The 72,089-nt window shown below is 36.5% G+C and overlaps 1 pseudogene; it reads right to left on the bottom strand.

The window, feature by feature from the left end:
* Positions 1–36,739: 36,739 nt before the first annotated feature.
* On the bottom strand, positions 36,740–63,066 carry LOC137763552 (trifunctional enzyme subunit beta, mitochondrial pseudogene; annotated as a pseudogene).
* Positions 63,067–72,089: the final 9,023 nt, after the last annotated feature.

The following is a 72,089-nucleotide window of genomic DNA, read 5'->3' as shown; positions in this document are numbered from 1 at the left end:
TATTTTTTAGTTCAAATTATTTAACATTCTATTTTATTATGATGATTGCTGTTTTATTCAGGGCTAATAATTGATTTATGGTATCTAGGAAAGAAAAGATGTATATACTTAATTTTAGTCTTCTTGAACTTAGGCAGTGCTATAGTACTATACCATTTGTTCTGCTAACATGGTAAACAGAATGGTGAGGGAAGTTATATTATATCCCTTAGATGTTTGCTAACAATGAGGAGGTAATGATAGAGGACAACAGAGAGCATCAAATATTTATGTAGTGCCACTTGTTTTGCCCATTTGGGAAATCAATGTTTTAACAATCATATTTATAATACCCCAGATCATGAGTCTACTGTGCTAAGAAAAAGAGAGTTTACAGAAGTGGAGACTGAAAACACCAAGTGTATAAAACTTCTTAAAAGTATACATCCTGGAGCTATAAAGGGAGAGCAAACATACCACTAGCAGAAGCTAAGCCAGCAATGATCTTCTTGCTTTTCACCTCATACACATTACATGTTCCTTACGGTATTTGATATCCTTCCAACAATATTTTGTAAAGTAATAATATTGTGCTGTGTTATTTAGGTTGTTTGTAAAAATCTGGGCTGAAAGGTAAATATCCAAATTGTACAGAGATATAATTTTTTTTCAGAAAGTGGCAGTATTCTCTGTAATGAATAATTTGAATAATTAATAATTATACATACATATCTTTTTTATTTTTAAGAAGTGCATTTCACCATTTGTTCTTTTTACTCAGGTTTTATAAATACTTTAAATGTAATTTTCAAATAAGGAATTTAAATTATTAAAATACTTAAATAAAATAATAAAGATGAGAGAGGCCATAAGAAAAACTACAACAATTTGGATTAATTTATAATTTTAAGGGTAATTATGTTGTCATTTTTTTTTAAGGTAGAAAACTGACATAAATACTGAAAAGCAAAAGAGAAAACTATTTGATTTAGGTTACGGCAAGTAAATTTCAATTTTATACAAATAGCCAATATATCGTTGCATAATTACTTATTCACCTTTTTATATTATAGATTATAATTATGTAGTAAAATTTTTCCCTTTTTACTGTATACTTCTCTGAGTTTTGTTAAATGCATATAGTCATGTAACTGCCACCATAACCAAGATTTAAAACAGTCCATCAATCCTACCCACTTCCACGCCAGTTCTTCAATAACCCTTTATGTTCAGGATTTCAACACTCTCGGCCCCTTTCAACCACTGATCTGCTTCCAGTTCCCGTAGTTTTGCCTTGTCCAGAATGTCATATATATGGTATCATATAATCGAACCTGATCACACGCTCAGATCTTATAGTCTTTTGAGTTTGTTGTCTTTCATTTAACATAATGAATTTGAGATTTATCCAGGTGGTTGTGTATATCAAGAGTAATTTCTTTTCATTACTGAGTAGTACTCAATTTTGTGGACTTACTATAATTTTGTTCATCTGTTCACCAGTTGAAGGAAACTTGGATTACCTCCAATGTGAGGGCAGTTACAAATAATGACACTGTAAACACTACTGCATAGGATTTTCCATGAGCGAAAGTGTTCATTTAAGTTTGCTGAAAACTTGTTAGTAAGACTGGTTGGTAATTTATGTTTAACGTTATGAAATCATCAAAATATTTTCCAAAGTAGTTGTACTCTTTTACATTCCCCCAAATATTGTAAGAGAATTCCAGTTGCTATGCATCTTTTCTAATTTAGGGCTATGTTTTATCTTATTTATTAACATTTTAATCATTCAAATATTCGTGTAGTATATCTTATTGATGTTTTGTGCTGCCCTACTGATGAATGACATTGAACATCTTGTCATGTTATTTTTGCTATCCATAAATCTTGTTGGTTAAGTGTCTATTCAATTATCTTGCCAAATTTTAATTGGATTTTGTTTTCTTATTCTTGAGTCTTAAAAGTTCTTTATGTATCCTCTGCCAGTCTGTGCCTTGGCTTTTCATTACTTTAATGGTGTTTATCAAAGAGTATTTAAATCAAATTTATCACTTTTTTTGGGAGATAATGCATTGGGTGTTGATTTTAATAAATATTTTCATAAGCAAGAATAAAAATTTTCTTCTACATTTTTTCTAAACTATTTATACTTTTATACTTTATATTTAGGTCCTTGATCCATCTTTGGTTATTTTTGTATAAAAATTTTAGAAGAAGATCTTTGTGACCTGGGTATGACAAAGATTTCTTCCACATAATAACCAAAGGAAAACATGATCTATAAGAGAAAAATTGATAAATTAGACTTTATAAAAATTAAAACATCCTGCTCTTTGGTAAACACGTTTGAGAAAAATAACCAAACAAAACACTGACTGGGAGAAAATATTTGTGTATCATGTAAAGGACTTAGAATATGTAAAAAACTCTCAAAACAATGATTAGAAAACAAACAGCCCAATTAAAAAAAAAAAAAAAGAGCAAAAAATGTGAACAATTTACCAAAGAAGATATACCAATGGCAAATAAGCCCATGAAAAGATTCTTAGTATTATTACTCATTAGTGTCATTCCATTTTAAAAAAAAAGATCATATACCACTCACACTTACTAGAATATTAAAAATTTAAAATGTCTAAAATTAAAATTGAACATAGCAAATGTTGGCAAGGATGTGAAATAACTGCAACTGTTATACACTGCTGGTAGGAATGTAAAATGGTAAATAAAGAAACCTTGAAAAACACTGTTTCTGAAGGAATTGAACATACACCACCATATGAACCACCCATCAACTCTTGGGCTTCTACCCAATAGAAAAGAAAGCTTGTGTCCATAAAGAAATTTGTACATAAATATTCATGTCAGGTATATTTTTAATAGCCAAATTGAAAAACAATCTAATTGTCCATCAACGTGTAAATATACATACATGTGTTATATCCATATAGACAAAAAGTATACATATTATGTAACTCCATTTATATAAATGTCTAGAAAATGCAAACTAATCTATAGTGACAGAAAGCAGATCACTAGTCTCCTGGTAATGGTGGTGCAGGACACAGGGTGGGCCAGTATGGAGGAATTAGAAAGGGGTAGGTATAAATTTGGGGGGTGATAGATATGTTCATATCTCAATTGTGGTGATGGTTTCACAGATGTATACATGTGTCAAAACTTAGCAAATTATACAATTTTAGTGTAAGCACTTTATTGTTTGACAACTATACCTCAATAAATTTGTTTAAAAAGTGGAACATAAACAATAAATGCATACTTATTGCTGTCCAACCACTTTTAGACAATTCTTATTATAATAAGCTAGAATCCTTCTAAAAATAAGACAGTTAACATACTCATTTTCTCAATAACCTCCAGTGATTTCCCAAAGTATTCAAAGTCGTTCAATGGCCTAAAACTTCCTACATCATTAGTTCTCAATACACTGACCCCTAGGAGAAGTTTTAGAAATTTGTGAGGATACCTTAAGGTATCAATGATTGTGGTGATCACCTCGCCCTTAGTGGGATGCTACATGGTCTACAAATTTCAGGAAAGTCCCACAAAATAATTTTTCTCATGTCTCCCACGATGTTTGAATTTTCTGCTAGGCATTCATCAAGATAAACAATCTTGAACGTAAAACTCAACTCTAGTTTCTGGATAATCACTAAGTTTTTTTAGACAGTTTCAATATAAAGTATACTTTTTAGGAATGTGAATCTCATGAAAGTATAAGAAAGTTGCATTTTTGTTTTGTTTATAATTTTTCCTTTTTTTTTTTTTTTTTTTACCATTTCAGAAAATCACATCACATAAAATAACCCTAGGCATCTGAGGTATCTCAGTTATCAACACAAAAGACTTGCATCGGTTCTGTATTTATAGCTGCCACATTCACACTTTAGAGAGAGTGACATCTCTCCCGCATCACTGCATGACTCCCACATCACTTCTTCTATAGTAGTCATACCTGAGCATTTACCCATTGAAATGGATACTTCACCCATTGAAATAGTAATTTCACATCAATTTCTTTTTTCTAGTAATGTCACGTGTCGCATATTGGGTTCTCAAGAAAAAAAAAAGTTTTGAGTAGGAATTTAAGGTTTAAGCTGTTTATTAAGTAATATCCTTCAAATACAAACCTGTTGAAAAGAAGAGAATGAAGCAGGACTGAGCAGAGAGAGAAGTAGATCTGTAGAAGAAGTCTAAAAACAACCTAGCCCAATGCCCTCAGAAGTTCTGTGGCTAGAATATCCCCTCAGAGTTGGACCTAATTAGCCCAGGATATTCAGGCCTCTGTTAATCACTGATGCGGACTGCCTTGGTATTCTCTGTGGCTGAGAGCACTGCCTTAAATTTAATGGATTGTGCAGAATATCCAACCTCTGGCTCTCAGCATTTTGCCATTATCATGGTGAATCATTTCAAGACTAGAATATATCTACTTTGAATTAACTATTTAAAGGAGAGTTTAAAAAAGACAGTAGGTTGTTTACTAGCATGTTTTCTCAGCTAGTATAAAATCCTGTGGGTTAAGTCCTCCTTGAGGTAGTGCTTTGCACAAAGAGTAAATAGTGTTATCTCTGTGCCTGCCTACTGGAGGGTGAAGCTATGCATTTCCAAACTTGGCTTAGATTTAGGGGTAATATTTTATCTCTGATTGGATGTGCAAGTTTTATTCTACAATGGAAATGTCCAGAGTTGGTCCCAACTCAAGAACTCTTGGCACCCATTGCCAGAAGATTGTGATGGGTTGGGAAGTCATATCTTTACTTTTGCTGAGATGGTCTGCCTCTAGGAACAGCTTAGCAAGAGGGATTTTATTTTTCATATTAGTTGAAAGTCCTTGAATCAAAAAACCTAGAGGTTTGTGGAAATAAAGCAACAACAACAACAACCAAAAAACCCATATTGTTGCCAAATCTTCTGTACACTGTAGAATTAGTCATATATACCTATAATTCCATGAGATCTCAGAGGTATAGAAGACCCAATTTCTGGATCATTTTTAGTAATAGGACAATTTCTAGGGAATTTTATTATGCAGGGCTCCCACTTAATGTGAGATGCTTATTGATTACCTGGTGTAAAGAATCTAGTTAAATTTTTTGATATCAGTTGCACCATATGCTACATTTAAAGAAATCAACTTGTTTACAATTGATATCTGCATATCCAGTGGTTTCTTTCTTATTGGGTATTAAAATTTCACACCCAAGTTGTACAACCGTGGGTTTTGTGCTCATCCTAGAATAGGCAGTATTTAGAAGGCATGAAATGCAATGCAAGAAGTTTTTTTTCTTTTTCTTTTGTCCTTTTTTACATTTTCTGGTGGAGGTGACCAATAACAAAAATGTTATGGATATAATTAAATATTTGTATACCAACTAGCAGTTCACGATGTGTAAAGGTTTGCTCAACCTGTCGATGATACACTTTAAGAGAATTAAAATACCTCTGTGGAAGGATGTCAAATGTGTATGCCTTTCTTGAAGCAAGCATATTGATTGTTGAGTCTTGGATGTGTATAGAAAAGAAGGTATTAGCAATGTCAAAGGCTGCATTCAAATGCCAGTAAAGGCAGCAAAATTGTTCTATTACTATAGGTTTAGCAATGGTCATGTTCTTGTTAAAGCTTTGGTAGTTTATAGTGCAGTGCCAAACAGCAATGCCTTCCGGAAAATGATGCATGATACCAAACTACTATAAATCTTGTAAAAAAAAAAAAAAAAGATATTTTTTTCTTCCTGCAGACCTTAGTTCATTATATGTCTTTGATAGCTGTAGGTAGTACAGACGTTCTTGGCCATGCATTTGTGTAACCATTCTAACAGTAGGGTTATAGTGGACCCATTCAATCAGTACATTTACATACCTGCATCTGCAGAATATCCATATAAATTACATAGGCTCTCTAAAAAAGAGCAAGTATAGTCCATGCAAATGATAACAATAAAAATGGCAGCCATTATTATAAGCATGATTATAACCTTGTAAGGCCCAGTATGTAGTAAGCTCACAAAGGTATTTAGCCTCCACTGGGAAGATTGAGTTTCAGCCCTAGTCCTTGTCTCTGTCCCTTGGCTCTGGCCTTAAAAGGAAAGTAAGTTCTGCATTTTCACATTAGCTTATCAGCTTATATGTGTTTCTGTCTAGTGGAAGCAGCCATATCCATTCCTGACTTAACCTTGGCTTATCTGCACTTTTGTTTTTCGCCATCGTTGTAACTCTTATAGCTTTTAGCTGAGCTCATACAGGTAATGTATAAGTCCCCATTAGGACTCACAATATTCTGCACAAGGGTACATAGACATGAACCATTATTGTCATTTGATATTAATGTAAAGTAAAGCTTATTGGAGAAACTCAGAGACAAGTGGAACACCAAAGCACACATGATTCTCAAGCTCTAAGTATCCTACAGTAGGTTAGTTGGGGCTGGATGTTGTTGGAAAATCATGGAAAAAAGTGTCATGAGAGAGATTCCACTCTGTGATAATTTACATGTTTACGTAGGAGAATTGAAAGGGGGGCAGGAAACATGTATTCAACCATGTAACAATTAGAGCTTCCTGGTCAAGGAGAAGACTTTGTTAGGACTCAGTTGCCATTATTGTCCAAGAGCCATATGTTCTGTTGAGTTAGATTTTTATTAAGCCATCCATATTTGCTTCCTTTTATTAAAAATTATATTAATTTATGAAATTATATACCTATTATAATGATGCTTGTAAAGTATCAATAGCACGGAAATAAGCTAACGGTCCATGGTAGAATTTCATTAAAAAATTATTTTTAATTAAGGTATGTCTTAACAATGGACTGTCTATCTCCACCTATCTATCTATATATTTACCACTTCTATATGAATTGATGTGACAAAAGCAAGACTCAGTGCCGTCTATCTTTCTGTTTTTGTAACTGGAACTAATGGTTAGAAAAATTATTAGAGAGATATAGTTGTCTAGAAAATATCAAAGTACATCTGAAATATAGGTGGATTTGAAAAATGAAAGAGGAATGCGAATGTGGGAGAAATATTTACTTTTCATTGAATACATTTTTTTGTGATAAGGATTTTTTAACCCATTTAATGTGCTGGGGCTTTTTTTTTTTTTTTTTAAACATCTTTATTGAAGTATATTTGCTTCACAATGGTGTGTTAGTTTCCGCTTTATAACAAAGTGAATCAGCTATACATATACATATATCCCCATATCTCCTCCCTCCCGCATCTCCCTCCCTCCCACCCTCCCCATCCCACCCCCCCAGGCAGTCACAAAGCACCGAGCTGATCTCCCTGTGCTATGCGGCTGCTTCCCACTAGCTATCTATTTTACATTTGGTAGTGTATATATGTCCATGACACTCTCTCACCCTGTCACATCTCAACTCTCCCCCTCCCCATATCCTCAAGTCCATTCTTTAGTAGGTCTGTGTCTTTATTCCCATCTTGCCACTAGGTTCTTCATGACCTTTTTTTTTTTTTTTCCTTAGATTCCATATATATGTGTTAGCATACTGTATTTGTTTTTCTCTTTCTGACTTACTTCACTCTGTATGACAGACTCTAACTCCATCCACCTCATTACAAATACCTCCATTTCATTTCTTTTTATGGCTGAGTAATATTCCATTGTATATATGTGCCACATCTTCTTTATCCATTCATCCGATGATGGACACTTAGGTTGCTTCCATGTCCTGGCTATTGTAAATACAGCTGCAATGAACATTTTGGTATATGACTCTTTTTGAATTATGGTTTTCTCAGGGTATATGCCCAGTAGTGGGATTGCTGGGTCGTATGGTAGTTCTATTTTCAGTTTTTTAAGGAACCTCCATACTGTTCTCCATAGTGGCTGTATCAATTTACATTCCCACCAACAGTGCAAGAGTGTTCCCTTTTCTCCACACCCTCTCCAGCATTTATTGTTTGTAGATTTTTTGATGATGGCCGTTCTGACCGGTGTGAGATGATACCTCATTGTAGTTTTGATTTGCATTTCTCTAATGATTAATGATGTTGAGCATTCTTTCATGTGCCTGTTGGCCATCTGTATATCTTCTTTGGAGAAATGTCTGTTTAGGTCTTCTGCCCATTTTTGGATTGGGTTGTTTGTTTTTTTGTTATTGAGCTGCATGAGCTGCTTTTAAATTTTGGAGATTAATCCTTTGTCAGTTGCTTCATTTGCAAATATTTTCTCCCATTCTGAGGGTTGTCTTTTTGTCTTGTTTCTGGTTTCCTTTGCTGTGCAAAAGCTTTTAAGTTTCATTAGGTCCCATTTGTTTATTTGTGTTCTTATTTCCATTTCTCTAGGAGGTGGGTCAAAAAGGATCTTGCTGTGATGTATGTCATAGAGTGTTCTGCCTATGTTTTCCTCTAAGAGTTTGATAGTGTCTGGCTTTACACTTAGGTCTTTAATCCATTTTGAGTTTATTTTTGTGTATGGTGTCAGGGAGTGTTCTAATTTCATACTTTTACATGTACCTGTCCAATTTTCCCAGCACCACTTATTGAAGAGGCTGTCTTTTCTCCACTGTATGTGCTTGCCTCCTTTATCAGAGGTAAGGTGACCATATGTGCGTGGGTTTATCTCTGGGCTTTCTATCCTGTTCCATTGATCTATATTTCTGTTTTTGTGCCAGTACCAAACTGTCTTGATTACTGTAGCTTTGTAATATAGTCTGAAGTCAGGGAGCCTGATTCCTCCAGCTCCATTTTTCGTTCTCAAGATTGCTTTGGCTATTCGGGGTCTTTTGTGTCTCCATACAAATTGTGAAATTTTTTGTTCTAGTTCTGTGAAAAGTGCCAGTGGTAGTTTGATAGGGATTGCATTGAATCTGTAGATTGCTTTGGGTAGTAGAGTCATTTTCACAATGTTGATTCTTCCAATCCAAGAACATGGTATATCTCTCCATCTATTTGTATCATCTTTAATTTCTTTCATCAGTGTCCTATAATTTTCTGCATACAGGTCTTTTGTCTCCTTAGGTAGGTTTATTCCTAGATATTTTATTCTTTTTGTTGCAATGGTAAACGGGAGTGTTTTCTTAATTTCACTTTCAGATTTTTCATCATTAGTATATAGGAATGCAAGAGATTTCTGTGCATTAATTTTGTATCCTGCTACTTTACCAAATTCATTGATTAGCTCTAGTAGTTTTCTGGTGGCAGTTTTAGGATTCTCTATGTATAGTATCATGTCATCTGCAAACAGTGACAGCTTTACTTCTTCTTTTCCGATTTGGATTCCTTTTATTTCTTTGTCTTCTCTGATTGCTGTGGCTAACACTTCCAAAACTATGTTGAATAATAGTGGTGAGAGTGGGCAACCTTGTCTTGTTCCTGATCTTAGTGGAAATGGTTTCAGTTTTTCACCATTGAGGACAATGTTGGCTGTGGGTTTGTCATATATGGCCTTTATTATGTTGAGGAAAGTTCCCTCTATGCCTACTTTCTGCAGGGCTTTTATCATAAATGGGTGTTGAATTTTGTCGAAAGCTTTCTCTGCATCTATTGAGATGATCATATGGTTTTTCTCCTTCAATTTGTTAATATGATGTATCACGTTGATTGATTTGCGTATATTGAAGAATCCTTGCATTCCTGGAATAAACCCCACTTGATCATGGTGTATGATCCTTTTAATGTGCTGTTGGATTCTGTTTGCTAGTATTTTGTTGAGGATTTTTGCATCTATGTTCATCAGTGATATTGGCCTGTAGTTTCCCTTCTTTGTGACATCTTTGTCTGGTTTTGGTATCAGGGTGATGGTGGCCTCGTAGAATGAGTTGGGGAGTGTTCCTCCCTCTGCAATATTTTGGAAGAGTTTGAGAAGGATAGGTGTTAGCTCTTCTCTAAATGTTTGATAGAATTCGCCTGTGAAGCCATCTGGTCCTGGGCTTTTGTTTGTTGGAAGATTTTTAATCACAGTTTCAATTTCAGTGCTTGTGATTGGTCTGTTCATATTTTCTATTTCTTCCTGGTTCAGTCTCAGTAGGTTGTGCATTTCTAAGAATCTGTCCATTTCTTCCAGGTTGTCCATTTTATTGGCATAGAGTTGCTTGTAGTAATCTCTCATGATCCTTTGTATTTCTGCAGTGTCAGTGGTTACTTCTCCTTTTTCATTTCTAATTCTATTGATTTGAGTCTTCTCCCTTTTTCTCTTGATGAGTCTGGCTAATGGTTTATCAATTTTGTTTATCTTCTCGAAGAACCAGCTTTTAGTTTCATTGATTTTTGCTATTGTTTCCTTCATTTCTTTTTCATTTATTTCTGATCTGATCTTTATGATTTCTTTCCTTCTGCTAGCTTTTTGGTTTTTTTGCTCTTCTTTCTCTAACTGCTTTGGGTGCAAGGTTAGGTTGTTTATTCGAGATGTTTCCTGTTTCTTGAGGTAGGCTTGTATTGCTATAAACTTCCCTCTTAGCACTGCTTTTGCTGCATCCCATAGGTTTTGGGTCATCGTGTCTCCATTGTCATTTGTTTCTAGGTATTTTTTGATTTCCCCTTTGATTTCTTCAGTGATCACTTCGTTATTAAGTAGTGTATTGTGTAGCCTCCATGTGTTTGTATTTTTTACAGATCTTTTCCTGTAATTGATATCTAGTCTCATAGCGTTGTGGTCGGAAAAGATACTTGATACGATTTCAATTTTCTTAAATTCACCAAGGCTTGATTTGTGACCCAAGATATGATCTATCCTGGAGAATGTTCCATGAGCACTTGAGAAAAATGTGTATTCTGTTGTTTTTGGGTGGAATGTCCTATAAATATCAATTAAGTCCATCTTGTTTAATGTATCATTTAAAGCTTGTGTTTCCTTATTTATTTTCATTTTGGATGATCTGTCCATTGGTGAAAGTGGGGTGTTAAAGTCCCCTACTATGATTGTGTTACTGTCGATTTCCCCTTTTATGACTGTTAGTATTTGCCTTATGTATTGAGGTGCTCCTATGTTGGGTGCATAAATATTTACAACTGTTATATCTTCCTCTTGGATCGATCCCTTGATCATTATATAGTGTCCTTCTTTGTCTCTTGTAATAGTCTTTATTTTAAAGTCTATTTTGTCTGATATGAGAATTGCTACTCCAGCTTTCTTTTGATTTCCATTTGCATGGAATATCTTTTTCCATCCCCTCACTTTCAGTCTGTAAGTGTCTCTAGGTCTGAAGTGGGTCTCTTGTAGACAGCATATATATGGGTCTTGTTTTTGTATCCATTCAGCCAGTCTGTGTCTTTTGGTGGGAGCATTTAATCCATTTACATTTAAGGTAATTATCGATATGTATGTTCCTATTCCCATTTTCTTAAATATTTTGGGTTTGCTATTGTAGGTGGTTTCCTTCTCTTGTGTTTCTTGCCTAGAGAAGTTCCTTTAGCATTTGTTGTAAAGCTGGTTTGGTGGTGCTGAACTCTCTCAGCTTTTGCTTGTCTGTAAAGGTTTTAATTTCTCCATCAAATCCGAATGAGATCCTTGCTGGGTAGAGTAACCTTGGTTGTAGGTTTTTCTCCTTCATGACTTTAAGTATATCCTGCCACTCCCTTCTGGCTTGCAGAGTTTCTGCTGAAAGATCAGCTGTTAACCTTACGGGGATTCCCTTGTGTGTTATTTGTTGTTTTTCCCTTGCTGCTTTTAATATGTTTTCTTTATATTTAAATTTTGATAGTTTGATTAATATGTGTCTTGGCGTGTTTCTCCTTGGATTTATCCTGTATGGGACTCTCTGTGCTTCCAGGACTTGATTAACTATTTCCTTTCCCATATTAGGGAAGTTTTCAACTATAATCTCTTCAAATATTTTCTCAGTCCCTTTCCTTTTCTCTTCTTCTTCTGGGACCCCTATAATTCGAATGTTGGTGCGTTTAATGTTGTCCCAGAGGTCTCTGAGACTGTCCTCAGTTCTTTTCATTCTTTTTTCTTTATTCTGTTCTGCAGCAGTGAATTCCACCATTCTGTCTTCCAGGTCACTTATCCGTTCTTCTGCCTCAGTTATTCTGCTATTGATCCCGTCTAGAGTATTTTTAATTTCATTTATTGTGTTTTTCATCGTTGCTTGGTTCCTCTTTAGTTCTTCTACATCCTTGTTAAATGTTTCTTGCATTTTGTCTATTCTGTTTCCAAGATTTTGGATCATCTTTACTATCATTATTCTGAATTCTTTTTCAGGTAGACTGCCTATTTCCTCTTCATTTGTTAGGTCTGGTGTGTTTTGCCCCTGCTCCTTCACCTGTTGTGTGGTTTTTTGTCTTCTCATTTTGCTTATCTTACTGTGTTTGGGGTCTCCTTTTCACAGGCTGCAGGTTCGTAGTTCCCGTTGTTTTTGGTATCTGTCCCCAGTGGCTAAGGTTGGTTCAGTGGGTTGTGTAGGCTTCCTGGTGGAGGGGACTAGTGCCTGTGTTCTGGTGGATGAGGTTGGATCTTGTCTTTCTGGTGGGCACGTCCACGTCTGGTGGTGTGTTTTGGGGTGTCTGTGGCCTTATTATGTTTTTAGACAGCCTCTCTGCTAATGGATGGGGCTGTGTTCCTGTCTTGCTAGTTGTTTGGCATAGGGTGTCCAGCACTGTAGCTTGCTGGTCGTTGAGTGAAGCTGGGTCTTGATGTTGAGATGGAGATCTCTGAGAGATTTTCGCCGTTTGGTATTACGTGGAGCTGGGAGGTCTCTTGTGGACCAGTGTCCTGAAGTTGGCTCTCCCACCTCAGAGGCACAGCCCTAATGCCTGGCTGGAGCACCAAGAGCCTTTCATCCACACAGCTCAGAATAAAAGGGAGAAAAAAATAGAAAGAGGATAAAATAAAATAAAATAAAGCTATTAATAAAAAATAAGAAAAAAAATTTAAGAATAAACGTATTCAGAAAAAAAATTTTTTTTAATTTTTAAAAATAGATTTATTAATTTTTTATAGTAAAAATTAAGAAAAAAAATTATTAAGAAAAAAATTTATTAAGAAAAAAAATTTTTAATTTTTTACAATAAAAAATATGAAAAAACTTATTAAAATTTTTTTTTAATTTCTAAAAATTGAAAATAAGGAAAAAATTATTAAGAAAAAATTTATTAGGAAGAAAAAATTTTTTAAGTAAAAAAAAAAAAAAAAAAAACCACAGACGGAGCTAACCCTAGGACTAATGGTGAAAGCAAAGCTATACAGACAAAATCTCACCCAGAAGCATACACATATACACTCACAAAAAAAGGAAAAGGGGAAAAATTAATATATCCTGCTCCCAAAGTCCACCTCTTGAATTTGGGATGATTCGTTCTCTATTCCGGTATTCAACAGATGCAGGCACATCAAGTTGTTTGTGGAGCTTTAATCCGCTGCTTCTGAGGCTGCTGGGAGAGATTTCCCTTTCTCTTCTTTGTTCGTACAGCTCCTGGGGTTCAGCTTTGGATTTGGACCCGCCTCTGCATGTAGGTCGCCTGAGGGCGTCTGTTCCCCGCCCAGACAGAACGGGGTTAAAGGAGCAGCTGCTTCGGGGGCTCTGGCTCACTCAGGCCGGGCGGAGGGAGGGGTATAGAGGAGGCGGGGCGAGCCTGCGCCGGCAGAGGCTGGCATGACGTTGCAGCAGCCTGAGGCGCGCCGTGCGTTCTCCCGGGGAAGTTGTCCCTGGATCACGGGACCCTGGCAGTGGCGAGCTGCACAGGCTCCCGGGAGGGTCAGTGTGGAGAGTGACCTGTGCTCGCACACAGGCTTCTTGGTGGCGGCAGCAGCAGCCTTAGCGTCTCCTGCCCGTCTCTGGGGTCCGCGCTGTTAGCTGTGGCTCGCGCCCGCCTCTGGGGTCCGCGCTGATAGCCGCGGCTCGCGCCCGTCTTTGGAGTTCGTGTAGGCGGCGCTCTGAATCCCTTCTCCTTGCGCGCCGTGAAACAAAGAGGCAAGAAAAAGTCTCTTGCCTCTTCGGCAGCTGCAGACTTTTTCCCGGACTCCCTCCCGGCTAGCACTGAAGCCCGAGCCTCAGCTCCCAGTCCCCGCCCGCCCCGGCGGGTGAGCAGACAAGCCTCTGGGGCTGGTGAGCGCTGCTCGGCGCCGAGCCTCTGTGCAGGAATCTCTCCGCTTTTCCCTCTGCGCCCCTGTTGCTGTGGGATCTGCGCTGATAGCCGCGGCTCGCGCCCGTCTCTGGAGTTCGTTTAGGCAGCACTCTGAATCCCCTCTCCTTGCGCGCCGCGAAACAAAGAGGCAAGAAAAAGTCTCTTGCCTCTTCGGCAGCTGCAGACTTTTTCCCGGACTCCCTCCCGGCTAGCACCGAAGCCGGAGCCTCAGCTCCCAGCCCCCGCCCGCCCCGGCGGCTGAGCAGACAAGCCTCTCGGGCTGGTGAGTGCTACTCAGCACCGATCCTCTGTGCGGGAATCTCTCCGCTTTGCCCTCCGCACCCCTGTGGCTGCGCTCTCCTTCGTGGCTCCGAAGCTTCCCCCCTCTGCCACCCGCAGTCTCTGCCCACGAAGGGGCTTCCTAGTGTGTGGAAACCTTTCCTCCTTCACAGCTCCCTCCCACTGGTGCAGGTCCCGTCCCTATTCTTTTGTCTCTGTTATTTCTTTTTCCTTTTGCCCTACCCAAGTACATGGGGAGTTTCTTGCCTTTTGGGAGGTCTGACGTCTTCTGCCAGCATTCAGTGGGTGTTCTGTAGGAGTAGTTCCACGTGTAGATGTATTTCTACTGTATCTGTGGGAAGGAAGGTGATCTCCGCGTCTTACTCTTCCGCCATCTTGTGCTGGGGCTTTTTAAAAAATAAATTTATTTATTTATTTTTGGCTGCTTTGGGTCTTCATTGCTGCGCGTGGGCTTTTCTCTAGTTTCGGAGAGCGGGGATCATTCTTCGTTGTGGTGCGTGGGCTTCTCAGTGCAGTGGCTTCTCTTGTTGTGGTGCATGGGCTCTAGGCACGTGAGCTTCAGTAGTTGTGGCACGTGCGCTCAGTAGTTGTGGCTCATGGGCTCTAGAGTGCAGGCTCAGTAGTCGTGGCTCACGGGCTTAGTTGCTCCACAGCATGTGGGATCTTCCCGGACCAGGGCTTGAACCCTTGTCCCCTGTTTTGGCCGGCGGATTCTTAACCACTGCACCACCAGGAAGTCCTAATGTGCTGTTTTATCAAGAACCCTCCTACATTGTTGGTGGGAATGTAAATTGGTACAGCCACTATGGAGAACAGAATGAAGATTCCTTGAAAACTAAAAACAGAGCTACCATATGATCCAGCAATCCCACTTCTGGGTGTATATCCAGAGAAAACCATAGTTCAAAAAGATACACGCACCCCAGTTTTCATTGCAACACTGTTTACAATAGCCAAGATGTAGAAGCAACCTAAATGTCCATTGACAGATAAATGGATAATCATACTAAGTGAAGTAAGTCAGCCACAGAAAGACAAGTATCATATGATATCACTTATATGTGAAATCTATAACAAGATACAAATGAACTTATTTACAAAACAGAAACAGACTCACGAGCTTAGAAAACAAACTTATGATTACCAAAGGGGAAAGGTAGGGGGGAGGGATAAATTAGGAGGTTGATATTAACATATACACACTACTATATATAAAATAGATAATCAATAAGGACATACTGTATAGCACAGGGAACTCTAATCAATTCTCTGTAATAACCTATATAGGAAAAGAATCTGAAAAAGAATAGATATATGTATATGTATAACTGAATCACTTTGCTGTACCCCTGAAAGTAACATAACATTGTAAATCAACTACACTCCAATATAAAATAAAAATTTAAAAATAGAACAGTGCCCAGATCTTAATTTTTAATATCGTTCTCCAATAAAAAGAACTAAGTTTCCATGAAAAAATAGCTGATTCTAGGGCTGGGGCATGGAAAATCAAAGATGAACATGGAGCATCTTGTAGTGCAAGAAATAAGGAAGTATAAAATGATTTGGGTATTTTAAATGCTGGTAGTATTTTAAAGGGACACAGGAGCCACGTTAAAGAGTCCCCAGTGCTAAAAGCTGGAATAATTCGAGCAATAAAATAACATAATATTGGATTATAACCCAAAATATAAAGTAAATACCCATGAGTCCATACTGATACAAATAAATGATTAAATGAATAAATAAAATTGGGGAAGGATAGGCAAATCTGTGCAGAAGAGTTTCAAATAATTTATGTAGATATTCTCTATTCAAGGAGGTGCTACCTAACTCTCTCTTCTTTAATTGTGGACTGCACAAAGTGACTTCCTTCCAAAAAGTGCAGTATGCAAGTGGAGAAAACATAGTAACTTTACAGTGTAGAAACATGACAAGCACTGTGTCATCTAGATGATGAAGGTTAATAGCAGTAATGTTAAGTGATATTGATAGCATGTACCTTTGATATGGTGAAATGAGGATGGTACTTTATTTTCCTCCCCCAAACTTCGTAAATCTTGTCTAACACTGATAAAAAAAGGTCAGGCAAACCCAAACTGAAGGACAGCCCATAAAATACCTTATCAGTACTTCTTAAAACTGTCAAGGTTATCAAAAAGTCTTAGTAAACGTCACAATCTAGAAGACTCTATGGAGATGTGATGACTAAATGAAATGTTGCATCTTGAATAGGATCCTAGAAAAAATGACACCTTATATAAAAGCTAAGGAAATCCATATGAAATACAAAGTTAATTAAGAGTGTGTCAATTTTAGTTCATTAGTATGACAAACATACCATACTGATGTATGATGTTAAAAATAGGAAAGCGGAGTGTGGGGAATATAGGAACTCTGCACTAACATTGTAACTTGGCTGTAGACCTCAAACTATTCTAAAATAAAATTTTATTTTAAAAAAAGAACAGGGGCTTCCCCGGTGGCGCAGTGGTTGAGAATCTGCCTGCCAATGCAGGGGACACGGGTTCGAGCCCTGGTCTGGGAGGATCCCACATGCCGCGGAGCAACTGGGCCCGTGAGCCACAATTACTGAGCCTGCGCGTCTGGAGCCTGTGCTCTGCAACAAGAGAGGCCGCGATAATGAGAGACCCGCGCACCGCGATGAAGAGTGGCCCCCACTTGCCGCAACTAGAGAAAGCCCTCGCGCAGAAACGAAGACCCAACACAGCCATAAATAAATAAATTAAATAAATAAATAAACCCAAAAAAAAGTTAAGAAAAAAAAAAAATCCCGCGTGCTGCAATTAAGACCCAGCACAGCCAAATAAATAGATAAATAAATACTAAAAAAAAAAAAGAACAAAAAAATAGGGATAATGTTAAAACTCTTCTTTAATTTCAAAATAGATAAAAACAATTGTGACCCCCCCAATAAATAATTTTGTGTTTTGCATTTATAAAAGTATATTATACATTTTCCTCTTAAATATTTTCAGTAAAAAATTAGTATATTCAAAGGATAAATACTATCAATAATAAACTAATAAGCATAAGTTACATGCACATATGGCTTCTTTCTCTGTTTAAATGTGTTTTTTAAATTGATTTATTATTATTATTTAGTTAGTTATTTTTTGGCTGTGTTGGGTCTTTGTTGCTGTGCACGGACTTTCTCTAGTTGTGGCGTGCAGGGGCTACCCTTCGTTGCGGTGTGCAAGCTTCTCACTGCGGTGGCTTCTCTTGTTGCAGAGCACGGCCCTAGAATGCACGGGCTCAGTAATTGTGGCTTGCTGGCTCTAGATCGCAGGCTCAGTAGTTGTGGCGCACGGGCTTAGTTGCTCCACGGCATGTTGGATCTTCGTGGACCAGGGATCGAACCCATGTCCCCTTCATTGGCAGGCGGATTCTTAACCACTGCGCCACCAGGGAAGTCCTAAATGTGTTTTTAATAAAATCTGCAGGATGATTTATAAAATAAAGAAGACTGAATTTTATTGAGATAATGTTTTGAAATTAAAATGGATTTGCTTATTTTTTCCTCAAGGCTTGATCAAAATATGTCATTTTATTCTTTAGCAGAACATATTGTATTTAATTCAAAATACTTATTTTTTTGCTATCGTGACTTACACAACTCAACACTTGATGCTGAATTTCCTGTGTAACAACCATATTGTAGAAAGAATACTGGCTCTCTTACAATGCCAACACTTCACAGCCGAGAGATTTAAAAGAAACTAAGCAATTAAAAATTTTAAGCATCCCAGAGTAAAAAGAGTTCAGAGATTTGGGGCATGTTTTCATTCTATTGTGAGTAATTCTAAAGTATTCTTATATTTCCTTATACATTAAAAATCTTTCACTCTTAAAATTCAAACATTATTGAAAAGTAGGTTCAATGATACATGTGTAAAATGACTTTATACCTCTCTGTGGGATAATTGAGTGAAAGTTGTTGCACACACGCACCCACACCAACGCATGTGAACATACACAGTTTCTGACACGTTATTCCTTAATCTAAATAACAACCTAATGCTAACTACAAGGTTTATATGAGTTTGTGTAATTTTTTAAGATATCCCTACTGGAGTTTGGGGGCAATTATAACTTTGTGGAACTACAGGAAGGCATCTATATTCTGTCTTGAATGCTCTTGTAGACAGAATAGGTGAAGCTGTTTTCTTGAACTACTGTTAAGAAAACCTGAATAAGAGCACTTAAAAATAGAGGGGTTTATTTTTATATCTTGAAGAAGTCTGGATGCAGGCAGTCCAGAGATGAAGCAGTAGCCCAGCGAAGTCATAAATATCTCAAGGCTATTCTGTATTTCTGGTTCGTCATTCTTAGTGTTGATTTTCATTCTCATGTCTGCAGTACATTTCCTCCTTCTCCTGACCTAGCATATTCCAGGCAGAAATAAAAGTTAGGTGGGAAAACACTAAAGAGTCCACCTACACAAGCCAGTTCCCCTTTAAAAGGCTTTCAAAGAGCAACCACTCCCACCCCACCCCACCCTACCTTTGTCACTGTCATTTATGTCAATGTTCAGGCCTATGTCACATAGACACTGCTAACTATAAAAGAAGTCAGGTGCTCAGGTATTTTTACTGAAAACAAGAATTAAATCATCATTCTCACAGTAAAGAAAAGCAGCAGAGATCAGGATAGGCAACTACCAGTATCTGCCGCAATAAGTATCTCTGAAAGAGAGCACTGTAGTTTAAGGTTTGCTTCCATGAAGTTTATTTTTTTTTTTTTGAGATATAGTTGACATATAATATTATATTGGCTTCAGGTGTACAACATAATGATTAGATATTTGTATTCATTGCAAAATGATCACCACAATAAGTCTAGTTAACAAACATCACCATACATTATTATATTTTTTTTTCTTGTGATGAGAACTTTTAAGATGTAATCTCTTAGCAACCTTCAAATATACAATACAGTATTATTAACTATAGTCACCATGCTATATATTACATCCCATGACTTATTTACTTTATAACTAGAAGTTTGTACTTTTTGACTGCCTTCACCCATTTTGCCCACCCCTAATCCTCTAAACTTAATGGCCCTCAATGTTGTTTAAATTTTCTGAGATTTGGTGTTAACGTTAGTAATTTCTGAGCCTATATTACAGAAATTAGGATATGCACTTTACATACTTTTTCTCATTTAATCCTTCCAAAAAAACAACATATGATTTACGTATGCTTATCTCTTTTTTAGTTAAGAACACTGAGATTAAGAGGTCAAATAAGATCTCTAAATTAATTAGTAGGGAGATAATCCAAAAGTTATACCTAAAATTGTCTGAGATGTAAGCTCACACTGAGTATCTAGAGAGAATTGGGAAGATTCTTCTCAAGTTCTTTGAAACACATGATACCTATGCTTGTTTTTTGCTTAGAAAAAAGTCCTAAGCAAAGGAAAAGCATATGTGGGAAGGCATGAACAGGAAGAGGCCACAGAGGCAACTGAGGAAGTCAACTGTGACTATAATGAGAAAGCCCATGTCTTTAAAATTGTTAAAGCAGACATTTTTCTCTTATCCAGTTCGTTTGAACTTTGTAGACTTATACACTCATTAAAGTTAATTTTTTATAAATCTAATTTCCAGTTTTCATAATGAAGCCCTTTAGAAGCCAGTCAATTATACAAAATGATATTTGGATTTAAAGAAACATAGAACAGTTTAAATATCCTCAGACATTAGTGGTTTATGTGTTTACACAGAAGTCTAGATAAATTTGACTTGATACCAGAATTCATCAGGCTTTACCTTTGTGAGTTGAAGACAGCTAAAATGTTAGAAAACTATGGACTTACTGTCCAGTTTGTTTTTATTAAAATATTGTAGGAAAACTCTTCAGGATATTGTTTTGTTCCTATTTCAATGAAGTTAAAATAAATGTGATAATACATTTCAAAAGAAATGAAAATTCTTTCAATGTCATTTTCTCAGTCTAACCCTTATGTCTTTTATTTGCAAGATATTCAAGCAGTAGGAGTAGAGCTATATTTTAGAAAGTAATAATAAGGTTTTTTATTTCCCTTTTTTAAGAAAAATTCCATCCGGTGGAAGCAAATAGCAGAATGAATTAAAGAAAAGTTCCTGAAAGCACAAGGACTGAAATCAGACTGTCTACCCTATTATTTGGCTAGTTCCTGAATAGGCAGTAAGGTAAGAGAGTAAGGACTGTGCCCCTTTGGCTAACAGGCCAATAGAGAAATCAGGTACTTTTTCTTTCTCTTTGTTGTTTTCACATACACTAGCTTTTTTTTTTTTTTTTTTTTTTTTTACTTTTTAAAGTTAATTTTTATTGGAGGATAGTTGATTTACAATGTTTTGTTAAGTTTCTGCTGTACAGCAAAGTGGATCAATTATACATATACATGCATCTACTCTTTTTTAGATTCTATTCCCATATAGGTTATTAAAGAGTACTGAATAGAGTTCCCTGTGCTATACAGTAGGTTCTTATTCGTTATCTATTTTATATACAGTAGTGTGTATATGTCAATCCCAATCTCCCAGTTTATCCCTCCTCCCTTTCCCCCTTGGTAACCATAAGAGTTTTTTCTACATCTATGACTCTATTTCTGTTTTGTAAATAGGTTCATTTGTACCATTTTTAAAATATTCCACATATGTATAAGCGATATCATATGATGTTTGTCTTTTTCTGTCTGACTTACTTCACTCAGTATGACAATCTCTATGTCCATCCGTGTCACTGTAAATGGCATTATTTCATTCCTTTTTATGGCTGAGTAATATTCTATGTACCACATCTTCTTTATATATTCCTCTGTTGATGGACATTTAGTTTGCTTCCATGTCCTGGCTATTGTAAACAGAGCCTCAGGGAACGTTGGGGTGCATGTATCCTTTCAAATTATGGTATTCTCCGGATATATGCCCAGGAGTGGGATTGCTGGATCCTATGGTAGCTCTAGTTTCAGTTTTTTAAGGAACCTCTGCACTGTTCTCCATAGAACTTTTCTTTTTACTTTACAAAACTTGCAGAGAGCTGAAGTAATCAGTTACCTCTCCATTTTCACTTAGCTACTGATTTCTCAACCTGTACATACACTTATTTTCAAGATCAGTATTCTGAGTTTAGATTTAATTGTATATCCTGACATTCCCCATCCTGTTACATTCTAGAATAGTGAAAAATGGCAAAATAGACTTTTGTATTAAATAAACTTTGACATGCACAGTAATTTTCTTAGTAGAGACTGTAATTTCATTCCATACCTTTTCTATCAAGATGGTTAACAAAGTGCTTAGATTTTCTTCCAGGTCTTTTAAAAATTAGATACACACAACACATCCTTTATGTTTTAACTAACCTGACTGCCATATAGCTTATCAATAAAAATAAAACTGGATATCTAACTTGTTTTTAAGTGTTTTAAACCAGCATATAATACAGAAACAAAAAGAGACCTTTACTCTCAATTGTACTGTCAGTCTTTTGAGAAAGGACTAACTACTTAGTACCAAATAGTTGTAGCAGACCTAGATATTTAGCTCCAGAACCTGCTTACTTAAAGGAATGTAAAAATTGTATTTGGATTTCCCCTATCTAATTATTGAGACCATAAAATTTACCAGTAGAGGATAGCCTTTTAACCAAACAACTATATTGAGGCTTATAAAATCTTCTAAATATTTTCATTTATTGGTTCCCAATATAGTGCTTTCATATTTTAATAACTAATATAATCTTAATTAGATTAGGGTTTAATCTCCATTACCTGCAGATTTTATATATTCTAGTAATTCTGACTTTATTTTAATGTTATTTTCACGAAACGCAGCATAAAGTCATGCTTGAATAGTCTTTGCTGTCCTCTGGAGTAACTCCTCCAATTTCAAATATGTTTTAGGCAAGTATAATAGGTAAAAATATCAATATATCTTTTGGATGACTCATATAGACAATAACAACAAAAAACATACCAAAAAAAATCTTAGAAAATAAATGCTGACATTTTAGGACCAATTTCATTAATCCACAACAGCTTTGAGATAACATCACGACTAAAAAACATGAGTTTTGCATAACTTTTTCACATTTAGTATAGGAGAAAAATTGTTCTGAATGATTTTTTGTCACCTATTTACCTTATGGTATTTAATTACTTAGCTTAATTTTTTCTTAGAATTTTAGGTAAATGCATAAGTTTATATAAAGTGTACAAAAATTAAATGTACAATTTGATGAATTTATATAAATATATTCCCCTGTATCCTCACTGCTTACTTAAAGACATGGCACATCACCAGCCCCTGAAGCCTCCAAGTCAATCTGCAAAGGTAGCCACTATATTAATTTTTATCACAATGGATTCATTTTTTGTGCTTTTGAACTTCAAATAAATGCAGTCATACAGTGTATACATTTTTTGTGTCTGTATTCTCCAGCTTAGCATAATGCCTATGAGATTCATACATTTTAGAGCTTGAGACAATGTGTGCTTTTTATTCCTACTACTATACCACTATATGAATATACCACAATTTATTTTTCCATTATACTCTTCATGGGCATTTAGGTTATTCCCAGTTTGATGCTACTGTGAATAAAAGTTCTATGTACATTCCTACCTATATCTTTTGGGGGACATAAATATTTGTTCCTGTAGGGTACATGCCTAGGAGTTGAACTGCTATTTCAAAAATGGCTGAATATCAGTAATTGCATACTTTCAACCTAATACTATCTGATTTGTACTTTTTAAATGGTATCTTTTGACTCCCTCCTGTTACCTATACAGCAATGAACTTTTTCTGGTTTCACCTATTTCTCCTCTTTTTCTCCTGTATTTTAGGTCTTTTATCTCTACTTTATCTGAACACGTATACTGTATTCTTACCTCTTTACTTCCAGCTTTCATGTTAGTCATAAGTCTACAACTGCATAGATATAAAATGCTCACCATCCATTCTTTTGCTGAAATTTCCTTAGTCATGTCTGTGTTGGATGATGCTCATACTTTAGCAGATTCCTCAAAGAGAAATTATGTTCATATGAAATTTGCTCTTTTTCCTAGGGGTCTGTCTAAAGGACTTTTTCTCTCTCTCTTTTTTTTTTTCTTTCAAGTTTAATTCTGTTCTTAGTCTAAAAAAATCACTAGGGTATGTCTTGCAATTAACTATTGAAGGTCAATTTTCTCAGGTCAATTTTATCAGTATGTAGATACGAATCTTCTTTTAATTCCAGATATTTTTCTTGGATCATAGTTATAATTATTATTACTTCCCCTTTGTGTTTTTTTTTTTCCCTTTGGGATCTGCAATTCCATATGTACTTGATTTTTGCTTCTCTTCAATTTGAACTACTTTCTCTCTTGCCCTCTTAAACTCTCCCACTTTCATTATCTTAGTTTTCTTACTGTATTTTTCAGTGATCTTCATGAATTTGAGATTGAATTTATTCCTCCTTATAAATCTTATAATTTAGTCTTTATTGCTGATATAATTTTGCCTTTTTCTTTATTTATGACCCTAAAATCAGTCACTATTTTATATCTTCCTGGCTTTTGCCCATTTATGTTCTTATTTTTGAAGTTCTTTTTGGTGCCCCCTTAATATTTCTGAATGCTTGCTTAAGTTTAAGTATATTAAGTTGAGCTTGAAGTTTTCTGTTAGAGTTTTCTTCTGCCTTTTTTTAAAAGAAGAATTTACAACGGTTGAAATATTTTGGTGCTCACTTTCTGTTCTCTTTTTAATAGTTATTTGCCCAGTTTTAGATTTCTTTTTGTTGTTTCTGTTGGGAGCAGCTGTTAGTGGTTAGAAGTAGCTCACAAAACTATGAGTTCAAGAATACTCTCTTCAGTCAGTACAATAAAGTGTCATTTTGTATTTCAACATACAGCTTTTGTCCTTTGGTGGTGTTGAGGGGAGCATTTGGTATGTCTTTCATCTTTATAATTTAGTTTTGTTCATTCAGGACTCCTTAATCTTCCCACTTTCTTCTTTGTATTCACTTCTGCATGTCCACACATTATTGCCCCTTTTCTATTTATTGATACTTCCTACTCAACCAGAAGTAATTGATATTTATGACTTCCACCTCAGTTATTATATGTGTTCAAATGTTTTCTCTTATCTGCTGTTGAGATCTATCAGGTCTCAGACTTGTTTTCAGTAGTTTACTTTTTTTTTTTTTTTTTTTTTCAGTAGTTTACCTTTGTTGTTGTCGTCGGTTATTTTTTTATGTAGCAAAAGGCATTTTTCTTTCTGGGATGAATTTCTCTATGCTTCATCACCCTTGAGTCCTATGCTCTCCTCTTCCCTTTTTCTGCATGCAGTTTCTTCAGATTCCATGTATTCTCAACTCGAAACTCTGGTATGAGCCATCTACTGGAACATCATGTTTATTTCTCTATTTATGCATAAATTGAGGTTTGTAGTAATCCTCATCTTCTGATACGTTGAACTATAAGTTATGTTTAATTTTATTTACTCTCCTTATTGATGTCATGGTTTTATGAAGAATATGCAGAGAAACTCAGTAGAAGAAAATCAAAATTATTTTAGAATGACCTAGAAGGCAAAGTCATAACATTTTTTATCAGAGCAGAACTCTCACTCATTTTAGGAAGTTTAGAAAATATAAAACGCCATGAAAACTGAAACCAACTATAGAGATGATTGTTGTGGATATTTTGGTGCTTATACAGTACTTTATGGAAAGATGCACAAATGTACATATATACGTATTCAGATATATTATTCTTAACTTGGATCATGTCATATAATTTTTTTGTATTTTTTCTCTTAATGACCTATTTTTGCAATATTCCTGTGTTTTTGTAATGTTTTTAGAATGATTTTCGTAGTATTGTATCAAGTATATCGTAGACATATGAATTATCATAGATTGGTACACGTCAATATATTTGTGTACACTATCTAAAAGTAATCTTAATGTTATTATAAAACAGAATACCACGGTATGTAATGATTTATATTCAAGTTCAAAAGATAGTTTAATATTGCTTTTATTAGTTACCTATCTTGATCATTTCTAAGTTATAATTAATTAGGAATGATTTATTTTGCAAAAGATATTTTTAAATACTGTTTAAAAATCTAGGAAAAAATTCATAAAACCTCAACAATCAGCATTGGTGTAAAATTTCAAAATGGATAAACTCTGCTGAGTTGTTGGGTTCATTATACCATCTGTTCAATCTATTTTTCAAACAATCTGTTTTAATACCTTACTAGGTATGTCTCATATCCCACCCACAGTAAAGACATAGAAGATTGCTTAGTGTAAAAACGATTTTGTTACAACTTCATTGATTTAAACCCAGAATATGACAATTAGCTCAGGCCTGGTAAAACTAGTCTCCTTATTAAGTAGACAGCTACTAGTGTTTACTGATTACTCTGTTTCCTTTCACTGCTTGAAGAATTACTTTCTAATTTTCATACCATGCCTGCTATGAATCTTGTATTTTCTGCACTAAGCAATAATATCCAAGTCACATTTCTGCTTTCTGCATTTCATCAAAGAGGTTGTTTTGAGAAGAGCTCTGACTCTGGTACACTAGAAAATAGGATATAAGATTAAAGGTTTCCTTTTTCCACTTGAATCTGTGTCTAAGAAAGATCTCGGGTGGGGTATATCTTGAATGACTAGGGTAGGATCTCGCTCAATTTTTAATGCAGATGTCTCTGATATTAGTAATTTGTCTCTTCTCTCTTTTTTCTTGGTTAGCCTGGCAAAAGTTTGGATTTCCTCACATGTTATAGTTTGCTAGCTCCTGTCATAGACCCTTGAGGAACAAAAGTTTAGAAATATGTTTTGGTGAAAGCATTTTGAAATTATAAAATTTATTTTTTTATTAATTTTATTGGAGTATAGTTGCTTTACAATGTTGTGTTAGTTTCTGCTGTACAGCAAAGTGAATCAGCTATACATATACATATATCCCCTCTTTTTTGGATTTCCTTCCCATTTAGGTCGCCACAGGGTATTGAGTAGAGTTCCCTGTGCTATACAGTGGGTTCTCATTAGTTATCTATTTTATACATAGCATCAATAGTGTATACGTGTCAATCCCAATCTCCCAGTTCATTGCCCCCCCCTTCCCCCCTTGGTATCCATATGTTTGTTCTCTACATCTGTGTCTCTATGAAATTATACAATTTAAATGAGGTTAAACATTAGAGTTTATTTATTTTTCTGCCCCTTACTCTCCCTCCACCATATTTCTTTTCCATTCTTTCATTTCCTATTTCTTTGTAGTTTTATTTATGCTGCCTCACCAAAGACACATTCACTCCGTTTCCTAAGATATGACTGACACTGCTTGTGCTTAAGCTCCTGTAGACCCTCCATTCCATGGGGGCTAATAATTAGTTACCTTTCCAGAGTCTAGTTTCCTCGCCACCTGTCAGATTTCTTTTCTTATGAAAGAATAAAATGCGTTCTGCTATTTTAATATCAACTCAAATATCATTGGAAGCAGCAACTTCAATAGCTTAAATACTTCTAATAGCCTAAGCCAGGGTTACCTTTTATGAGTTCAGCAAAAGAGAAACATGTACTTGTTGTGGAGTCTTATATTTTTACACCGATAGTGGGAGTGGATAGGGGATTATGGTTTCTTGCCTGTATAAGCGATTTAACAAAAAATTAAGGTGCCCATCAGTATTCATGAGTCCTCTTAGGCCAGGGTAGTGTGGGCATTACACAGATAGTGGACCTTTCATTTTAAACACTCTCTTTGGCATTTTGTAAATATATAGGTTTTATTAGGATTTCTCCTTCCCTGCTCCTTCCGAGATTGATATCTCTGTTAAGAGAAAAGCTTACCTGCCTCCACTGCTAAGAGAAGGTGTCTTTAGATCCATGGGTCTGTCCTCTTCCTGTCCTGTGGGTCTTTGGTAGTTTCCGTGGCAATACATCATATTAAATACTAGGTTCCCTGCCAACTTTCGCTGGCCAGCTCTTGCTAGCACTGCAGTCTTTCTGTGACAGGTCACAGCCTCTATTGTACTTATGGCTCAGGTCATCCCATCCCACAGCCTCCATTTAGGGTCACCTCACACTCTTACTGCAGTGAAGGACCTTCACAAGAGCAGGTCCATGGACTCTTTCTGGGTCTCCCCCAGGGAGCACACAGGAAACGCTCTATTACCTAAATTGTAGGAGCTTCGGGAAATTGTGGGCATAATGCCTGGTGGCATGTTTGTCTGTTGGGCCTGTTCCAGATTAACATATAGACACTCTAAAAGGCAGTCTCCTCACAGAATCCCAAATAGGGATAGGGAAAACATTTATTGTTTTGTTTTGTTTGAGCCACAAATTGGGTGGTTTAAACAACAGAAATGCACTTTTTTTTTTCTCTTTAAGGCTCATAAAGAGCTTTTCTTTTTCTTTTTTTAATATTTATTTATTGGGCTTTGTTGTGGCAGCGGGATCTTCCTTGAGGCATGTGGGATTTTCCATTGCGGTGCTCTTTGCAGCGCGCGGGCTCTTTGTTGCCGTGCGCATCCTTCTCTCTGGTTGTGACGTACAGGTTTTCTCTTCTCTAGTTGCGGCATGTAGTCTCCAGAGCACATGAGCTCTGTAGTTTGCGGCACACGGGTTCTCTCGTTGAGGTGTGCGAGCTCAGTAGTTGTGGTGCGGGCTTTGTTGCCCCACGGCATGTGGGATCTTAGTTCCCCAACCAGGGATTGAACCCCCGTCCCCTGTATTGGAGGGAGGATTCTTTATCGCTGGACCACCACGGAAGTCCCCAGAAATGCACTTTCTCACAGGTATGGTGGCTGAAAGTCTACCAAGTGTCAGCAAGTTTGGTTTCTCCTGAGACCTCTCTTCTTGGCTTGTAGATGATCGCTCTCTTGCTGCCTCCGGATGGTTGTAGATGGTTGTCCCTCTGTGTAAGTGTACCCTTTGTCTCTTTGTGTGTCCAAATGTCCTCTTCTTATAAGGTCACCAGTGAGACTGGATCAAGGCCCACACTAATGATCTCATTTTAACTTAATTACCTCTTTAAAGACCCCATCTTCAAGTGTAATCACATTCTGAAGTTCTGGTTAGGACTTCAATACGTGAATTTTGAGGGAACACAGTTCAGCCCATAATATCAGTCTAATATCCATCTATCTATCCATTATCTGTTATCTATCTATTTATCTTTATCTGCTCATTTCTCTTCTCCCTATCTCAATGGCAACATTTTGAAAAAGGACCCTACGTTTTCCTTTCACCTCCCTCCGTTCTTTTTCCTCTCTTCCTGTAAGAAACACTAGATTTTTTAAAAGTTGCCTTTTTCCTCTCTTGATTTCCTGTGCCATGCTTTCCTCTTTTCAGTCACCTGGGAACATAGAGGTAGGGGATTTAAAATATACACTGAATATTATTGTATTTACATATTTCCTCTTCTTGATGGTAGAACATCAGATATAGATATAGTAAACAATCCTTATATTTATAAAATATTCTGATAAATAAATAGAAACTTTCTGAAATAATATATGAATAGTGGAAAACAAATATATTACCAATTTACAAAACATGGTGACTGCAGATATAAGTTGTAAGCAAAAAATGGTATTTTTAAACTTCTTTATGCTTTTAACATTTTTATTTATTTATTTATTTAAATTAATTTTGTTGGAGTATAGTTGCTTTACAATGTTGCGTTAGTTTCTACTGTACAGCAAAGTAAATCAGCTATACGTATACATATATCCCCTCCTATTTTGGATTTCGTTACGCTTTTAACATTTTTAACTCCCCCCAAATTATTTATTTTGTAGTATGAAAAATCAGTGTAGATTATATCAAATAATTCTTCAGATCTCAAGAGGAATTGTACTTTTTCCCCTTGAGTAGATAAAAGTTCATCTTAGTCTCCTAGTTATGGTTTCCTATAGCAGTCTGTATTTTTTCCCACACCTCAATGGTATCTTTAATCATAGTTTAAAGTTTCTCATATACTGTGAATTTCAGTAATCGAGTTTGTCTCAAACACTGAATTGCGTTCTGTGAGAATATGTACAAGGAAGATTAAAAATAACAAAGAGAATCTTAAATACATAGAGCTATCAGATCTAAGTCTACCTCAGGATTTTTCATCTTTATTGTTAAGGTATTGTGCAAATGCCTCAAACTGAGTTTAGCTTATAAAGAAAAATATTCTCAACCTGTTAAAAATAAAATTAATTCAGCTCAAATGATAGCAGATTCATTTAAATAAGTGTAATTTTGACTATAATCTTAAAGAAAATAGAGTTTCAATAAGGATAAATTTTTGACTCCAGATTTATATTAACACAAACCAAAAAGACTACCCAATAAGACAGATTGAAGACACATGTTAGTTTTATACTGCAGTGACAATTTCTGTATAGAACAGTTTTACTATCATATTACCAAATATTCATGACACCTTAAATGTACCTAAATAACAAAAAATACAAAATCATAAAAATTACTTATTATTTATCTATTTCTAAAGTATAGAGTTGTTATAACTGGGCAATGGGAATCTAATGAGTTAATAACTGTTTGACAAAAGATCACAAAGTTTTCAGCATCTTACAAATGATCAACAAAGAATAATTTGTATTATGGTATTCCATATGAAACTCTTGTTGAGATAGAAAGATAGATAATTAATAGGTAGGTAAGTAAGCAGTAGAAAGGCAGGTAGGTAAACAGACAGATGGTTAAATAGATAAATGTGGAAGAAGAAAGTGAAACAATATATTCTTTTAAAATGTTTTAGGAATTTAGTATTTAAATGTGTGAAAGGGATAGGAAGAAACAACCAGGTGCTGGTGATGTTTTTTTCTCGTATTTAGACATTAGAACTGTTATAATTGAAAAGTTGAAGTATTAAAATGAGTATGGGGGCTTCCCTGGTGGCGCAGTGGTTGAGAATCTGCCTGCCAATGTAGGGGACACGGGTTCGAGCCCTGGTCTGGGAAGATCCCACATGCCGCGGAGCAGCTGGGTCGGTGAGCCACAACTACTGAGCCTGCGCGTCTGGAGCCTGTGCTCCGCAACAGGAGAGGCCGCGGTAGTGAGAGGCCCGTGCACTGCGATGAGTGGCCCCCGGTCGCCACAACTAGAGAAAGCCCTCACGCAGAAACGAAGACCCAGCACAGCCAAAAATAAACAAATAAATTTAAAATGAGTATGTAAGGACTATAATTGTTCCTAATAGCAATTACAGAGACCTTATTTCTCAAGTCTTTAGTTCTGCTGAGGATGCTTTTTCTCAAGTAATTGTTTTACAGTAATGTGACGGATAGATATCCATTTATAAATGACCATTTTCCCATGAATGTGTCATTCCTTTTTTCATTGAACAACCAATAGTTTCCCAATGAAGCAGAACTTCCTTATTAGTGAAATGGATAGGTTTGATATTTTCTCATGCAATATCTAACATCCATTTAAAAAAAGGCTAGGAAGGAATGTTCACCTTTCCTTTGGAGTGATAACATAGGTTGTCACAGGCAAGCATATGCTCTCAGGGCTTCCTGAAATATTGATTGGAGTAATGGATTCTGTTGATGTGTCATTTTCCCAGAAGATACATTAGAGATTTGAAGAATGAAACTGACGAAACTCTACATGTTGTTCTGGAGGCTACTGATAGGACTTATGACAAAAAGGAAGACAAACTTCAGAGGGGTCTAGAGGGCTTCCAAATAATTTTGTTAAAACAGCGACTTTGGCAATCAAATGGCGTCTTCAGAAACCTGGGAAGTCTTTTGGTTACTGCCTCTTTCACTTTCAAGCTAAATCTAACAGTTCACTCTTGCTTATCTCTTTCTTCCCATCTTTATATTATATGGTTCTACATGCCCAGCTTGAGGGTTATTTCTCCTCTTCACCTATTAAACAAACCTACTTTTCCTTCTCTCTTAAATATGTGATTAAAAATTTGGTGGTGTTGTTTTATTAAGACTTTATTTTTTAGATAAAATCAAATTTGTGTACTAGGTTCACAAATTGAGAGGAAGGTACAGAGATTTCCCGTATACCCCTGGCCTCCACACATGCACAGCCTCCCCCGGTTATCAACATCCCCCATCAGAGAGGTACATTTGTTAAAGTCGGTGAACCTACATCGATACATCACAATTACCCAAAGTCCATAATTTATATTATGGTTCACTCTTGGTGCTGTAAATTCTATAGGTCTGGAGAAATGTATAATGACATGCATTCATCATTATGGTATGATACAGAGTGTTTTCACTGTCCTGAAATTCTCTCTGCTCCGTCAATTCATTCCTCCCTCCCACACACCCACCAGCAACCCCTGATCTTTTTACTGTCCACATTGTTTTGCCTTTTCCGGAATATTATAGAGTTGGAATTATACAGTCCATAGCCTTTTAAGATTGGCTTCTTTCCCTTAGTAATATGCATTTAAGGTTCCTCCATGTCTTTTCATGGCTTGATAGTGCATTTCTTTTCAGCGCTGAATAGTATTTCATTGTCTGGATGTACCACAGTTTGTTTATTTACTCGCCTAATGAAGGACATCTTCGTTACTTCCATGTCTTTTCATGGCTTGACAGTGCATTTCTTTTTAGCGCTGAATAGTATTCCATTGTCTGGATGTACCACAGTTTACTTACTTACTCGCCTAATGAAGGACATCTTCGTTACTTCAAACTTCTGACAATTATGAATAAAGCTACTATAAACATCCATGTGCAGGTTTTTGTGTTTGGACGTAATAAGTTTTCAGATCTTTTGGGTAAAATACCAAGAAGCATGATTGTTGAATCATACGGTAAGAGTATATTTACTTTTGTAAGAGACCACCAAACTCTCTTTACAAGCGGCTGCACCGCTTTGCGTTGCCATCAGCCGTGATCAGAGTTCATGCTTCTCCACAACACCACCAGCATTTGGGATGGTCAGTGTTTTGGATTTTGATTATTCTAATAGGTTTGTAGGGCTATCTCGTTGTAAGTTTCATTTCCCTGATGACACGATGTGGAGCATCTTTTGTTTGCTTATTTGCCATCTGTGTATCTTTTTTTGGTGAGGTATGCGAAGGTCTTTGGCCCATTTGTTAAATCAGGTTGTTTGTTTCTTGCTGTTGAGGCTTAAGAGTTCTTTGTATATTTTGGATAATAGTCCTTTATCAGATGTGGTTTTTGCAAATATTTTCCCCCAGTCTATGTCTTCTCGTTCTCTTGATACTGTCTTTCACAGAACAGAAGTCTGTAAATTTAATTAAATCCGATGTGTAAGTTATTTCTTTCATGGATCATGCCTTCTGTGTTGTATCTAAGAAGTCTTTGCCATACCCAGGGTAATCTAGGTGTTCTCCTATGTTATCTTCTAGGAGTTTCATAGTTTTGGGTTTCACACCTACATCTCTAATCCATTTTGAGTTAATTTTTGTGAAGGATGTGAGCTCTGTGTCTAAACTCATTTTTTTTTTTTTTTTTTTTTCTGCTTGTGGATGTCCAATTGCTCCAGCACCATTTCTTGAAGAGACTGTCTTTGCTCCATAGTATTGCTTTTACTCCTTTGTCAAAAATCAGTCGACTATATTTATATGTCTCCTTCTAGGCTCTCTATTCTGTTCCACTGATCAATTTTCTATTCTTTCACTGATTCCATGCTTTCTTGATTACTGTAGTTGTATAGTAAGTCTTGAAGTCAGGCAGTGTCAGTCTTCCAACTTTGTTCTTCTTCAGTATTTTCTTGGCTATTTTAGTTCTTTTGACTCTCCATATAAACCATAGAATCAGTTTGTCCATATCCAAACAATAACTTGCTAGTATTTTGACTAAGATTGCATTAAATTTGTAGACCAAGATAGGGAAAACTGACATCTTAATAATATTGACAATTTTGTTTTCCTACACACGACCATGAATTATCTCTCCATTTATTTAGTTTTTCTTTCATTTTGTTCATCAGTGTTTTATAGTTTTCCTTATATAGAGCTTGTACACATTTTGTTAGATTTATACCTATTTCACTTTTTTAGTACTAGTGTAAATGGTACAGTGTTTTTAATTTCAAATTCTACTTCTTCATTGCTGATATATAATTGTATAAAAGTAATTGATTTGTATATATTAATTTTGTATTCTCCAACTTTGCTATAATCACTTACTAGTTTTGTCAGTTCTTTCAGATTTTTGACACAGATAATCATGTCATCTACAAACAGAGATAATTATATCTCTTCCTTCCCAATCCATATACCTTTTACCTCCTTTTCTTGTTTTACTGCCCTAGCTAGAACTTCTAGTACAGTACTGCAAAAGAGTGATGAGAGGAGACATCCTTGCCTTGTTCTGACCTTAATGGGAAAACTTCAAGTTTCTCACCATTCAGTTTGATGTTAGCTGTAGAATTTTTATAGATATTCTTTATCAAGTTAAGAATGTTTGGCTCTATTCCTGGTTTACTGAGAGTTTTTATCGTAAGTGGTGGCTGGATTTTATCAAATACTTTTTCTGCATCTATAGATATGATCATGTGATTTTGCTTTTTTAGCCTATTGATGGATTACATTAACTCATTTTTGAATGCTCAACCTGCCTTGCTTAACAGGAATAAATCCCACTTGGTTGTAGTGTATAATTCTTTTTGTACATTGTTGCATTCAACTTGCTAATATTTTGTTGAGGATTTTTGCATCTATGGCTCATGAGAGATTTTTGGCCTATAGTTTTCTTTTCTTGTAATGTCTTTGCTTGGTTTTAGTATTAGAGTGAAGCTGGCCACATAGAATGAGTTAGGAAGCATTTCCTCTGCTTCCATCCTCTGATAAACCTTGTAAATAACTAGTACCATTTATTCCTTAGAGATTTGGTATAATTCACCAGTGAACCCCACCTGGGCCTGATGCTTCCTGTTCTGGAAGGTTATTAATTGTCGATTCAATTTATTTAATAAGTACAGGGCTATTAAGATTATCTATTTCTCTTTTGTGTGATTTTTCGTAAATTGTGCATTTAAAGGATCTGACCCATTTAATCTAGGTTATCAAATTTGTGAGCATGGAATTGTTTATAGTATTCCTTCATTATCCTTTTAATGTCCATAGAGTCTGTAGTGATGCTACTTCTTTCATTTCTGATATTAGTAATTTGTGACTTGTCTTTTTTCCTCAACTAAGCTAAAGATTTATCAATTTATTTTCTCTTTTCAAAGAAACAGCTTTTGGTTTTGTTGATCTAATCTATTTAGTTCTTGTTTTAAATTCCATTGATTTCTGCTCTAATTCTTACTATTTCTTTTCTTCTGCCTACTTTGGATTTTGTTTTCTATTCTCTTTTTAGGTTCTGCCTATGGAAACTTACATTACTGATTTTAAGTCTTTCTTCTTTTATAGTATATGCATTTGATGCTATAAAATCCCTGTAAGTACTGCTTTTGCTGCATCCCACAATTTTTCATAAGTTGTTTTTTAATTTTAATTTAGGAAAAAATGATGTAAAATTTGTCTCCAGATTTCTTCTTTGACTCATGTGTTATTAAGAAGTGTGTTGTTTGATCTCCACATATTTTGGGATTTTCCATTTATCTTTCTATCATTGACTTCCAGTTAAATTTCATTGTTATCTGAGAATAGACATTATATGATTTCTCTTCTTTTAAAATTTTAAGGTGTGTTTAGACCAGGAATATGGTCCCTATTGGGGAATGTTCCATGTGAGTTTGAAAAGAATGTGTATGCTGCTGTTGTTGGAAGATTTAGTCTATAAATGTCATTTATATTCAGTTGAGTGATGGTGATGTTTTGTTCAACTATGTCCTTACTGCTATTCTGCCTGCTCAATCTGTCCATTTCTGATAGAGGGATTTGAAGTCTTCAACCATGATAGTGGATTCATCTATTTCTCCTTGTAGTTCTATCAGTTTTTGCCTCTCCTAGTTTGATGCTCTGCTGTTAGACATATACATGTTAAGGATTGTAATGCCTTCTTGGAAAATTAACCCCTTTATCATTACATAATGCCCTTCTTTATCCTTAATAATTTTCTTTCTTTGAAATCTACTCCATCTGAAATTAATGTAGCTACTTCTGCTTTCTTTGATTAGTATTACTATGATATATTTTTCTCCAGACATTTACTTCAAATCTATATGTGTCTTTATATTTAAAATGAGTTTCTTGTAGACATCAGATAATTAGGTCTTATTTTGTGGTTCACTCTGACAATCTTTTTTCTTTTAATTGGTGCATTAGGACCATTGATGTTCACAGTGATCATTGATATATTTGGACTCATATCTACCATCTTTATTACTGCTTTCTATTTAATGCTCTCCTTCTTTGTTCCTATTTTTGCCTTTCACTTTTTGTATGCCTTTGGTGGTTTCAAATGAGCATTTTATATGATTCCATTTTTCCTCCTTTCTTTGCATATAGGTTATACTTCTACTTTTTACCATTTTTATGGTTGCCATAAATGTGGCAATAGGCATTTACATATATAATTTAAGTCCCTTTTTGAATGACAGTATACCACTTCATGGGTAGTGTGAGTACCTAATAATAACACAATAATCATAATTATTTCTTTTCATTCTTTGTATCATTGCTGTCATTCTTTTCACTTATATATAAGCATACATAAGCATATATATATTTGAAATATATATATAAGCATACATAATCAAATACATTGTTGGTATTATTTTTTGAATAAATATCTGTTAGGTCAACTAAGAATTAAAAAAAGTTTTTATTATATTTTCACTTACTCCTTTTATGCTCTTCCTTTCTTTATGTAGGTCTGAATTTCTGATCTTCATTATTTTCCTTGTGTTTAAAGAACTTTTTTCCCCCAATACTTCTCCAGTTTAAGAGAACTGGAGTTTGTTAACTCCAGTTAACAAATATGGTATTTATATATCTTAATATTTACTGTAAGTTTTAAGTGATGTTTAAATTCTGAATTATCTTTCCATAAAGATAGGGGCACATTGGTTTGTATTTTATAGGAAAACATTTGTCTTTAGGTCACAAACATGAATGAGTATTTTTTGCCAATATTACAAAGATGATTCCAAACCCTAGCTAATCTCTTTCTCAAATTGCAACCCCTTGTTTAATCTTTAATGAAAATAGAGACCAAAAACAATTGCTTAAACATATCACTGTGTGAGATTGTGGTGACTAAGAAATCCCTGAAAGAGCAGTAAACCATGATTATTGGAAAGCTCGGAACACTAGCAAGGTTTAATTGCAAAGGTTTAACAGAAGGCCACAAATTGTGTTTTCCTAAGAGAAGTAGTAACTATATATGTCATTCAGTAATGTACTGAAATGGCCTTGTCTAGTGTGAGTGTTGCACAGAAACTCCAAGTCACCTTTTCCTGGTCTATTATCTGTCATAGCATGGCCCTTTATTATCTGTCATAGCATGGTCCACCTGCATAGACAGCCACTAAGCCATACTGGCCTGCTTCCTTCCATAACTTTTTGGCAGCCAATGGCTCCATACAGGTGTCCCAAGGACAGTGACTCGCCCCAGTTGTTAAACGTCTTCAAAGGAGGCAACCCAACTTTTTTTTAATCCATGTGGTTTTGTACAAACTAATCAGAATCTATGGCTTTACCATTAGCTAAAATCTGACCTGAGAAAGCTAAAATCTGACCTGAGAAAGCGTCATGAAATTCCAAAGCATCAATACCATTCATTGTTAATCCTGCTTTTTCTAGCACTTTTAGAGTAGCATATGTTGGTTCGAGTAAAAGTTGATCTTTCGAATCCTGAGACAAATGCACAGAATCCCTCAAATATGCCTTCGGGTTATAACCCAAGGCCAGAGCCTTTTCCTCAGCATTGCAGATGCGCCATCAGTCAGGAAGGAAGAATTTGCAGCTGTCACTGTGCCATAGGGCTTGATGAATGCAGGTTTTATTTTGGCCATCTGCTTCAAGAAGGACAAATGCCACTATCTTTGGTAACTGTATCTTTTCCTGGTGCTTTGAAGATGTACAACATCAGAAGGGAGTCCTTCATCCTGTGCCTTCTTGGCCAGACTGTGCAAGTGCAGTGCGTACTCACCCTGTTCCAGTCGAGAAACAGCAAGGCAGAGGCAAGTCAGTCTTCAGAGTGATACATGGTCATGCTCAGATGATAGGAAATTCAATCTGAATTCAGAGATTAAAGATAGTCACTGACCTAGAGTCTTGGCCTTATTGAGATCCAGCATGCGTTTCCTCAAATTACAAATAGGGACATAGGACATTAACTCTACACCACCTGCCATCACCACATCATACTGGCCAGAAGTAATCAAGCCAACACCTGTGGTCCTGGTTTGGTTAGCAAAAATGCAAGCCATGGTGACAGCATATGCAGGAGATGTGTCAGAGAGGTCATCTCCAAGGGCAGCCTCTCTAGCCACATTGCTTGTTTTCACTTCCTGTATAACTATGCCAAAGATGATATAATCAGCAACTTCCTTTGGGACACTGGTGTGATGCAACAAATCTGAAAAGTACTCCTCTAGCCAAATCACATGTCATCAAGTCTTTATATGAGGTGCCTGGCAGCAGAAATGGAGTGTGAACGTCATCTACCACCACCACATTCTTTTTATAGGGTTTAGCCAAGATCTTCTTTGATTTGGTCTGGGCATCTGGGGCAGCTGGTAGCTAGTAGGAACAGCTCAGAGGACTCAAGAAAATCTGAGAACCCATTTTTCTGAACTTGGAAGATTTTTTTCAAGTGTAAGTCAAGATGGAAGTCATCCTGAAATAGTCCCACCTTTGTTCTTATATGCTTGGGCTCCCGTTGTGGGCGGGGCTTGGCCCTAAGTTTCAGAGGTCAGAGGGACTTAGAAGTGGATCCAGCCTGGAAAGAACCATCGTGCAGACCATCAGGCTCCAGAGGCCTAGCTGTCTGCCTGTCACCTGACTAGACAACCAGGCATATGACCCCTCCTTGATGGACCTTCTTCCTTTCAATGGAGGAAGAATTCTTTCTGCCCCTTTAGGCAAAGTGAAGGGCAGTGTTAAGGGACCTACAGGAAGTTGGCATGGGAGTGGGGTGAGGTTAGTCAGGAAGTATGTTGGGGGCTTGGCTAGCACCAGGCTGCAGAAAGTAAAGTCCTCTGCTCCCCTACCCCAACTTTAAGCACTTTCTACTCTTCACCTCAGAATGGTGGCCTCCCTGGTGACTGGCAGCTTCACTGTCTCCAGGATGCTCTGTGCTCAGGTGAGTCTGGCTAGGATGTTCCCGAGCCCAGGCAGAGCTCTCCTGTAGGGGCTGGGGCAGCCTCTGAGCCTCATCAACTCTGCCAAAAAACTTTTAAAAACGTCATTTGCAAGACATGTCTCCTGGCAACAAATTCCCTCAAGTTTTATGTATCTGAGAAAGTCTATTTCTCCTTCACTTTTTTTTTTTTTTTTCTCTCCTTCACTTTTGAAGGATAATTTCACAGGTTACAGACTTCTAGGTTGGTGGGTTTTTTTTTTTCTCTCAACAATTTTTTGTTTGTTTGTCTTATTTTTGTTTTTGTTTTGCATTTAAAACTGGCCTTTTAATTCACTGGGTATTAAGAGCCAGGCAGAAATGAAACAATGGTACAACATATGAATCTTCTCTAAGTCTTCAAATTCCTCGTGCTCAGCTTTTGTTGTTGTTGTTTTTACAAAAATAAGAGGAATTGCAAAATTAACTTCTGCTTTAATATTTCCAATGCCATATTTACCCTCTTGGAGGTTCGTGCTCTCTATCAGATAGAGGTAAAATGTCTTTTCCACCTTTCCAAAGCAGAAGTGAATTTTATAGTTTTGTATAGAGATTCAAAATATTGCCTTTTCCCTCCCCATCCTTGCTTCTTTTTCTTCTTCTCCCTGACTTGAGATGACAAAAGAATGTCTATCTCAGAAGTGGAAGTTTGCGCCTCCCTGTAGCTAGTCCTTAGCACCTCCTCCCCAGCCTCTCCTCCTTCCATCAAATGTCTGAGTCGGCCGACCCCTTCCCCTGGTGCCTGGGGTGGAAGTGAGAGAAAGGGCAGGGAGAAGAGGACAGAAGGTGATGAAGAGGGTTAGAAATAGTTTTACCCCAGCTACCATCAGTGGGACTAAAGATCCGAGAATTTACATGATATATGTAGAAATCTCTCAACATTTTAAATATTTCACTCTACTTTCTTCTTGCTTGCGTGGTTTCTGAGGAGAAGTTGAAGGCAGTTTTTATCTTTGTTCCTCTGTGGGTAAGATGGGTTCCCCCCCGCCCCCTTGCTTCTTTCAGGACTTTTTTCTTTCCCTTTAGTTTTCTGTAGTTTGAAAAAGATATGCCTAGCTTAAGGGCTTTTTTGCCATTTATCCTGCTTGGTTGTCTCTGATATTCCTGGATCTGTGGTTTGGTGTCTGACATCAGTTTGGGGAAATTCCCAGTCATTATTGTTTTTTTCTGTTCCTTTCTCTCTTTCTTAGGCTTTAGTTAACTAGTTTTCCCAGAGGGCAGGCCTTCTTGAAAACAGAGTGCTCTGGAGTATTTAAAAATGGTTCCTTTTCCCCTGCCCCTGCCAGAAGCCCAAGGGGATTCTTCTCTAAATATTTGCTCTGAGAACCTGGTTGAGTTCCTTGTAGTAAATTTTATGATTTTGTTGGGGGGGGTGCCCATCTGTGGCCGGGCTCCCCTTGAGTTTTTAACTCTTTTAGCTCTCAGGCTTACCCACACTGAGCCTCCAGCAATTCTTCAATTACAGCCCAGGTTTCCTACCTGCCTTCCCCCCCTCACCCTTTCTGGGGATGGTTTCTGCTTGGGATCTCTGCTCAGGTCAGCCAGCACTCCCTGTCTGTCTTCAGTCTTGGGGGCAGTGGTCTGCCCTGTGTCCTCCCTCCCCTCTCTTAGGGACCCAAGAAGAGCTGTTGACTTTTTCAGTCTCTTCAGCTTTTTACTTGTTGTTAGGACAGTGTGTTGACTTTTAAGATCCTTATACCAGAACTGGAAACTGGACCCTAAGCATGTCATTTTAACATATAATTGCTTGACCATGATTTAATGCCTGTCTAGTAAGATCTACATCCCTCCCTCGTTTAGAGATATTGTGGCTCCGCACCAGTATTTCCAAAGCCAGGAGTCTAAAGTCATTCTGGACACTTGGTCCTCCTATTTCCTCACAAGGGAGCAGAAAGCACTAGAAAAAATTGGTACAGGCATACCTTGGAGATATTGTGGGTCTGGTTCCAGACCACCGCAATAAAGCAAATATCGCAATAAAAGGAATCACTTGAATTTGTTGGTTTCCCAGTGCATATAAAAGTTATGTTTACATTATTATTGTAGTCCATTAAGTTTGCAGTAACATTATGTTTTAAAAAACAATATACACCTCTTAATTTAAAAATACTTTATTGCTAAAAAATGCTAACCATCATCTGATAACACAGGGCTGCCAGAAACCTTCAATTTATAAAAAACACAATATCTGTGAAGTGCAATAAAGTGAAGGGCAATAAAACAAGATATGGCTGTATTTAGGGATCTTCTTTCTCTGCATCCAGTTGTGAAATAATGACCTTTTACTTTTTTCTCCATATTTATTGTCTGCCTAAAAACTGAGTGCATAGGTATCTCTTGTTTCCAGAAACTCTCTGGTAAATAGCTTAACATAGTGTTGGAGGGGAGAGTGTGGGGTGGGGTGTTGAGAGAGTCGCAGAGCAGGAAGTTAAGTTATTCTTGTGTTATAAATCCTTATATGTGATCCCCAGCTCTCAGGCCCTAGCTACTCCTAAAGTTACACATTAAATGAATAACAATCCTTTTTACCCCTTCTTTCTTTATCTTTCCTAATAGCCTAGAGATAGACTTTTTAAATATTAAAAAGGTTGAACTGCTTCTCTACTGGGGTCAAGACAAAGGAGAGAAGAGAGAAATTCTGAGCATAATTGTGAAGCCAAAGCTAATGATTCTGTGACTTTGCAAAGGTTGAAACCTACATTATCTACGTAACAATGCCTAAGAATGCTGTCACCAGGCCTCCTCTATCCTGGCCCACTGCCCACTTGTCCCAAAATGTACTAAAAGCTGATTAGTATTAGGTACCAATTACTGAAGAAATCTTTTTTTGTTAAAGAATAGATAAATAATTTAGTTTGTCTACTTATAAAAATGTCATATTGGTGGTGAGTAGATGTAATGTCACTATATGAGAACAGTCATTCAACTTCAGTGTTGTAGAATATATCTCTTTATTGCTTTGTGAAAGTTTAATTTTTAACACAATTTTATTTGCATATTTTTGTCTCTTTTTCTCGTAGATTGAACACTAGTGTTCTGCCTTATTGATTTGCAAAAAATAGTGCTAGCCCGCAGCTCTGCACAATCACCAGTGTCCTATGTCCAGTATTTTACTGGACTTCAGGTATAATTTTATGCATTTATCACTCTGCTGCTATTCAGCAAGATGCCATGACAACATTTGTAGAGCATACAGAGACCTAAAGAACCCTATGTGGTATTTTTCACTCTGATTGATTTGGGGTATATAACTGCTCTCAAATGGATAAAAAGCAAGAAAGTAATTTTGCTTTACCAGATAGCTCTCAGTGAACGTGATCATTGTATTTCCTTATAGGAAAAGAAAGGAGGTCCAGGGGATTTTTCAGTGATGTCTATTCACTTAATCCCTTACCAAATAAGCTTGTAAAAAAATCAAAGAACTGATTCTTCCCACTCCCAGTACACACATTTTATTTAAATACATCAATAAGCCACTCAACCAGAAAAAAACAATGTGAACTTAAATGTAAAAATGTATATATGTATATATTATGTTTGTCCACATGCATATCATTATTTTAGAAAATAGGAATCATACTGTGCATTTAAGTTTGTACATTATAATTTTTACTCAACTAAATATTATGAACATTTTCATATTTCTCATTAAAATCCCTACTACAATACAGCTTTTGGTATAGAGTTGTATTAATTTTATTAAACTAGTCTCCTATTGTTGAACATTTATGCTATTTCTAAATTTTCATAATCACCACAAAGTTTCAGTGAATATTCTTTCATATAAATATATTACTAATGTTTTAGACTAAAGGTATAGACGAGAGATTTCTATGAATGAGCCAGTTTATAATTTTTGACACAATCACCAATCTTGGTGTTAATATTATGTTAAGTTTAGAACAGTTGTCATATATTTTTATCAATTTAAATTTTGCATAGTCATTATCTTTTCCCAGTTTCAACTGGAAAACTCATTGTTATTTTATAACTTTAAAATTCTTCTTGTAGTCTGCCGGATATGGGGCAAATAGTCTCCCTTGTATTCCTTTTGCTTTTTAATGCTTATGTTAATTTTTAATTCACATTGAAAACTTCACATGTTGATTTCTATCAACTATATTTTGATGGTATATTTTCATCTGTATCCAATTTAGAAAGCCCCTTTCTGTCTCAAGACGAGATACCTGCATATTATAATTTATATTTCCTGCTGTTTAATTTAGCATTTGTTTCTTTAATTTTTAATTTTTTTGATTTTTTAAATTTATTTATTTATTTTATTTTTTAATAATTAATTTTTATTGGGGTATAGTTGCCTTACAATGTTGTGTTAGTTTCTACTGTACAGCAAAATGGATAAACTATATGTATACGTATATCCCCTCTTTTTTGGATTTCCTTCCCATTTAGGTCACCACAGAGCACTGAGTAGAGTTCCCTGAGCTACGCACTGGGTTCTCATTAGCTAATTACTTTATACATAGTATCAATACTATATATATATATGTCAATCCCAATCTCCCAATTCATCCCACTCCCCCACCTTTACCCCTTGGTGTCCATACATTTTGTTCTGTACGTCTGTGTCTCTATTTCTGTACTGCAGATAACATCATCAATACCATTTTTCTAGATTCCACATATATGCATTAATATATGATATTTGTTTTTCTCTTTCGGACTTGCTTCACTCTGTATGACAGCCTCTAAGTCCATCTATGTCTCTACAAATGACCCAATTTCGTTCCTTTTTATGGCTGAGTAATATTCCATTGTATATCTGTGCCACATCTTCTTTATCCATTCCTCTGTTGATGGACATTTAGGTTGCTTCCATGTTCTGGCTATTGTAAAGAGTGCTGCAATGAACACTGGGGTGCATGTGTCTTTTTGAATTATGGTTTTCTCTGGGTATATGCCCAGTAGTGGGATTTCTGGGTCATGTGGTAATTCTATTTTTAGTTTTTTAAGGAACCTCCATACTGTTCTCCATAGTGGCTGTATCAATTTACATTCCCACCAACAGTGCAAGAGGGTTCCCTTTCTCCACACCCTCTCCAGCATTTATTGTTTGTAGATTTTTTAATGATGGCCATTCTGACTGGTGTGAGGTGATACCTCATTGTAGTTTAGATGTACATTTCTCTAATAATTAGTGATGTTGAGCACCTTTTCATGTGTTTGTTATCCATCTGTATGTCTTCTTTGGAGAAATGTCTATTTAGGTCTTCCACCCAGTTTTTGATTGGGTTGTTTGTTTTTTGGGTATTGAACTGCATGAGCTGTTTGTGTATTTTGGAGATTAATCCTTTGTCAGTTGCTTCATTTGCAAATATTTTCTCCCATTCTGAGGGATGTCTTTTCATCTTGTTTATGGTTTCCTTTGCTGTGCAAAAGCTTTTAAGTTGAATTATGTCCCATTTGTTCATTTTTATTACTCTAGGAGGTGGGTCAAAAAGATCCTGCTGTGATTTATGTCAAAGAATGTTCAGCCTGTGTTTTCCTCTAAGAGTTTTATAGTGTCTGGCCTTACATTCAGGTCTTTAATCCATTTTGAGTTTATTTTTGTGTATGGTGTTAGGGTGTAATTTCATTATTTTACATGTAGCTGTCCAGTGTTCCCAGCACCACTTATTGAAGAGGCTGTCTTTTCTCCATTGTATATTCTTGCCTCCTTTTAAATTTTTGCTCCTTTAATATATTTGAAATGTACCCTGGTGTATGATGTAAGGTAGAGCTCAAAATTTGAATAATCTGCATACTTTCTGAAAGTTCATTTTTCTGTTTATTTTTTTCTGATAGTTTAAAGGCCTGCTTCGTTAATTTCTATTTATAAATATATGTTTACTTGACTTCTTATATCAAATTAATGCTTTTAAATTACTGTATAAAACTCCATTGACTTTTTAATGGAATATCATTAAATATTTACATTTTTAAGTTTATAGGGTTTTTTGGATGTCATCAAACTCAGTAAAATTTATGTAAAAATTTTCCAGCTTTTTATGTTTTTCAAAGTTATCTATATTTTAAAATCTAGAATGGAATCTTAAATTTCCATTTATTTTAATATGCTATGTTATTTTCCACTTATTTTGATACAAAATGTTATTTTTATTTATTTACAAGTGTTTCCATTAATTATGTGAAGCCATTTTTTGTTATTCATCCATGTTTTCCCGTAATAAAGTCAATCCCATTTTTAAAAATACATGATGGGATTTAATTTATTATTTTATTAAGAGTTCTGCCTCACATAGGGGTAGGGTAGTGGAAGATACAAACTATTGGGTGTAAGAGAGGCTCAAGGATGTACTGTACAACACGGAGAATATAGCCAATATTTTGTAATAACTATAAATAGAAAGTAACTTTTATGAATTGTATAAAAATTTAAAAAGTAATTTAAAAAAAGAGTTATGCCTCAATATTGATAAATTTGCTTAGGCTATAGATTTCATATTGTCATTTTTTACAGGTTTGGTAGCAGTTGTGAACATAATATGGGAAGCTTTTCATCTTTTCTAAGTTGTGCTTATGTAATAGCAGTCAAATGTTTCTGCAGATGTTAAAGTATTATGCTTTTAAAATTGGCTGTAATCATCACTTTTAATTATAGTAATATTTCTGAAAGCTTTCTCTAATTTTATTTTTATTGTTTTAGTTATTTTTGAGTTTTCCTTGAGACAATATAAATTGTTGATATATATTTTATATAAAACAATCTACTCCTTTCATCATTTGTTAGTATAGAATTACACGTACAATTTATTTATAGTTAAGTATATGGTTCTACACAGTGTCTGCAGGCACAACACATCCACACCTAGTAATACTACTCCAACCCTTATAAAAGGTGATGAGGAAGGCAGCCAACTTTGAGTGGAGCCTCAAGCAAGAAAGTGTTGTTTTCTTTATTATGCCGCCTAAAGATCCGTGTATTTTACTGACCATTTCAAGCAAACAGATCTTGATTTTTAAAATGAATTCTACAGTTCATATCTTAATTTTTATTAACGCTGCTCTCATTTTTTATTACTTTCTTTTGTCCCACTATCATTAAGTTCATTAATTAGTTTTCTAGGTTATTGATTTTAATACTCAGTTTTTTCATTTTTATATAGTAATACAAAACTTGCTGTTAATATTCCTCTGCTTACAAGGTATGTTATATGCCATATATTTTGAAACATGGTGTTCATATTAATATTTTCAAAATAATCCTCTTCTTCTTTGACCTGAGTGTTTCAAAAATGTGTTTTTGTGTTTTGTTGATTTAAATATCCAAACAAAATTCTTCCTAAATTGATCTATAGATTTAGTGTGATCTCAAATAAAAATAGGAGCATTTTATTTTAGTAGAAAGCAGCTGATTTTACAATGCTTGGTGTTCCAACGGCAGCTTCTAAGATGTGTGAGTTCAGATAAAAGCATATACAAACATAGGTTTAGACATACAAGAGAAGTATTGGAGAGAAGTGCTTTTAAAGATTAAAGATGAACAAGCAGTTGAGGCTGGAGAGAGCCTTTAGTCTGTGATGCAGGTCTGACATTTGTGAAGGAGAATGAGGTAATTAAAATTGGCGAAGAAGAAACTCAGATTGTAACATAGTTTTATGAACATTTTGGCCAAAATAAGGGAGTCCTCAAGCCAAAGTCACAGTCACCCATTGGAAGAATTCCACATCTTGCAGGAATGGGCCTGCATTGTTCCCACTGCCATGCTCAGTCACCAGTCACTGGAATTAGGCCAGGGGAAGGGAGGCCTCTGTGAGAATGTGATTATAACTCCCAAAAGGTGGCTGCTGGGGCTTTTCACAGGCACTACAACCCAAGCCTTTTGTTGCACAGATCTACTTCTCTATGTAGATTTATGCAGTAGCTCCCTGGTTTCTATGACCTCTCTTCTTGAAAAGAAACATAGAAGAGCGAGTCTAATGGAACAAACTATAGCCTCTTTCACTGCATTTGATCTCTGGGTCACGAACTGGTATTTATCCTGTTTCTCCTAAACTATCTTTCCAAACTTCTCATCCTCATCACTTTGGTAGATCTTGGTAGATTTCCTGGTGCTGGGACCCAAACATTCATTTCTGATGTGTTTGGGCTCATGTTAATCACGCCCTTGTAAAACCAAGGTTGTTGTCTTTGTCCATTTACTGTTATAATGGGTACGGGAAGTACTAGAGTGGATCACCTGGGCTCCTTGCATGTTTCTTCCTGCCATCATTGTGCTAAGGCAGTCATGATGGCGATTTCTCTTTTAATTTTTGGTCCTTGGACACAAAGAGCTCAAAGAGATCTTGGCAATATTCTGTTGTAAGAGTGTGTTCTTTTGGGGGGCTAGGACCTCCAATCTTTCAAGGTCCCCAGTTGTGGGAAAAAGGAAGCACAAAATTCCTCAATGGGTAATTGGGAACGATGGCTAGCAGGGTCTCCCCTGCTTCTAACCCCCTGGTTTCCTAACCCATGCATCAATGTCTTTTAAGGTAAAGCACCATATAAATGTCACCCCAAAATTCATATGTTGAATCCCTGTCACCCAGTACCTCAGAATGTGACTGTATTTGGATATGGATTTAAAAAGATAATGAAGGTAAAATTAGATTATAAGGTGGACCCTAATCTAATATGACTGTTATCTTTATAGGAAGAGGAGATTAAGACACAGAGATTAAGTACACAGAGGAAAGACCATGTGAGGACATAGTGAGAAGGTAGCCATCTGCAGGTCAAGGAGAGAGGTCTCAAAAGAAACCAAACCAGCTGACATCTTGAACTTAGACTTTTAGCTTCCAAAACTGTGGAACAATAAATTTCTGTTGTTTAAGCCACTCTGTGGTATTTTGTTATGGCAGCCCTAGCAAATAATACAGATGGTGATACCAATCTCTGTCGTTATCCTTGTTCATGCCATATTTTATATGATTTATTATTTTGACTAGGGAGGGCTGTTTTAGTGGTTTCTATTTGGTTTTCCCTAGAGAGATAGCTCTTAATCCACAGATCAGGGAACCAATCTGAGGTTTAAGCAAATTGCCAAGTATATCAATTTCAACTATATATTCAGTGACTGGAGAAACAACTTTTGGGTGGATCCATGGACCCATGGTTCCAATATGAGCAAAGATTCCATTTGTTACTTTACCCCATAAGCTCCCACTTTACCAGTGGGCCTGGTATGATGTTTTGGAGCTCGAGGTATCAATGTCAACTCAGAGCCTATGCAAAATAATCTGAAATGTCTCAGTATTATGCCTTCTCTTGAGTATAGTCACCTGAGTAGAAGATCATAGATTACTTTGAGGAAAGGACTAGTCGTTAGCGTTTATATCTGCCACATTACTGTGGGTGACTGCCTCCCAGAGACACAGACTTCTCTTTAGTTCATGGTTTCTGGATCTAAAATCTGAGAACTTAATGAGGAACCATAGCTTTGTACTGAGCTGGCTGCCCTTAGTCTACTGCTCCTACATTCTTTCCTCTTTCTGGTTATACATGCTTAGTAGATTCTTGTTGGCTGTAGGCTTGTTGCTCCTAGGGACTTCATCTGTGCTCTGTCAACCATTTCCACAACTCCCTGTGGGCCAGTTTGCTTGTCTTTATCGTGACTGTGGCCTGCCGGTTTCTAATGTTAGAACTTTTACTACCCAGGCTTCTATTACTTTGATGACCTTGTCATTCTTACGAATATTAACAATTGCATCTCTGTGAATTCCTGTCTTCCCGTCATCTTGGTCTTCAGAAGAATTCCACCACTGAACTTCTTAGTGGTTCTGACGAATTTTGCATTTGGGCCTCCTGTGGAACATAGTTCTCTAGTGGTTTATCTGGACTTACATAGCATTTCCCCTCGAGCATTCCCACTTCCTCAGCCTCTTTATTCTTTCAATTGCACTCACTTGGGACATCTTTTTCTCTAGATTTCTAAGGGCCACTCTAATAAAGAGTTTTCTCCATCCACTGATGTACTTGACAGATGTCCCCAAAAAGGTGACCTCAAATCAATGAATTCTTGCTTAATGCAGTCTTACATTTGCCCCCTCTTGATAAAGGATTCTCAAACTCCAGTCCCATTGGTACTTTCCAAGTTCCTATGGGAGCATGCTAGCTAATTCTTGTAGCTCTTTTGGTGAATAATGTCTTTCCTCCATTATGAGGCCCAGCGTGTCCTGTGCAGTGCTGTGGTGAGATTTAACACTAGCTATTGTCCTGGCAATCAGAGGAGGTGGGGAACCTTCTTTGGAATACCTGTTAATAGGGAGATGCCTCTGCAGTAGCTACCAACACTGGATGTGCTCTAGCTTTTACTAGAGCTTACTTTTTTACCTCTAAAAGATCTGAAGGCTCAGAAGGATTCTTCAGAACAGAATATCCCTACCAATTTCCCCATTTCATGTTTCAGGATCCCAGAAATTCCCAGCCATGTCCTTGATATTAGCACGACATACCTGGTTTGGCTGAACATTTAAATTTCATATATAAATGTCTCTGGAACTCCATGGCTCTATCAGTTCCTCGGGTCTTTCTGTCTGCTGTGTCTTCTTTCATTGCAGGAGATAAGAGGCCTCATATTTAGCTAATAACCTTTTGTTAATGTTCCTCAACAGGCATCAATTCAGCATAAGAGTAAACAGTCAATTCCACTGTCCTTGTAGTCGCAGATACCCCTGTATCTTTCAAAATGCTTCAAATATTGCACCTGAAGGAGCATTTCCCTACATTAACAGGTTTTCTCAGGTCACCCTGGGACACGTTAACTCTAGTAATGTGGCCACCACTTTTTACTAGGGACTCTCAATGACCACATACTAGTCAGAATGGCATCTTCTTGCCTGCCTGGTGGTGAGTGAGCCAGTCCCAAATCCCTATCCTGTTGCCTGTTTTTGTAGACAAATCTTGGATCTTCTGAGAAACAGAAACAAAGATGAGATTACACATGCAACAGATGTGTATTTGGAAATGACAATCAAGGACAACTATCAGGAAATCAAAGGAGGCAAGGAGAGCCTTCGGATACCATGTAGGTTTTACATCAGTGAAGAAGAGAGAGAGGGAAGGGGGCTGGGTAGTCTGCAACAGAGTTCCAAAGCAGGTTCAGCCAGGATGAAGGGGAGTCCTTGAGCCAAAATCTCTAGTTGGAGAAGTCTCATGTCTCACAGGAACAGAACTGCATTAGGACCACCTCTCTGCCCAGTCAGTGATGGGGAGAAATATTTGGAAAGGATGACCATAATACGATAGTGGTGATGAATCTGGAAAAGCAGCAACTGGACCACCAATCAGTTATATTCTCTGTGGCATATTCTCATGGCTTCCACAGATGCTGTCTCATGTTCAGTGGAAAATTATTTAAATTAGAGTATCCCCCATTTTCCCAGAGGCTTTAATTCTCTCCCATTAAAGACATTTTGTACAGGCTCTGCTAGGCTTTTCTCTACATACTTCCTGCTTTCTTTTGATAAAAAGTTCAAGGTTCCTCTTTGTGGTCTTTTTAAACCTGATTTAATAGGGCAAAATTCATAGGGGCTTGGGGTAAGAAGTGGCGGCCTTTTTTGATTTTCACATTTATACAGGCATAGAGGTTTTTCTTTTTTTTTTCTTTTCTTTTCTTTGATCATTTAATTCTGGTTTTGGAAAGGAAGTTAGAGAACCTGTTCATGTATTTATCTTACTCAGAAGTTCCCCTGATCCCCTGTTGTATCCACCAACTTATTCACTCTATGTGTACAACTGGACAGTGGATCTTGTCCCCGCCCAAATCCTTGTAAATGCAAATGAATGAAATCTCTGAACTGAGGAGCTAATTTGTTTTAGGTAAGGTATCTGCTTGGCAGTAATAAAGTAGTTGAATAGATAGATGAACAAATATAGTCAAAATGAACATTGGTTTGCAGAAAGATAACATAAGAGCATGGATTCAACTAAACCCAGTAGAGGTATCTTTTCACAGTTAAGCTTTTCTGAAAGATTACTTGTGCATATGTGAGTTAATACATTAATTTGGTAGTTATCTTGTCTTTTTAGAAAGTTACTATGAGCAAATTAAATTCTTAGAGTATTAGTTCATCTTTCAAAAAGTGCATTTTATATGCCTGCATTAGAATGACCCCAAAGAAGAGCACAGAGAAGAAGTCATTTTATCCTGAAGCCACTGGAAGTGAAATAGTCACAAAAAGTTTGAATTTTTAAAAAACTGTGCATGCATATTCTTGCAATGATATTTAGCTTAAATCATTTTAATATGCAGTCTCTGGCAAATATTTTTAAATAGAACCAAGGTTTTTTATTGAAAATGTATCTGTAGATTGGTGTTCTCCTCATATTTGTAATTCAGTGTGATTTCAGTGTTTGTAAGGTTTTGTTTTTTTTTTTTAATTGAGGTGAGAAATTAAATAGAAGAAATAAAACAAAACTAAAAAAATTAAAAATCAAGTCATAATTAAATATGAATACAGATTTCAAAAAATTTTATCATTTCCTCCAATATTTTAGAGTTGTAATAACCACAAGCTAATTTAACAGCATTGTAAAACTAATTTCTTTGTACTGAGTTTTTCCAAAGCATTAGACATAGTTTTTATGTAAACACACAGACACACACACGCACGCACAGAATTTCTTTGGCACATAGATATTAGCGAATGGTGTAATGCTTAAATTAAATCACCTAGTACCTTTCACAGTTTTATCTGGCATGAGAGAGTTGAGAATAACCTCAGTGGACTCTTGGTAGGCACTCAACCCATGGTGACTACAAGTGCCAAGGAACTCTTCATAAGTAACCTAGTAGTCATCAGTGTTCCAAAGGCATGCTTATTAGTAAACATATTACAGACAGAAAAGAGGAAATAGGTTGGAATCCAGCAAACTGCTTAATTAGAAGGTGATCGTGGAAGCTTCTACTATACATGCAATTTCCGCATTTTCAGGGTTTTATTTTTGTGGTTTATTTGTAAACAAAATGACAATGTGCTACATCAACATACTCTGCAAGGAAAAATGTATAGCAGTGTCTGGAAGCACTTAAAGAAATAAGCTATTCATTTCCAAATATTTGATAGTAAAATTTGCTAGGCACCTTAAACTATAAAATTGTATTTAATGAGTTTGTAATTATTCTCAATGACAGAAAAAATGAAGAAACATAGATGAAAGTAAGCAATACTTTTAGAGGGACTATCCCGTAATTATTCATATACTATTAGTAACTGATATAGAAATTTAGGGTACCTCATTAATTAATGAAAATGATTATTGGCCTAGAAGAAAAAAATTAACAATCAACGTAAAACGTTATGCAAGGGAGTACTTGAATTTTACCTATGCCATTTTAAAACTGGTTTTATATTTGTTAAGAACACTGTTCTGTTTGTCACTTATATCTTCCTATGTTTAGTCTCAGCTACTTCTGTGGTCAAAAAGCTCTATTATCATAACTCCAGTTGAGAGTTCTCAATATTACAGCTTTTAAAAAATCTGAATAACTAGAAAATAGAATAACTTACAGGATAGAAATCATTTTTGGTCCTCTCTGGATAGTCTGACCTACATAATCTAATTTTTGATTTCAAGGTTTTATTACAGGGGGATTTTCCCCTGTGGACTTCCTGAAATAATCTAAATAAACAAGAAGTTCAATTTTTCAAGCATGGAAAACCAAATTTTCTGTATATTTCTTGTATCTAACATATGCTCATAAATTCCTTAAGAACTGTTTCATTGACATTTGAACTTTAAATTGTTTCTAAATATCATTTATATTCACTAAATTTATCTGTATAAGTATTTCAGCTTCCACAAGTACTTGTGATCATAATTCTGCTTAGCACACCCATGTGGGACAACATACATATATTAATAATTAAAACTTTAAGTTCAATCTTTTTGTGTGTTCATATACTCATCAAAATAATCTTTCAAATATACCAATGCTTCAGTGTTTATGAACAATATAACTCTAAAATGAACAGAAAAATACTGGCAAATAAACTTCATTATCCATTTTTATCACAACTTTGTTGCCTTTATGGCTGCTATTTAGCCCTGAAATGAGGGTGCTCAATGCATTGAGCATGAGAAAAGCTATTAAAATTATTCCGCGTGATATTAGAGTGCTCTTCTTTGGACCTGTGCTACTGACTCTGCTTGAAAATTTCCAAGTTTTAGAACAGCTGCTCAGATTTTATTACTAATGTATTGCAGATGCTTAACCAGTGCACCTCACTTTCCTATTGTACTGTCTTTCTTGTGGACTAACAAGCCATTAACATTGGGAATGGAGACCTGTGGTCCTCTTATGAAATTATGTTCAAACTAGGTTTTCAAACAACCCTAAAAGCATCCTCTTGTTTTTAAAGAATATTAGTTTGGTTTTTTCTTCCTCTCTTCCTTCCTTCCTTTCTTCCTCTCTCCCTCCCCTCCCTTCCTCCCTCCCTCCCTTTCTGTCTGTCTTTGTCTCTCTCTTTCTCTCTTCTTTCCTTCTTCACTCCCTCCCTTTCCTCCTCTCTCTCCCTTCTTCCTTTCTTTCTTTCTTTCTTTCTTTCTTTCTTTCTTTCTTTCTTTCTTCCTTTCCTGCTTTCTTTCTTTCTTTTTTTCTCTCTCTCTCCCTCCCTTCCTCCTTCCCTCCCTGTCTCTCTCTTCCTTCCTTTGTTTCCCTTTCTTTCTTTCTTTCTTTCTTTCTTTCTTTCTTTCTTTCTTTCTTTCTTTCTTTCTTCTCTTTCTTTCAATATCTTACTGAAAACCTCTAAAGAGTACAAAAACATAATACCTGCGACTTACATATAGGAGGTAGTAAAAATTTAACATTTAAAAACTATGGCTCTGAATATGGTATTTTATGACTTTGAAGTGCTGCATGTTATTGAGTTGAGTGCTTTAACATAGGCAAGAAACCCAATAGAGAAAGTATTTGTAATTGTGTCCTCTGTAAAAGACATTCATGAACTTCTTTCTTAACAGGATATTTTATGAGCAAAATAAATAATTCTTCTTTACAATGCAGCAGGTTAGTCATTTAACTTAGATATGAAAAGCTGATTATACAGGCTTTCCTAAGTTCAAGTACACACAGACTATTTTGTTAAGAGACTAAGTGGCCACCAAGTACGTTACACAGGGAATAAACCTCTTTAGCCATATAGCTGAGAACAAAGGATGAGTATCACCCAATGCCTAAAATATGTGTTTTCATGTTGTTCTCCCTAAGTACAACCCTTACAGTCAGCCATTGTGAACCTGTTCTCTATAGCATGCTTTAGAGACCCCCATTTCGCCTTCCACTGACCATCACCCCTTCAAAAGTGAGTAAGCTGTAGGGGCCAAGGAGACATGCTTACCTGGAACCTGTTGTTTCCCCCTTCCTTCACCATGGAACTTAGACCCTGGAATTATCTCTAGTTCCTCCATAGTCCTTTTCCCCAACACTGCACAGAGCTGATTTTACTGCTACTGTGCTCATCGCTAGGCCCTAATGGTGGACCTAGACTTCTGTCATTGCCTAAAGGGTTGTGGATGGAGCTTGGATGTGAGGGCTAAGATACTTCTTTTAGTGAGGGAAGGTGCAGGGACTGGGGGGGAATAGAAGAGGACACACTGGGTGTCTACATTTGTACTCTTGACTTGGTCCTGCAAGTGTAGTCATTAGGAGCGGGCTTAATCTCCCTTACTAAGTCTATGAACGTCTTGAATGACAAAAAAAAGAATCCTAATTGTCTTCATATCCCAAAGCCTAGCATTTTTTCTTTTATTCTTTAGTAGACTTTTTCCAACCTGAAATAGCAAACTTCTCGTCCTTGGGCAAGATCTGACCTGTAGAATTTTTACGTTGGGTCAGCACAGTATTTAAATTTTATTTTGAATAAATATTAAATATTTGGGAAATTCTATACAATAATCTGGCTTCACAGAAAAAAAAATCTGAAAAACATTAGTCCCAGCCATGTTCCCAAATACTATCTGCAAAGACCAGCTTCTTCCTCACCCTCAACAGATCTGTCGTTTGTCTAGTTTTTCGCAGTCCAGAGATTCCCATGGTTTTTCTTACAACAATTTCAATGTTGTGAGTCAACTGCCTGGATCCTTTAGGCATTTGAATATGTCACATCTGCAATAGAGTACCTAGGAGTTGCTATTAAAAGAAAACTCCCCTGTGAAGAGAAATTGATTTGTGCAAATGAACTTGCACTAACTCTGTATCTATGAAGTTTAATTCTTAAATTTTGTGAAAAATTACCCATAGTCTCATTAGTCTTAACTCCTGAATGTTAAAAGTCCCTATTTCAGCCCAGAGGCCTTAAAGATGGCGGAGGAGTAAGACGTGGCGATCACCTTCCTCCCCACAAATACATCAAAACTACATCTACATATGGAACAGCTCCTACAGAACACCTACTGAACGCTGATAGAATACCTCAGACTTCCCAAAAGGCAGGGTACAGATGCCCTCAGGAGACGTACATGCAGAGGCAGGGCCCAATCCAAAGCTGAACCCCAGGAGCTGTGTGAACAAAGAAGAGAAAGGGAAATTTCTCCCAGCAGCTTCAGGAGCAGCAGATTAAATCTCCACAATCAACTTGATGTACCCTGCATCTGTGGAATATCTGAATAGACAACAAATCATCCCAAAACTGAGGCAGTGGACTTTGGGAGCAACTATAGACTTGGGGTTTGCTTTCTGCATCTAATTTGTTTCTGGTTTAATGTTTATCTTAGTTTAGTATTTAGAGCTTATTATCATTGGTAGATTTGTTTATTGATTTGGTTGCTCTCTTCCTTTTTTTTATATATATATATATTTTTTCCCTTTTTCTCTTTTTGTTGGTGTGCATGTGTATGCTTCTTTCTGTTATTTTGTCTGTATAGCTTTGCTTTTGTCAGTTGTCCTATGGTTCTGACTGTCCTTTTTTTTTGTTTTTGTATACTCTTTAGAGCTTGGTATCATTAGTGGATTTGTTTTTAAGTTTGGTTGCACTCTTCTTTCTTTCCTTCTTTTTTTTATTACTTTTTATTTTTTTAATGTTAATAACTTTTTTCTATTTTAATAACTATATTTTATTTTATTTATTTGTTTTTTCTTTCTTTTCTTATATTTTAATTTTTTTAATTTTTATTTATGGCTGTGCTGGGTCTTTGTTTCTGTGCGAGGGCTTTCTCCAGTTGCGGCAAGCAGGGGCCACCACTCTTCATTGTGGTGCGCGGGCGTCTCACTATCGCGGCCTCTCCTGTTGCGGAGCGCAGGCTCCAGACGCGCAGGCTCAGTAATTGTGGCTCATGGGCCTAGTTGCTCCGCGGCATGTGGGATCTTCCCAGACCAGGGCTCAAACCCGTGTCCCCTGCATTGGCAGGCAGATTCTCAACCACTGTGCCACCAGGGAAGCCCTCTTTCTTTATTTTTTTTCCTCCCTTTTTTTCTGAGCCATGTGGCTGACAGGGTCCTGGTGCTCTGGCCAGGTGTCAGGCCTGAGCCTCTGAGGTGGGAGAGCTGAATTCAGGACATTGGTCCACCAGATACCTCCCGGCCCCACGTAATATCAAACGGCAAAAGCTCTCCCAGAGGTCTCTATCTCAATGCTAAGACCCAGCTCCACTCAACGACCAGCAAGCTCCAGTGCTGGACACCCTATGCCAAACAACTAACAAGACAGGAACACAACCCCACCCATTATCAGAGAGGCTGCCTAAAATCATAATAAGATCACAGACACCCCCAAACACACCACTGGACGCAGTCCTGCCCACCAGAAAGACAAGATCCAGCCTCATCCACCAGAACACAAGCACCAGTCCCCTCCACCAGGAAGCCTGCACAGCACACTGAACCAACCTTAGCCACTGGAGCAGACACCAAAAACAATGGGAACTACGAACCTGCAGCCTTCGAAACGGAGACCTCAAACATAGTAAGTTAAGCAAAATGAGAAGACAGAGAAACACACAGCAGATGAAGGAGCAAGGTAAAAACCCACCAGACCAAACAAATGAAGAGGAAATAGGCAGTCTACCTGAATTCAGAGTAAGGATAGTAAAGATGATCCAAAATTTTGGAAATAGAATGAGAAAATACAAGAAATGTTTAACAAGTACCTAGACGAACTAAAGTACAAACAAACAATGACTGAACAACCCAATAAATGAAATTAAAAATTCTCTAGAAGGAGTCAATAGCAAAATAACTGAGGCAGAAGAACGGATAAGTGACCTGGAAGATAAAACAGTGGAAATAACTACCACAGAGCAGAATAAAGAAAAAAGAATGAAAAGAATTAAGCACAATCTCAGAGACCTCTGGGACAACATTAAATATGCACCAACATTCGAATTTTAGGGGTCCCAGAAGAAGAAGAGAAAAAAAAAAGGGACTGAGAAAATATTTGAAGAGATTATAGTTGAAAACTTCCCTAATATGGGAAAGGAAATGGTCAATCAAGTCCAAGAAGGGCAGAGAGTCCCATACAGGATAAATCCAAGGAGAAACACAATAAGACACATATTAATCAAACTATCAAAAATTAAATAAAAAGAAAAAATATTAAAAGCAGCAAGGGAAAAGCAACAATTAACACACAAGGAAATCCCCATAAGGTTAACAGCTGACCTGTCGGCAGAAACTCTGCAAGCCAGAGGGAGTGGCAGGACATACTTAAAGTGATGAAAGGGAAGAACCTACAGCCAAGATTACTCTACTCAGCAATGATCTATTTCAGATTCGACAAAGAAATTAAAACCTTTAGAGACAAACAAAAGCTAAGAGAATTCAGCACCACAAAACCAGCTATACAACAAATGCTAAAGGAACTTCTCTAGGCAGGAAACACAAGAGAAGGAAAAGACTTACAATAGCAAACCCAAAACAATTAAGAAAATGGTAATAGGAACATACATATTGATAACTACCTTAAATGTAAATGGATTATATGCTCCCACCAAAAGACACAGACTGGCTGAATGGATACAAAAACAAGACCCGTATATATGCTGTCTAAAAGAGACCCACTTTAGACCTAGGGACACATACAGACTGAAAGTGAAGGGATGGAAAAAGATACTCCATGCAAATGGAAATCAAAAAAAAGCTGGAGTAGCAATTCTCATATAGGACAAAATAGGCTTTAAAATAAAGACTATCACAAGAGACAAAGAAGGACACTACATAATGATCAAGGGATCAATCCAAGAAGAAGACATAACAACTGTGAATATTTATGCACCCAACATAGAAGCACCTCAAAACATGAGGCAAATGCTAACAACCATAGAAAGGGACATCGACAGTAACACCATCATAAGAGGGGACTCTAACACCCCAGTTTCACCAATGGACAGATCATCCAAAATGAAAATAAATAAGGAAACACAAGCTTTAAATGTTACATTAAACAAGATGGACTTAATTGATATTTATAGGACATTCCATCCAAAAATAAGAAGTTACACTTTCTTCTCAAGTGCTCATGGAACATTCTCCAGGATAGATCATATCTTGGGTCACAAATCAAGCCTTGGTAAAATTAAGAAAACTGAAATCATATCAAGTATCTTTTCTGACCCCAGCGCTATGGGACTAGATATCAATTACAGGAAAAAATCTGTAAAGAATACAAACACATGGAGGCTACACAATGCACTACTAAATAACCAAGATATCACTGAAGAAATCAAAGAGGAAATCAAAAAATACCTAGAAACAAATGAGAATGAAAACACGACAACCCAAAACCTATTGGAGGCAGCAAAAGAAGTTCTAAGAGGGAAGTTTATAGCAATACAATCCTACCTCAAGAAACAAGAAAAATCTCAAATAAAAACCTAACCTTACACCTAAAGCAATTAGAGAAAGAAGAACAAAAGAACCCCAAAGTTAGCAGAAGGAAAGAAATCATAAAGGTCAGATCAGAAATAAATGAAAAAGAAATGAAGGAAACAATGCAAAGATCAATAAAACTAAAAGCTGATTCTTTGAGAAGATAAACAGAATTGATAAACCATTAGCAGGACTCATCAAGTAAAAAGGGTGAAGACTCAAATCAATAGAATTAGTAATGAAAAAGGGGAAGTCAAAACTGACACTGCAGAAATACAAACGATCATGAGACATTACTACAAGCAACTATATGCCAATAAAATGGAAAACCTGGAAGAAATGGACAAATTCTTAGAAAAGCACAACCTTCCAAGGCTGAACCAGGAAGAAACAGAAAATATAAACAGACCAATCACAAGCTCTGAAATTGAGACTGTGATTAAAAATCTTCCAACCAACAAAAGTCCAGGACCAGATGGCTTCACAGGCAAATTCTATCAAACATTTAGAGAAGAGCTAACACCTATCCTTCTCAAACTCTTCCAAAATATTGCAGAGGGAGGAACACTCCCCAACTCATTCTACGAGGCCACCATCACCCTGATACCAACACCAGACAAAGATGTCACAAAGAAAGAAAACTACAGGCCAATATCACTGATGAACATAGATGCAAAAATCCTCAGCAGAATACTAGCAAACCGAATCCAACAGCACATTAAAAGGATCATACACCATGATCAAATGGGGTTTATCCCAGGAATGCAAGGATTCTTCAGTATACACAAATCAATCAATGTGATAAACCATATTAACAAACTGAAGGAGAAAAACCATATGATCATCTCAATAGATGCAGAGAAAGCTTTTGACAAAATTCAACACCCATTTATGATAAAAATCCTTCAGAGAGGAGGCACAGAGGGAACTTAGCTCAACATAATAAAGGCCATATATGACAAACCCACAGCCAACGTCATTCTCAATGGTGAAAAACAGAAACCATTTCCACTAAGATCAGGAACAAGACAAGGTTGCCCACTCTCACCACTATTATTCAACATAGTTTTGGAATTTTTAGCCACAGCAATCAGAGAAGAAAAAGAATTAAAAGGAATCCGAATCAGAAAAGAAGAAGTAAAGCTGTCACTGTTTGAGGATGGCATGATACTATACATAGAGGATCCTAAAGATGCTACCAGAAAACTACTAGAGCTAATCGATGAATTTGGTAAAGTAGAAGGATACAAAATTAATGCCCAGAAATCTCTTGCATTCCTATATACTAATGATGAAAAATCTGAAAGAGAAATTAAGGAAACACTCTCATTTACCATTGCAACAAAAAGAATAAAATACCTAGGAATAAACCTACCTAAGGAGACAAACGACCTCTATGCAGAAAACTATAAGACACTGATGAAAGAAACTAAAGATGATACGAACAGATGGAGAGATATGCCCTGTTCTTGGATTGGAAGAATCAACATTGTGAAAATGACTATACTAGCCAAAGCAATCTACAGATTCAATGCAATCCCTATCAAATTACCAATGGCATTTTTCACAGAACTAGAGCAAAAAATTTCACAATTTCTATGGAAACACAAAAGACCCTGGATAGCCAAAGCAATCTTCAGCATGAAAAACGGAGCTGGAGGATTCAGGCTCCCTGACTTCAGACTATACTACAAAGCTACAGTAATCAAGACAGTATGGTACTGGCACAAAAACAGAAATATAGATCAGTGGAACAGTATAGAAAGCCGAGAGATAAACCCACGCACATGTGTCACCTTATCTTTGATAAAGGAGACAAGAATATACAATGGAGAAAAGACAGCCTCTTTAGTAAGTGGTGCTGGGAAAAGTGGACAGCTACATGTAAAAGAAAGAAATTAGAACACTCCCTAATACCATACACCAAAATAAGCTCAAAGTGGATTAAAGACCTAAGTGTAAGGCCGGATACTTTAAAACTCTTAGAGGAAAACATAGGCAGAACTGTCTATGACATAAATCACAGCAAGATCCTTTTTGCCCCACCTCCTAGAGAAATGGAAATAAAAACAAAAATAAAGAAATGGGACCTAATGAAACTTACAAGCTTTTTCACAGCCAAGGAAACCATAAACAAGACGAAAAGGCAACCCTCAGAATGGGAGAAAATATTTGCAAACGAAGCAACTGACAAAGGATTAATCTCCAAGATATATAAGCAGCTCATGTAGCTCAATACCAAAAAAACAAATAACCCAATCAAAAAATGGGCAGAAGACCTAAATAGACATTTCTCTGAAGAAGGTATGCACATTGCCACCAAACACATGAAAGGATGCTGAACGTCACTAATCATTAGATAAATGCAAATCGAAACTACAATGAGGTATCACCTCACACCGGTCAGGATGGCCATTGCCAAAATATCTACAAAGAGTAAATGCTGGAGAGGGTGTGGAGAAAAGGGAACCCTCTTGCACTGTTGGTGGGAATATAAATTGATACAGCCACTATGGAGAACAATATGGAGGTTCCTCCAAAAACTAAAAATAGAACTACCATATGACCCAGAAATCCCACTACTGAGCATATACCGTGAGAAAACCGTAATTCAAAGAGTCATGTACCACAGTGTTCATTGCAGTTCTATTTACAATAACCAGTGTCCATAGACACTGTGTCCATAGACAGATGAATGGATAAAGAAGATGTGGTGCGTATATGCAATGGAATATACCTCAGCCATAAAAAGAAATGAAATTGAGTTATTTGTAGTGCAGTGGATGGACCTAGGGTTTGTCATACAGAGTGAAGTAAGTCAGAAAGAGAAAAACAAATACCATATACTAACACATATATATGGAATCCAAAAAAAAAAAAAAACAAGGTTCTGAGTAATCTTAGGGCAGGACACGAATAAAGACACAGACATAAAGAATGGACTTGAGGACACGGGGAGGGGGAAGGGTAAGCTGGGATGAAGTGAGAGAGTGGCATGGACATATATACACTACCAAATGTAAAATAGATAGTGGGAAGCAGCCGCATAGCACAGGGAGATCAGCTCGGTGCTCTTTGTCCACCTAGAGGGGTGTGATAGGGAAGGTGGGAGGGAGACACAGAGGGAGGAGATATGGGGATATATGTATATGTATAGCTGATTCACTTTGTTATACAGCAGAAACTAACACACCATTGTAAAGCAATTATACTCCAGTAAAGATGTTAAAAGAAAAAGTCCTTATTTGAGATTCCTAATCAGATAGTTTTTGAAAGAGAAACATGAAAATGTCTGCTTTGTATCTGAAACCAACTCTCTCTAATTTGAATTTCATAGTTCTCTGAAGGGCTGTTAGAACTCTGTGCCTCAAAAAGGCATGAAGTCATAAATACATTTTTCCTTTTCAAAATATCACTTTACCTCATTGGACTAAAAAAATTTATTGTTTATATTTTTCTTTTCAGTACCTAATGCTAGGTAATTTATGACAGAACCTAATGCTAGGTACTTTATTATGTATGGATTTATATTTCATATTTCAGTTATCATGGTAACTTTGAATGTGTTAATGTGATGGCCTTAATTACAAATGAAATAGTCTACCTTTATATCACATCTCTTCTTTGAAGAAGTGTTTTTCTATAAAATACGTAATAGTACATCAATGATGGCATTTGTATTATAGTTGTGGCTACCAGATAGGAAAGGAAGAAATACATAGGGAAGATATTTCAAAATAAACAATAGTCATTTTGTTCTGTGTGTGATAAGAAGATAAAATCAAAGAGGATGGCTAAATTTTTACAACTGAAATTCCAACCACTTGTCCATCATGAACTTCTCCAAATTCCCTTCCCAATGCCATCAGATTAGTCTTTCAAATATACTACTAATTTTGGAAAGAAAACATTATATTCTAGTTGAATTACTCAATACAAGCAGAGAAGATAGGCTAAATACAATTAAGGGCCTATATCTAAACCTGAAATATTTATTCATTTATTTATTTATGGCTGCCGTGGGTCTTCGTTGCTGCGCGTGAGCTTTGTCTAGTGTGGCGAGTGGGGGTTACTCTTTGGCGGTGCGCGGGCTTCTCATTGCGGTGGCTTCTCTTGTTGCAGAGCACGGGCTCTAGGTGCACGGGCTTCAGTAGTTGTGGCACGCGGGGTCTAGAGCGCAGGCTCAGTAGTTGTGGCGCACGGGCTTATTTGCTCTGTGGCATGTGGGATCTTCCCAGACCAGGGATCAAATCCATGTCCCCTGCATTGGCAGGCGGATTCTTAACCACTGCACCACAAGGGAAGTCCCTAAACCTTAATTTTATGCAGATATTTTACAAAACCTCAGCTATGCATCCTAAATGGTTGGGTTCCAAAATATTAGATTTGAAAGCTCTTCATTGGTTATATTTGGTAATATTTCATGCAGCTGTCTTCTGTACTCCAGGTAGAAAATTTACCTAATGTGGAGAATCCTAAAAATCTTAAAACCCTGCGGCATTATGTATTTCCCTTGTCTGTCCAACTCTAGCATTATCCTCCTTCCTGGACAGCTGTGAAATACACCTGTGTTCACAGCGCATTTTCTTGGTTGGGAGCTTCGTGCTGAACTGAAGCCACAGTCTGCAGCGAGTCTCCCAAAGACATGGGGGTTTTATTGATCTGGTTTTCCTTCATGTTATCTTTCAATTCTTGATGACTTGACTTTCAGTGAATCAGTTAAAAGCTTACTTCTGAGGCATGAGAATTCAGTGACAGCTTTCACTGTTGTACCCTTTATGAAGAGATTTGGCTGCATGTAAGATACAGGTTAGTTGTCAGTCCTTAGCACACAGCTGACACCTTAAAATGATCCATAATCTGTTACAGGATTACTCGTGCGAGAGCTCCTACATGGAGTGTACAGCCTGCTGGGTTGTCAGTGTCAATGTTTTACTCTGTACATAGGTAACAGTAAGTGGTCTTGTGATTTAAGGGACAAGGTCTAGAAGTGACACTTTTAGAGAGCAAAGCTATTATAAAAAATTGGGCTAAAACAAATGGCATAACCATCTGCAGAGGTACCTATTCCAAAGAGATTGTTTATAAATATGTTGCTTAGAAAACTTGGTGAAACACTTAATATAATCAATTGTAGATCAAATTTGGAATATAGAGGAAGATGCAATCTAATTACAGTTTGTGGGTTTGAATAAAGATGTACGAATATGCTGTCACAAATGTATAGTGGGATAAACAAAACTTATTTTTAGGTTCTCTCCTAGGAATAACTCTGGGAGATGTAAAGTATTTTCAGAGTTTCCAATGGCTAGCTCTTTAAACCAACATAATAATATTCTGAATTAGTTCATGTAGTAGAAGAATTGGAATTAATGTATAGCTTAGAAAATATTGGGTGTATACTACAGGCAATGCACAATCTTTGGTATTATTTTATCATGGGAGTAACTAGGGCTGCTACTAAATCTACTAGATGGCTAAGGCTTCAGAAAAATAATTTTTGAATGTCCTTTTCTATATAAACAATTGGATTTAAAAACTGTTTCACAAAAATTTATAGGACCATGTGAGCTATAGTGACCTGTCAATGAAGATTTAGAACAATGGGTAGAGAAGAGGTCTTTATATATTTGTTTATCACCCAGCCAGTATAGATGAAGAGTTTTCTTAGTGCCCATGCACCATCTTTTCTCTGTTGTCAATTGTGCCAAAATTTGTTAATTTCATATCTCTCACCAAGACATAAAGGCAAGAATGCTGTTACCACTCATGATGCCATGGTTCTTCAGGAGCTAATTGTATTTAAACAATATAGATTTTCTTGGTTCAGAAGGTCCTAAATACTATGTATTTAATGTTACTTATATCATTACTCATTTGTATCTCCTCAAAAGATATGTTCAAATCCTAACCCTTGATATTCCTAACCTCTGGCAAATATGACCTTATTTGGAAAAAAGGTTTTTGCAGATATAATCAAGTTAAAATGAGGTCATACTGGGTTAAGGTGAGCCCTAATCCAGTGACTTATTTCCTTGTAAGAAGAGGGAAATTTGGTCACAGACACAGAAGACACAAAGGAGAAGACCATGTGGAGATGAAGGTAGAGATTGGAGTGATATGTCTACAAACTAAGGAATGCCAAGGATTTCCAGCAACCACCAGAAGCTAGGAGAGAGGCATGGAACTACTTTTCCCTCAAAGCCTTCAGAAGGAATCAACCCTATTAGAACCTTCATTTTGAAGTTCTGGCCTCCAGAAATGTGAAAGAAGAAATTCATATTGTTTTAAGCCACTCAGTTTATGGTAATTTGTTATGGCAGCCCTAGGAAGCTAATACTCTGGTGGATGCCGCATCATCTAACATGTTACACATGAAATACTGGCTTTCGGTGACTCTCTCAAAGATTGCTGCTTTGATTCTTTGGTGATGACTACAAATATAAGCCTTTCCCATAGTGTGCAGGAAACTATGAGTGATAACTCATTTTTTGGTCATGTTAAATTTACCACTTAGAATTTTATAGCATAGATGTAGAGCAGCATATCTTCAAACCATGTCTTCTCTTGAACTCTTTAGGTCATAATCTTTGCGTTCCTCTAATGTGATCCTTTGCATATTGATGGCACTCCTGCCTTATTTTAGTCAGAAAGATAGGCAAAGGGCCTGTGGGTAGAATGTGAAGAGAAGTCCAAATTGCAAAAGGAATGTCAGTTTCTCTTTGGGCATGGCTCAAGACTAATTCAGGAGAGCACAACATCACGACTTTGATTGGAGGCAATCAAGGACATCAATCGGAAGGACTGTTTGGTACTGCAGAGCAATAATCTCAAAGTCCCTTGCAGGAGATACACATAGTCTCCCCTGGGGTACTGAAAACCATCTGCAAGAGATATGGGGTGAATACTCTGAGTGCCAACAATGGAAGCTGCAGAGGATAAAACAGGTGCTGTAAACTAAAGGAAGCCCATATCTTTGGCCAACAGATGGGCAAGAGCCTTAGGCCTCCAAGGTCTAAGGAAGGTACTGAAAGAAATATTGTAGGAAATGATATGTTTGTTGTGAATATTACCTAGCATCCATATTCCCTCTTCCTCGTCCTAACAGATAACTTGAAACTCAAGTGTCTAAGGGGAGGTTGTACTCTCAGCTCTAGGGTTACAACTTTTTGGTCTAAGAATAAACCAACCCCAAGAAATTGGGTCTGTCATGAAATACAATATAATTCTACCTAAATGTATGAAAGTACTCTCTTGCCAAATGTAAACAAGGCCCTGGTTGTTACTCGCAACCATCCTAGAACCTTGAAGAAAAACTACTTAATGAAAAAGTTGACAATTTGGCAAGCAGAAAAGAAAGATACAAAGAACTTGGCTTTTAAATAATGAAGTTGGACTTATGAATGAATCTATATGAAGCCAGCACTAGCTCTCATTTCCCTCTCCCTATTTATTCTGAGTAGGATTTGGGTAGCACAGGTTTATCCTAATTGATAACATCATGAAGTGGAGTTGGAGAAGGGTAAAGTTAGGGCCAAGGAGACCAGTTAAAAGACTATTGCTATTATTTGGATTAAGGGTTTGGACTGCATGATGCAAACTATGGTATTGGAGAAATTAAATTAAACCTAATATGTTATAAAAACTTGAGCCTTAAAATGATCCATAATCTATTACAGGATTACTCACCCTAGACCTCCTACCTGGACTGTACAGCCTGTTGGGTGTCGGTGTCAGTACTATCCTCTGTATATAGGTATCTAATGATAAGCAGTTTTGTGTTTTAATGGACAAGGTCTAGGAAATGGCATTTTCAGGGAACAAAACTATTATGCTGAACAAATGATATAACCATCTACCAATAAAAACAATTTAATTTATTGTGTCGTCACTGTGTTAGACACTTCTGTCATTTTGTCTTAATTCGTACTCTCTCAGCAGGAATTATTCTCATTTTACAGATGAGGATTCTGGGACTCGCTGAGTTTAAGCAAGTTGCAAAAATCATGTGCCTAATAACTGAAAGCACTCAAATTTAATCCCAAATCTGTTTGGCTTCTAAAAACTGTGGTCTTTCCATCATATTGAGTATAATATTTTGTGTTTACATTGTCATATTTTTTATCACCAGTCTCATAATATGCAGCACACATATACTGAGTACCAGTTGACGACAAGGGCATAAACTTAATTATTATCTATCTATTCTTTGATGCTTCTACTCTGAAACAAATCCTACTAGGTTGGAAAAGAGCCAATGCAAATATCCAGTGCCTTCAAAGTCAAACTGAAAATTCCAATACCATCTATTAAAATACAGATTTTCTAAATTACACAGAAATTAGGAGCTGAACTAATTGAGCTCCAGATTATCTAAAAATTTTCCCTAAATTTTAAAAATTTATCAGTGTTTTGGAAGGTTTTAGTAAAATGCTTCTTGTGTGTGTGTGTTTGTGTATGTGTGTGTATAGCGGAGAAACAGAGGGAGATAAAGAGACAGAGACAGAGATTGACCTAACCAAAGAGTTAGGTGCACTCCATGCACCCCCAGTTTCTCCAGATTCAGAAAGAGTTGTTTGCTCTTCTCTCTGTGAACTGTCTTCATATGGTACATATATTTTTGTAGAAATACAACCCCTCCAGTGAGCACTGTTTTCTCCTCTTTATCTAGAGCAAGGGCTTGCAAACTTTTTTGTAAAGAGCCAGATATTAAATATTTTTGCTTTTATGGACCAGATGTTCTCTGTCACGACTATTCAGCTCTGCCATTGTAATGTGAAAGCAGCCATATATAATATGAATGGAGTGGCTGTGTTCTAATGAAACTTTATTTACAAAAACAGGTGGCTGGTGAAGTTGGCCCATGGGTCATAGTTTGCTAACGCATGATTTAGGGCATCACTATGTCATTTGTCTTCTTTTACCAGTTCTGAATTATCTTGAAATAAAATTTCAGTATAAAAAATCAGGAAATCAAATTATCCTGAAATAAAATATTTGGGAATAAATTATTCTGAAATATATATATTCTTCTATTTACTAATTTTTCAAACTGAATTTCAAACACTATCTGTCCTTAGCATATTTCTTCTATCCCTTGTCTCTACAAACACCCCCCCCCCCAATCTGATACTGATTACCTCCTCAACCAATCACTACCCTACAATGACATAATGTTCATTTCATTCCTCTACCTCCTTTTTTCTACAGTTTGTACTTCATCAAATGCCCACGCAGATTTTACCTACCCAAATGCTGCTCATGTTTCAAAATTCATTGTGTAGAGGCTGGAATGAGCACGAATTTTTGTTGTTTGCCTGAGTATTCTAATTCTTGATGATATTTATCTAATTTAACTAATAACTTATGGCTCTGTGACAGATTATTCCCTGTGTGTGTGGGTGTGTGTGGATGTGACTGTGTTTTACTGCTACTTTAGGATCTGGGGATTCAAGAATGATGAAAATGTCCAAAAGTCCTGCCTGTGTGGAATCTACATTCTAGTAGACAAGACGGTCATTTGAGTAGCTGTTTCCAAATGATATTTTGCTTGTATTAAGCAATATTGTGTGTTATATCATTCCTTCTCATTAAGATTATAGTATAAATGAAGACAGAAGACTGTTCTCTGTCTTGTATATATCTCACACAATAACTAGTGGAGTGTTTTTATTGCCAAAACTCAAAATAGTGAATTAAATTAAAAAGTGAAGTTTTTGTTTTAAATTACATATATTTAAAATTTTTAGGTATTATAATTTGCCACATTTTCCAACGTTTTTGTTTGTAAGAGCACCGTGGATTTTACAACTGCCGGTTACTTCTTAAGTTTCTCCAAAAGTTAGAGCTTCAAGGAAGAGTAAACCACATTTTGACCCTGACATAAGGGAGCAATAATGCAGGTTGAGTGAAGGGTTAGGATGCTTAGGAGAGAAGAGACACTTGGGCTGATTGTAAAGAGACTGCAGCTCTCTTTTTTAACTTTTTTATTGTCTGATAAGAAAAAAAAAGCCTTTTCTCCATAAAACTATTGTTAATTCAGGGAGAAAAGGAAGAAAGAGAAAGGTGAAGAATGATATTAAGAAAGCATTTTTCTTGATTTCTTGCTTCCATGCATGTGACAAAAATATTCAAGGAAAAAATATGCAAGCATTGGCCTAACGTGGGCCACTTTTAAAAGGATTCAATACCTTTTCTTTAAACCTCACTTATTCAATTGAGAGATTAAATTTTCAATTTCCAAATCAAGTGACAAGATGTGTCAGAATTATATGTAGGTCAGAAAGGGCACAATTCCAAGTCATCTGAATTGAATATTGTTACGAAGATGTATTTCTCACCTTGTCCTACAGTTACTTTCGCATAAGTATACTGCCTAATTTGCCTCTAACGGAAGGATGATGGCAGAGACCCAATATTTAATTAAGACCTGTCTCCTATAAACTAATGGTTGAATTTGACACCTTGTTGCTGTATCCTAACAGGGATGAGATTTTGTAAGGGTTTTGGCAGGGATCCAGTCATCACAGCTGTTCTTGTACGATCACTGCTTTGAGAAAACCGTTTCAAATGTAATTTTCAAATGTAATTTTGCTGTGAGAACTTCTTTTATCCTTTTTACACATAAATCCTTCCCCTCTGGGAATACTTTTAACATTGGCTACTAACTGCTGGTCACAACTGTTACTCATCTGTGATATCATTGTAAAGTAAATCATCAGAAACTATCCAAATGTCACAGGGAGGGCAGTATTTAACTGTTAGAAGGTTAAGGTAGAGAAGCTTCTAGGCAAAAGAAACAACACATATCATTAGTATAACATAAAATTATTAAATTGGTATAAGCATATTAAATTTATGTCTGTAGGATTTTATTCTTTTTATTCTAATAGATAAGATGCAGGTATTGGGAGATACTCAGATTCAGATTCCCAATTCCAGATATTGGGAATATTCAGAAACGCTACACATAGAATGGATTCTAAGGTCCTGGAGCGAAGGCATGAACAAAATGGGTTTCTTTTGGAGTGGCACTTAAGGGCATTAGAATAAATCTTTGCTCTAAGTTTGACATTATACAACTAGCTTACATAAGGCTTTTCACTGGGATAAACATAGTTTTACAATAAATTAAATATACTTATGTAATTATTGTGATTGGTATTTATAGGATTGTGATTATGTAAACTCTAAACTCCAGGAAAAACCTGGGCTTTGAAAAGTACATGATTAAATTTTGTATTCTGAGCCTGCTAAGTTCACCTCTGTATGACATGCCAAAGTGCTCATAACCAGAATATGACAGAATTGCATATATGACACTAGCACCAAAATTGCTCATTTGATCCATTGTGTCTCATTTTGCCTTGGACTACACTAATTTTGAGTCCTGATTAAATGTCTCTTCTTTTGCTTAGGCAGTCTTACTTGGCATGTCAATTGTCTTCCTTGGAATCTTTCAACTTTCTACTTTGTTCCCTCAAATTTGAATGGTGTCTAATTTAACTAGTCCTGGATATCCACTGGCTGTTAAGCTGAGAACAAATACCACTTGGCACAGAACCACCACCATCAGCTGTCACAGCAGTCTATGTCACCGCCCAACATGTGTGTGGTTTTGAGATGTAATGTTGTTAATCATACAGAGGTCTAACATTAACACGTAATTAATAGTCAACTTAGAGGGTGCATATTTTTTTTAAAGTATTCTTTAAATGGCAGTATCACTCTATCCTGGCTTCCCTGTAATATTCCCTTTTCTGCTGATTCAGTTTATATACTTAGTTACACAAACAGGCCTCCCAACTTTGATCCCTTTTATAGCTGGGTATCTATAAACAACTGTATATCTAGGAATGTTAAAGAATACCTTCATTCCCTTATTGATAATATTAAAGACTAAACATAAAGGATTTTGAACAGGGCTGGCTTCATAGGTGTGAGACCCATATGCTTACACAGGGCTGCACACTCAGAAGTATCCGCACTTTGTAAAATGCTCTGCCTCTTTGTCTTGAAATCCTTAAGAATTTTTGAACGATTTTATTTTTCACTAGGCTTGACAAATTATGTAGCCAGCTTGCTTTTGAAATTTGGCAAAGGCAGTAGTAAATCTGGTCATAGGTGATTTCAGATATTAAGGAGGTAAGAACTCTCAGGATATAGGAGAAGCTTTAATTCAGTAAATATTAAGTGTGTACTATTTGGCAGGCACTGTTGTTCTAGGTACTGGGGATATGTTGGTCTAGCAAACAGACAAAATCCTTGCATTACAGAGCTTATATACTAGGGAGGAGAGACAGATAGTAAGTAAATAAAAAGACTACTACTACATTGTATGCCAGATGATAAGAATTGTGGAGGAAATTAAAGTATTATAAGAGGAATGAAGAGACAGACAGACAGACAGACAGACAGAAAGTACCCACCAGGACAGAACTGGGATAGGATTTAGCATCAATCTCCCTCTCTACTAAAATTATCTCAGCCTTATGACAAACTCTCCTCTCTGACCCTTTAACGTGAAAGGGGGTCATTAGTCTGTCATTTAGGTGAGAAAACATAATTGGTGCAAAGTTTGTCTGAGAAGTTATTGAAATCAAATTTGTCGTTGATTAAAATCTGTCTCTGGCTCAGAACAAATTCTTTCTTGTGGCAAATGGTGGAGGTGGAGGTGTTTATGACGAATACATTGCCTTTAATTTTGCCAGCTAAATTGTTTCCATCCTAAGGTAAGCATTGTTACTTAAAAAATAATAAATACCAGAAAATTAATCTTATGGTATTAATATTCTACCTTGGAGGACATTTGGTCCTGTCCAAACATCCGTTGAGACATTTAGTCCATGATTCATTTAATAATACAAACATTTAACTTCATTAAATAATTTTACATTTTTTTATTGTAGTTCATGATGAATTTTGGATTTCACATTTATTCTTGTTCTTCTTCATCACGAAGTTCCACAGGGTTACTCTTAAGTTAATGAGCAGTTGCTCTCAAGTATGGATCAACCTGATTATTGATTTTACATTTGTTATATGCTAACAATCTCTGTAATATGAATTTGATTTTGTTAGTATCATCATGAGATTGGTGGCCTTTTTTGAGTGTGACCACCAAGAATCTGGATGATAACTTATTCATGGCTTTTCTGTTCATCTTTTAACACTTAAACAAATCTCCAAACTGAAGGATTATGCACTATCATCAGCCTTTGAAATTTGCTGTGCCTGCCTTCCACTGCATTGTTCATCCTGTGGTTGCTGGTCAGTACTGATATACAAACAGTCCAAGTTTCTGGTGGAAATCTTGGAGCTTCTGGTCTTCTTCTGCCTCTGCCATGCCTTCCAGGGACATACACTCTCTCAACATAATCCTTTTGGTCATCTAAATTTTTTTTTTTGCAATCTCCACAGTGTACTCAAACGCTTCATTTACATCTTCCAAAGGTACATGTGAACGTCCAAACGACACGGATGCACACTTACACGTGTTACTTGTCATGTACTCTTGTGTTAGACCCAGTGAAGGTATTTTTGCCACAGTGGTTGTGAAAAGTGAAACAAGCATTCTTTTTACTTGCACATTTGGTAGGAGTAGTTGAATCACACACATATTTGTAATCTCGGAAACTATTATGCACAATGAAGGTTTATCGTTGAAATTTTTTCCCATGCAAATGCAAGTAGTTTCTCTC

The sequence above is a fragment of the Eschrichtius robustus genome, chromosome 4 (assembly GCF_028021215.1).
Source record: "Eschrichtius robustus isolate mEscRob2 chromosome 4, mEscRob2.pri, whole genome shotgun sequence".
NCBI lineage: Eukaryota > Metazoa > Chordata > Mammalia > Artiodactyla > Eschrichtiidae > Eschrichtius > Eschrichtius robustus.
This window is presented reverse-complemented; position numbering and strand designations above follow the sequence as displayed.